Below are 57,514 nucleotides of genomic sequence, written 5' to 3'. Positions count from 1 at the left end.
GCCCAGGCGACTCTGCCTCGGCCCTAAGGAGGACACTCCCCGTCCTCGGAGGTGATGGTCGCCTCCACGGAAGCTTCCTCCAGCCTCTTCGTGAGGCTCCGCAAGCTCCCGGCCTCCCTCTCGGGTCCCGCTTCCCCGAGCGCTCGCTCGGCCCGAGAGCCTCTGCGCTCGGAGGACTGAGGCCCAAGGGCCAAGGGGCTGCAGAGCGCGGCTGACGAGGGCAGACGGCTGCCCGGTCCCGACAGCGGGGAGCGGGACGGCGACGGCTGCTCTGCTGCCCTCCTGGAGACGGTTCACACCAAGGGCAGGCTCGGCCTTCAGTGGCCTCGGCGTTTGTCTCTCATTTAGTGAAATAAGAAGCAGCATCTTCATATTTTTAGTTCCTGTTCCAGAAAATCCGTTCTATTTCAGCTTTCCTGTCATGTCCGCAGGCAAGCAGTCCCACTGAAATCAAGCACTGCGTGAATGGCCACTTCTTGAATAGCCATCGCTCCCCCCACACTCGTCCCAGCCCTGCAGTCTGGCTGTCCCTAAAGGGTTGGCACGGCCGGCTGCCCGCCGCCAAGTAAGACCACGCGTTAGAGCGTTTGCCCACAAGAGTGCTAGCGTCCTGCGAAGGAGAGCAACACAGGAAAGTCCGTGTTTTGTTTCGTTTTTTCCCAAAGAACGCTTCTCCAAAAGACTCCAGGGGTGAACGACATGCCCGGGGTTTGCTTTCAGACCATCTAGGGTGACGGAGTGGGGAGGGACGTAGCAGAACCAGCCGGAGCTGACGGGAAGGTCCGCGATGGGTCGTGGGCTTAGGGGCCTCTCTCTGTGCTTTTGTATGTGCTGGAACTTGTCTTCAATAAAAGATTCCTTGTAAAGCTTGTTGTAGTTCGCTAAAGCTGCCAATTCAAAATCACCAGAAATGGGCTGGCTTGTGTAACGGGAAATTTACTAGGGGAAAATCTTACAGTGCCCGGCTGCGAAAATGTCCAAACCCAGGCATGGTCAGAGATGCCTTTTCTCCAGAGTCTGGGCTCCTGCCAGGGGGCGCGGCCAGGCGGGCCGGCGGCTCTCCTCTGCCCGGCCGTGGGCGGCGGGCGCTGCCCCCTGCCGTCCTCTCTCCCATGTGGCCAGGCCCCTTCCCTGCGCGTGTTCTCAGTTTAGATCCGACCCCCACAGGAGGTCACGCCTCCCCGATGTCGTCCAGTCAAAAGCCCTGCAGCGAGCTCATCACGCCACCTAATTCAAGGCCCCTTAACGGGGTTCAGTGCAATCAAAGGGCCCACCCCCACGGCAGTGACTGGGTCAAGACCCTGACCTTTTCCGCATCCGCAAAATTCAAACGCTCACAAAGGTCTCCGCCAGCTGCGGCGGAGGAGCTGCAGACGCAGAAGCCGAGCGAGCAGGCGTCCCCCGCAGCGCCCGGGCTCCTCCACACGGGCAGCCTCTGGGCCCAGGAGCGAGCCCCCACCGTGGGTTCTAAGGCACGCGGCCCTGGACACGCACTCCCCTGCATGCCCCTTGGCCCCTGCCGATCTCCTCCACATTGCGGCGACCTGGAGAGCTTTGCAGGCTGTGCTCGCCGTTTCCATGGCAGCGGTTGGATGAAACGAGGCCATAGCGGAGAGCGCCGAGACCGGGGCCTCCTGCCAGCTGGGCGCGCTGCGGCAGAGGACGGCCCACCCTGCTGGCCCCCTGACCTGTACAACAGCAGGCGCCGCCCCTGGCTCAGCCAGTGTCTGGGGTGACCGCCAGGCCGGGCCTCGTGTCCTTGTTTCCTGGGGAGCCTGTGACCACCCTCCAGACTGGGGGACTTACACGACAGGAGCGCACCGTCCCCCAAGTCCGAAATGACGCCGGCAGGGCCGTGCTCGCCCTGCCCTGCCGTTCCCTGGCTTGTGGCGGCATCCTTCTGTCTCTGGCCCTGACGTCGCTCGGCCGTCTCTTCTCTGCCTCTCCGTCCGTGTCAACTTTCCCTTTCTCTCGGGCCTCACTCGGGGAGGGGCCCGGCCCGTTCCAGCTTGGCCTCATTTAATAACATCTCCAAAGACCCTATTTCCAAGTAAGGTCAAATAAGGCACACTCAAGAACCAGGCAGGGGGAAGCGGGTGTGGCCCAACTGATAGAGCGCCCGCCTACCACATGGGAGGTCCAGGGTTCAAACCCAGGGCCTCCTGGCCCGTGTGGTGAGCTGGTCCATGCGCAGTGCTGATGCGCACAAGGAGTGCCGTGCCACACAGGGGTGTCCCCCATGTAGGGGAGCCCCACGCGCAAGGAGTGCGCCCCGTAAGGCGAGCCGCTCAGCGCGAAAGAAAGTACAGCCTGCCCAGGAATGGCGCCGCACACACGAAGAGCTGACACAGCAAGATGACGCAACAAAAAGAAACACAGATTCCTGTGCCGCTGATAAGGATAGAAGCAGTCACAGAGGAGCACACAGCGAAAGGACACCGAGAGCAGACAACTGGGGGGGAATAAATTTAAAAATAAATAAAAGAGCCAGGCAGGCTGGAGCATGTCCTCAGGGAAGGTGCACGATTCAGTCACGGCTCCTGTGACCGCGCCCCCCACGGAGCCGGAAGGGCACGCAGACTTGGTGCCGTCCGCACTCGACACAGCTGAGAAGAGCAGGTGGAGGTGAGCGCGGGGGCAGGGGCTGACCCACCTCCTTCCTCGCAGGGGCAGTCGTGTGTGGACAAAGCCAGGACCGACTCGAACATGCCGTGCCATCATCTCAGCACCCAGAAGGCCATGGGAAGGATCCAGGACCTGTCTACCCCCCAAAGGACCCTGAAGGCTTAGGGTAGGTGGGACGTCGGGCGTGTACCTCGAGAGCCAGGGAGCGCAAACCTCCAAGGCCAAGAACCCAGCGCCAGCCGCAGGCATCTTGCGAGGGACGCAGACCCCCCACCTTCAATTTGCTGGCTACATCGATGGGAACCTTAAAAGCACGTGCTGAGCTGACCAGGTCAGGAAGAGCCAGGAGCTTTCGTTCAGCAGAACGAGGGTTTTTTTAATTTGAAACTTCAATTAATCAATATTCACGTCAAAAGCCCATGGGGGCCTCTGACCGCGCTTTCCTGCCAGCGGAACCGCTGTGAGAGGGTCACCAGAACCGTCCCCCCGAGCCCACCGGGGCTCCCGTGCAGCGTGGCCGAGGGAGTGAGGGCGAGGTCCCAGCAGGCGCCGTGCACGGCTGTTGTCCCAGGAACGGCGGCTGGGAGAACAGTCAGAGCGCAGAGTCGGCGCCGCCACACCGCAGGCGCAGCCTCCCACCTGCGGCGGGGCCCGGCGTGCCGCGGCGGCCGAGAGAGGCCTCTTGCCCTTGTTTCCTGGATGTTTTGTGACAGTTCGTTTCGTAGGCTCACCCACGAGAGATCATCATGATGTCCTTTTCGTAAAAAGTCACTTATTTTCTTTTATCCCCCCCCCCGTGTTGTTCTGCATTCACTGCCTGCTCTCTGTGTCTGTTGTGTGCTCTGTGTCTCCTTGCCTTCTTTTAGGAGGCTCCAGGAACCAAACCTGGGACCTCCCATGTGGGAGGGAAGCACATCGCTTGAGCCTCATCCGCACCCTGCTTATTGATTTCTCATTGTGTCTCCTTGTTGCGTCACCTTATTGCATCATCTCGTTGAGTCAGCTCACCACGCCAGCCTATAGTGTCAGCTTGCTGTCTTGCTTGTCCTCTTTAGGAGGTGTCAGGAACTGACCCTGGGACCTCCCGTGTGGTAGGCAGGTGCCCAGCTGCTTGAGCCACATCCGCTCCCCCACTTATGTTTAATTGGGGTAAAATAGATGGAACATAAAAATCATGCCAACCATCTTAGTGCACGATTCTTTGACATGATGTGCACTGACAAGACCGTGTGACTTTCACCACCATGTATTTGCAGAGCAGCGCAGCGCTCTTTTGGATACCCGAGCAGTCGTCACAAACGTATCAGCGAGCTGAGGCAGCCCCTCTGGACGTGCAGGTTTTAGCAGTGACAGCTGGATAGGTGGTCACCGCACGGTTTCTAAAGCTTGTGGATTTCCCAAATGTGGAAAAAAGATTTTGTTTAAAAAAATGCTTGTTGTTGGACAAACCAAAACCACCTCTTTATTTTAAAATGTTAAGAGGCCAAAATAAAGCAAAATAAATGCTGGAAAATCTGTGTCCTTGGGTTACAGGGACGGTAGCGCAAGGCTTTCAGAAACAGCCTCCGAGCGTAACTCCAGCAGGTCCCCGGGTGCTGCCCCAGGGGCTCGGGGTTCGGGGCCCCGAGGAGCCAGCATGGAGTCCCGGGGTGGAGGGTCTGCCCGCAGAGGCGGCAGGGGGCCGGGGACAGCACGGCCGTGGGGGCACTCGCCTACCTGTGGAGGCCCCGTGCGCCCGGGCTCCTGCACCTGCCGTGTCCCCCCCGCTCCTCGGTACAGATCGGCTTATCCTTCACGGGACAAGCACGGCAGGCGGAACCCACCCCCCGAGGTGTCCGCGTCGCACCCCAAAGGTGTCGCAGCAGCAAAGGGACCTGCAGGTGGCTTGGGCTGTGGCCCCTCAGCTGGGCTGTGCTGGCTCTCCAGGGGCCCAAGGGCGCCACAAGGTCCTGCTAAGAGGCCGGAGTGGGGCGGGGAGCAGAGACGGGGCTGGAGGAAGACCGGGCCTGGGAACAGGGCGCCGGGCAGGGCTGGACGCTGGCCTCTGCCCCCGGACGGGCGAGGACATGCGCTGCTGGCCCTGGCCACCGTCACTTGTTCCGGCGGCTGCAGGAAGTGACGCAGGCAGGAACGGCTCACACGTGACGAGGCGCAGACCCTGCGGTGTCCACCTGCCGCCCCAGGACACGTGTCTGCTTGGGGCCTCCGCGCAGGCGCCGCCCGCCGTCCCAGCCGCCTCTGCCCGCTCACGGCCAGGCCCGTCTGCCGGAAAGAAACGGCCACGCGTGTTCACAGCCACTCTTGGAGCAACGCCCCCAGCGTCCCCTCTCCAGGAAGCGTGGCAGCCGTGCGCCTGTGGGGAGTGGCGTCCAGGCCGAGTCGATTCCCGACAAAGAGGGCATCCTCCCCGTCACGCACTTCCAGCCGAAACCTAACGTCCCCAGTCGGGGCCCTGGCCACAGACACCGGGCACCTCCACCGTTCCTGTGACCCCGCCTCCCACAGAAAAGCGCAGCCACATCACCGCTCGAGACGGTCATCGCAGAGGCCACGAGTTCCTCCTGTGCATCCCTCCATCATCATGATGACACTGCTGGACCTGCCGCTAGATCCCATTACTTAATGCGTTAATAAAAATCTAGGGAAGCGGACCTGGCCCAGTGGTTAGGGCATCCGTCTACCACATGGGAGGTCCGCGGTTCAAACCCCGGGCCTCCTTGACCCGTGTGGAGCTGGCCCATGCGGAGTGCTGATGTGTGCAAGGAGTGCCGCACCACACAGGGGTTCCCCCGCATAGGGGAGCCCCATGCGCAAGGAGTGCACCCGTAAGGAGAGCCGCCCAGCACAAAAGAAAGAGCAGCCTGCCCAGGAATGGCGCCGCCCACACTTCCCGTGCCGCTGACGACAACAGAAGCGGACAAAGAAACAAGACGCAGCAAATAGACACAGAGAACAGACAACCGGGGGAGGGGGGAATTAAATAAATAAATAAATAAAAATCTTTAAAAAAAAAAAGAATACAAGTGGATACAGAAGAATACACAGAGAATAGAGAGCAGACAATGGAAGGCGGAGGGGAGAGAAATAAATAAAATATAAATCTTCAAAAATATATATATATATATATACCTTGGAAGCAGATATGACTCAAGCAGTCGAGTGCCCACTTTCCCCATGGGAGGTCCCAGGTTCAGTTCCTGGTGCCTCCTAAAGAAGACAAACCAACAACGAGCAGACATTTAGCAAAAACAACAAGCAGATAATGAGCAAACCATGAGAAAAAAAAAAACACAAGCAGGCAGCAGCTGTGGAGCAGTTGAGCACCTGCCTCCCACATGGGAGGTCCCAGGTTCGGTTCCCAGTGCCTCCTAAAGAAAACAAACAGACAACGAGCAAAAACAACGTGCAAACAGGGGAGGGAGCCATCGTGGGGGAGAGAGGGATAGCAAATTACTATTGTTTAATAGATGCATGTGCCTCGTGGGGGAGTCCCGTCCCGCAGCAGGACCAGGTTCACTCTGACCCCGGGCTCCTGTGGGTCAACCCGTTTGTTAGTGCACTTAGACTCTGGGAGGCGAGTTGGGGCGCGGACTCGCCTGTGAACAGAGCCTCCCAGAACCCGCGTAGGTGAGGCCCACCTGAGTGAGGAGAGCCACGTGAGTCCACACAGAGAGAAGGCCCGGAGCCAGGAGCCGGGAGGCAGCGGAGACCACGCCACGCGGTCAGGGGCGCCGGGAGCTGCGGGCGGGAGGAGCCTCGGCTGGGACTTCCGGCCTGCACAGGTGAGCGCCAGTGGAGGCCGCTGTCTGAGCCGATCCGTCGGGCGGTATTTGTCACAGCAGCTCTCGCAGGATGAGACATGCACAGACAACTATGTCACTATTTCTCAACTATTTCGATAAGAGCATTTCGACACAATTGATTTAATTTTTAATCTCAATGTCTGCATTAAAATCACCACCTGAGACGGGGCCCGTGGGTGCGCCCAGGCTCCCTAAGGGTCCGCTGGTCCAGGAAAGGTGGAGCAGCTGGGGGTGGCGGCTGGGGAGAGGGGAGACCCTCTGGAGCCCCGGGGAGCCTGTGGGGGGGCTGGGCGTGCCGCTGCCGGAGCCCCTGCCTCGAGCCCGCGGGGGGGGTGAGCAGCCCCCTCTCACTCCACCCAGCTCGTCACAGAGCGGGCCCAGCAGGTGATTACTGAGCTGAATTGTCAAAAAGTTTTAGCAACATCTGCCTGGTTTTCTCAGTTCTCTGGATAAGACCTTAGCTCAGTATTTAAAACAGCCACTTCTATTTACATACTTCACCAACTAACTGCATCTCTAGAGCAGGGGTCAATGAGCTTGAATTTAAATCTTTAAAAAAATTGTTCTTGTGGGGACGTGTTTGTGCGGGTGTGACGTATTTATTAATAACATAGAGCGAGTGTGGAGTTAGTGAGAGGCCTGTGGTTTTCACCTGACTGGCAGAGGAGTCCGTGGAACAAGAAGCCCTGCTCCAGAGGAAGACGAGCTGGTTATCAGAATAAGACGAGCTGGCTAACAGAATCACGGTGTACGTAACTTAGCACCTGTTGAAGGAATGAATTCGCATCCACATCGTCTCTGATGCCAATAAACCACAGGAATTTCCAAGCCTCTAGAGCACACAGAAGTTGAGGGGCTCGGGTGCCGCTGCTGGGAGGAGAAACTGCCGAGCCGCTTAGGAAATCGGCCCATCGACCTGGGCTGGGTGCGTGCAGGCCCCTCGCCCAGCGACTTCTCCCCAAAGGGCACGAGCCTCATCCTAAGAGCTGAACCCAGAAACAGCGCAGTGGCCTGCGGCAGAAGACAAGCTAAGGAGCTGGCGCCGCAGCCCTGCAGTGGAAACCAGCACGCAGCAGCCACGCACGACACGGGAAGGGCGCTCAGGAGTGAGTGAGTAAGGAATCTCAAGAGAGCACTGGCTGCGTGAGTCCTCCGTATCAAGTTCAACAACGGGCGAATCACCAGTAGGGTGGCTGTAATCAAAAACAGACAATAACAAGTGGTGACAAGGATGTGGGGAAACTGGACCCCTCATGCACGGCTGGTGGGATTGAAATGGTGCAGCCACTTTGGACACAGTTTAGAAGCTTCTCAAAAAGTTAAACATTCTACTCCTAGGGACAAACTGGAGGCTGCCGAGAACACACGCCCAGGCAAAGGCCCAGCACAAGTGCTCAGAGCAGCTGTATTCACAAGCACCAAGGAGCGGAAACAGCCCAGGTGTCCATCGGCTGGAGAAGGGATGAGTGAAACGCACGTCTAGGCAGACACCAGAACGCTATTCGGGGCAGCGGGTGTGGCTCAGGCAGTTGGGCTCCCGCCTCCCATACAGGAGGTCCCGGGTTCGATGCCCGGGGCCTCCCGGTGAAGGCGAGCTGGCCCACGTGGCGAGCTGGCCCACACGGAGTGCCGCCCCATGCAGGAGTGCTGGCCCACGCAGAGAGCGGGTGCAGCAAGACGACACAACAAAAGAGACACAGAGGAGAGAGAATAAAAGCAGATCAGGGAGCTGAGGTGGTACAAGAAAATGATGGCCTCTCTCCCAGGATTGTTTCCTGGAGCCGCCTGATGAGAACACAAGCAGACACAGAAGAACACACAGCGAATGGACACAGAGCAGACAGTGGAGGGAGGGGGGAGAAATAGAAAAAAAAACCATAATCAAAAAAAAAAAAAACGCTACTCGGCCACATGAGGAAATGGAGTTCCGGCGCACGGGACATCATTTATACGAAATGTCCCGAATTGGCAAAGCCATAGAGACAGAAAGTAGACCAGGGGCTGCTGGGGCCGGGCTGGGGGACGAGTGGGGAGCGGGACGCTTCGCTGTTGTTGTTATAAAAGCACATCTTTAATAAACCTGGGCCCATGGCAGGTGCTGACTCAGAGGAAGGAGCACAGGTTCTAGAAGGTGCTGCCCGCAGGCCACGGGGAGGGCACGGGGTCCACGGAGGCCTCTCCCCTCACCGGTTGGCGGGCCCTTGGCACGGGCAAGGGGCCACCGTGCGCCGGCAAACCTGGTGGTCCAAGGGGGCGACGTGGCCCTGGCCTGCGCCCCTCAGGACGCCCCGCCCGCAGGCGGCCTCGGGGCTCAGGACTGCCCGTCACGCCGCGCCTCGGGCCCCCGGCTCGCTGCCTGGGAAGAGCGCGCGCGACCCGAGGCCTCCCCGGGCTCCGGCGGCAGCTCCGCTCCTGTGGCGGAGGCGGTCACCACGCAGCCTCAGGGCGCCTCGGCCTCCTCTGGGGTGGCCCGTGTCGCCCCCAGCTCCTCCTGGTCATGGTTGCTCAGTCGGTTCCGGCATCTCTCCTCGCGGCCGCCCCAGCACGCGTGCCCAGCCCTGCTGGCTCTCGGTGGTCCCGGGCCGTGGGGTCCCGCCGCCATCCCGGTGCAGGTCGAGCCCGTCCCTGACCCCGCAGCACTCGGGGCGGGAGCACAGCCTCGGGCAGCAGCGGTCAGCGGGCGGCTGCCGGCTGGTCCCAGCGGTCTGCCTTGGGCTCTCGAGGCCCCCGGGGTCCCCTTGCCCACGTCCGGCCCCCCGGGTTTCCAGCGCCCCGTTCTTCTCCTTCTCAGCAGCCTCAGGTTCTCCAGCTTCAGCCTGCCATTAGCTTCACTGGGAAGTCACCCCCGCCCGCGGCCGGGCCGCCGCTCCCACGGCGCGGCCTTCACCGCATCCTCCCGCGCGGCACCCAGGAGGGCTCCGCCGTCTTCCCCGGCCTGCCGCCCACCCAAGCCCCGAGCCTCCCGTCATGCTCACATCCACCGCACGGCACCCGGGCAGCAGCGCCCTCCCTGCACGATGCCACCGTGTCCAGGGTCCAGTTTTCTGCTGCTGCAAGGCAGTTTTGCCCAGTAAAAGACAAACACCCACAACTGAACTAAAGAGGACAAGTGAGAACAGCAAAGCGGCAGGTGCAACCACCACCCGGAAATCAGCAGTGTTTCCATAAGAAGCGGGCAATTGCAGAAGAGATCAAGAAAAACATTCCACTCGTAAGAGCAACCGAAAGAGCCAAATACCTAGGTATACATTTAACCAAGGATATAAAAGAAACTACAAAACATTTGTAAAGGAAATCAGAATGTAAGTATAATAAGTGGAAGGGCTTTCTGTGTTTGTGGATGGGAAGACTCAATACTGTTACGATGTCAGTTCTACCCAGAGCAATTTTCAGATTTAATATGATTTCAAGCAAAATTACAACAACGCTTCTTTGCAGAAATGGAAAAGCCAGTCATCAAGATAACCAAAGCCATCTTGAAAAAGAAGAACAAAGTTGAAGGATTCACACTTTCAGATCATAAAACTTACTACAAAGCCACAGTAATCAAAACAGCATGGTCCAGGCTCAAGAAGAGACACAGAGACCAACGGAATCAAACTTACGGACAACTGATTCTCGACAAAGTGCAAAGACCACCCAATTCAACAAAGGGTGCCGGGAAAACTGGCTCTTCATTTGCAAAATACAGCAAGACCCCTGCCTCATACCACATACAAAAATAAACTCAAAATGGATCAAAGACCTAAATATAAGAGCCTGAATATCAAAAGTCCTAGAAGAAAACGTAGGGAACTGTCTTCAGGACCTCGGGTTAGGCAACGGTTTCTTAGACTTTACACCCAGAGCACAAGCAACAAAAGAGAAAACAGATAAATGGGACCTCGTCAAAAGAAGAAAATTTGGGCCTCAAAGGACTTTATCATGAAAGTAAAATGACAACCTACACAATGGGAAAAAATATTTGGAAATCGTACTTCTGATAAGGATTTGATATCTAGAATATATAAAGAAATCCTTCCTCTTAACAACAAAAGGACAGCCCAATTTAAAGACGGGCAAAAGACGTAAATAAACCTCTCCAAAGAAGAAACACAAATGACCAGAAAGCACACGGAAAGATGCTCAGCGTCGTGAGCCACCGGGGACTTGCACACGAAACCACAGCGGGTAGGACTTCACACCCTTTAGAATGGCTGCTGTTAGAAAAAGGGAAATGACAAGTGTTGCAGAGGATGCGAGAAATAGCAGCACTCGCTCCTTGCTGGTGGGAAGGTAAGATGGTACAGTGGCTGTGGAAGAGAGGTGGGCAGCTCCTCAAAAAACTAAGTGCAGACTCACCGTACGATCCCACCGTGGGTCTACACCAAAGGCACCGAAGGCAGGGACCCGAACGTCTGCCCATCCATGTTCATTATCCACAGTGTTGCTTCCACAGAGATGGCAGCAACCCCAGTGTCCACCCACCGATGGATGGACAAGTGAGATGCAGAATACCCAGGCAGTGGAGTGATTTTTGGCCGTAAGAAGGGATGGAGTCCTGACACATGTGCCAACATGGTGAAGACATGAAGACACAATGTTGCGTGAAATAAGCCAACAAGAGGACACACTGATGTCGAACCATTAGAAATATGCAAAGTCGTAGAGTCAGAATCTAGAACACAGGTCACCCAGGGACGTGGGGGGCTTGGGAGTGGGGGTCCAGCCTCAAGATGCGCAGGCTCCTATTTGGAACGACGGAAGTGCTTTGGTAATGGAGGTAGTGGTGGGAGCACAACCTTGTGGACGCAATTAACAGCCCTGAAACACATACCTGCATATGACTAAAAGGGGGCATGTCAGGTGGTACAGATGGTACTAGAATAAAATCTAAGTCCATGGCGGCAGACTTGGCCCAGTGGATAGGGCGTCTGCCTACCCCATGGGAGGTCCACGGTTCAAACCCCAGGCCTCCTTGACCCGTGTGGAGCTGGCCCATGTGCAGTGCTGATGCACGCAAGGAGTGCCCTGCCACGCATGGGTGTTCCCTATGTAGGGGAGTCCCACGCGCAAGGAGCGCGCCCTGTAAGGAGAGCCGCCCAGCGCGAAGGAGGGAGCAGCCTGCCCAGGAATGGCGCCGCCCACACGGAGAGCTGACACAACAAGATGACGCAACAAAAAGAAACACAGATTCCCGTGCTGCTGACAACAACAAAAGCGGACTAAGAAGAAGATGCAGCAAATAGACACAGAGAACAGACAACTGGGGCAGGGGGCACGGGGAGAGAAATAAATAAAATAAATCTTTAAAAGAAAAAAAAAAACTAAGCCCATGAACACACAGCACACAGCGACCCCTGCGTTACACCCCAACTCTGCCGACGGTACAATTATAAAAACGTGCCATCGTCAGTTGTATCCCACCAGTGCAAGATGCTGATAATAGGGTGGAATTTGGGAATCTTGTCTTTTAGGCAGGATTGTCCTGTAAACCCACAATTTCTCTAATTAAAGAAAAAAGACAAATGTGACGTGCCAGGGGCAGCGCGGCATGCTTGGCCCCTCGCGCCGTCCCCGGCCGTCCAGGCCCGCTGGGAAGGTCAGGGGACGCAGACGGGTGACCGTCAAGCTGGCTTCCAAGAGGCAGGGAGCGAGAAGGCGCCCGCGCGGGCAGAGCGGCCGAGGGCCCCGGGGCAGGCGGTTTCAGCAGGGAAGGAATGTTCCGGAATGGGAGAGCAGGGGCGAACCAGTCTGTCAATAGGCTGCAGACCACTGGCCTGTACGCTTTTCTTTTTGAGGTACCATGGCTGGAGACTGAACCCGGGACCTCGCAGGTGGGAAGCCAGCGCTCAAACACTGAGCCACGTTGGCTCCCCTGAACTGGTTTTTTCGTTTGTTTGTTTTTGTTTCCAGGAGGCACCAGGAACCGAACCCGGGACCTCTGTGTGAGAGGCAGGTGCTCAACTGCTTGAGCCACATCCACCCCCTGAATTGAACCCTTTAAAAGTGGGTTACACCGCAGTAAAAATGTTAAAAAACAGGGAAGCTCGTCTTTGGTGTCAGAGCCGAGGTTTCTGACAGAAGGGGAGGAGGCAGCGGGAGCCGCCCAGGGGTCTCTGGTGACAGGCTGCATCCGTTTCTGACGCGGCTGAGATCCTTTGCAACAATTCACTGAGCTGCATATGGATGATGGAGGCACCTCTCTGTGTGAGATAAATATGCCAACAAAAGGCTGAGAAAGCAGAGCAGCACCGCAGAGCCTGCTTCAAGCTGTCCTCACTGTGACGCTTGGAGTGAATGGTGCAGCTCTGCCGGTGTCCAGCCTCCTCCTGGCCCCCCAGGCAGGGGGTCTCCCCAGAACTGCCTCCTCGGCACATGCGTGGTCTTTCTCGTGACACAGATTTCGCTGCGTCACTCATCCGCTGTCTCCTTCCTCACGCGCATGAAAGCTGGGCGGGGCCGCGTGCTCCGTGCTCAGTGCTCACCCAGGGTGGGGCAAGGGTGCCGGGCTCAGCTGAAGGGTGCACGGGCACGGTGGTTGCCAGAGAAGTGCGTCGCCTGCCCGCCAGCCTCCACGCCTCTGCCCGGAGGTGGATTTTGTGTCAATAAAAAAGAAAAAGGGGGAAAGCAGATGTGGCTCAAGCAATTGGGCTCCCGTCTGCCATACAGGAGGTCCAGGGTTGATGCCCAGGGCCTCCTGGTGAAGGCGAGCTGGCCCACACGGAGTGCTGGCCCACGCCGACTGCCGCCCACGTGGGAATGAGGCCCCACGCAGAAGTGCCGGCCAAGGCAGAGAGCTGGTGCAGCAAGATGATGCAACAAAGAGAGACACAGAGGAGAGACAATACAAGACACCGCAGACCAGGGAGCTGAGGTGGTGCAAGAGAATGCGCGCCTCTCTCCCACGCTGGAAGGTCCCGGGATCAGTTCCCAGAGCTTCCTAATGAGAATACAAGCAGACACAAAAAAACACACAGCGAATGGACAGAGAGCAGACACTCGGGGAGGGGGGGGGGGGAGATAAATAAAATACATCTTAAAAAACAAAAGCAGAAGGGGACAGACCTTAAAACATCCTCCACGTTAAAGCAGCCGTTTTCTCAACACAAACCTCATCGCGGGACGCAGAGCAGGAAAGCAGTGCAGCCCGTCGGCGAGACGCCACGAAGGTGGGGGAGCCCAGCTCGGAGGGCGCTGCCCAGGGCTTCTCCCTTGCCAGGCTGGGCCCCCACCCAGCAGGCCGGGACCCCCACCCGCAGGAGAGGCCGAGGCAGCGTGGTGGGGGCTCCCCCCCCTCCCGGCCAGGGTGACCGGCCAGCAGAGCTCGCCAGGCCGAGCCGCCCCCGCACCTCAGTGCTGGAAGGGTCCGGGCGGATGCCGTCCGCACCAGGCGGGCCCCCACGGGCCCTCGGCACCTACCTCCGGGAGGAAGTCCACAGGTGGGGGCGGAGGTGAGGGGCCACCCGAGCCGGGACCCCCGCCTCCTCCAGCCGCCCGCGGCTTGCTCGAGCTCATTCCAGCAGCTTCCATCGCGGGGGGGGGGAACGGACGCCGCGGGAAGGGCCCAGGCCCCGCGTCCTCGCGTGTCCCATGGCTGGCGCACGGCCTCCCCTTCTCCCTGGCCCCAGAAGCCAAGGCGCCCCCCAGCCCCTTCTCGGGGCACCCCACCCCACCCCAGCCAGGGGCCCCTGGACGCCGACACTGTGTCGCGGAGCTCGCCAGCAGCCTTCAGGGACGTCCCGAGGAAGGGGGGTGCCCGGGGGGCCCGGGGCAGGGGCAGACCAGGCTGGCCGAGGCTCAAAGGAGACACGGGCACTGCCGGCTCGAAGGCACCGCCGCTGCCCGCAGCCCACTGGGCCCCTCCTCACCCCAGCCTCAGGCCGCTGGCCAGGCACAGCCTGCCTCACGGGCATTCACGTTTACAAACACTTTAAGAGAAGCGGCTGTGGCTCAAGCAGCTGAGCACCTGCCTACCACATGGGAGGTCCTGGGTTCAGTTCCCAGCGCCTCCTAAAGAAGACGAGAAAGACTGAGCTAGCGCAATGGGCTGGTGTGGTGAGTTGACACAACAAGACGACGCAACAAAGAGACACAATGAGGAAACCCAATGAGAGACACAACAAGCAGGATGGGAGGGGGCTCAAGCCACTGGGCACCTCCCTCCCACCTGGGAGGTCCTGGGTTTGGTTTCCGGTGCCTCCTAAAAAAAAAGAAGACAAGCACACAACGAAAGGACCCAGAGAGCAGACAGCAAGCACAAACAACGACGCGGGGAGAATAAATAAATAAAGTAAATCTTTAGAAAAAAAAAAAAGACACGTTAGGACGCATGTCGAGCCATCGGCCGGGCAGCTGGCGCTCTGGCGCTGGCCTGCGCGGAGCTGACCGGCTCTTCTCCACCAGGCGCCTCCCAGCACGTCAGCATCAGGCTCGGGGCTGTTTCAAACCGTGAAGTCACCAGCAAAAGCACAAAGACGCAAAGCACGCCACTAAGCGGAGCCTCGAGACGGGCGGGCCGGCAGCTTCCCGCAGCGTGTGCGCGGCGCGTCGCCATGTCCGGCCTCAGCTGGGAGCACGCCTGCCGGGCGTCTCAAGCCTTTTGCCGCCGTGCACGTCACCTGTGAGCGGCTGCAGAAGTGCGGAGAGCACGACCTGGGGGCGGCAGGGGTGCTTGGCGAGTGCGCGGGACACGCAGTCGGAATCCGTGCAGGGCAAGGACCGGCTCCACTGGCCACAGCCCCTTTCTTCCCTGAGCTTGGTGGGTTTTTTTGAGATATTTTATTATATTTATCCCACCCCCCCATTGTCTGCGGTCTCTGTGCTCAGTGTCCATTTGATGTCTGCTCTGTCTGCTCTTCCTCTCTTTAGGAGGCACTGGGAACTGGACCCAGGACTCCTGTGTGGTAGGCGGGAGCCCAACCGCTGGAGCCACTCCTCTCCCCTCAGCGTGGTGAGTTTACTTACAACACGCAGGGCAGCGGGGGGATGTGTCTGTGTGCGTGGACTTAAGCTCGATTCGTAATGACTGGGACGCAGGCTTTTTCAGTCGTTTAATCCGCGCTTGGACGGCACGGCGGCTGCTGTCACCTAAGAGTCTACCCAGGGATGGCAGACGCCTGCGGACCCACTTGTTAGCTCGTGAGCCTGGAGGCTGCTCACGGAGTCTGTGCTCTCACAGCACGCTGCGGGCTTGGGCCCCGCGGGCCGCGCCCTGGAAGGTGGCCGCCCTAGGAAACGCTCCCGTGCGGCCCCAGGAGCCGCGACCGTGGCCCCTCGTTCAGCCGATCAGGAGCAGCCGCGTCCGCTGCGGTTTGCGCGCTCCCGCTAGGTCTGGAGGGTCCGCCTCGGCATTCTGGGGCCGGGGGCAGGCGGCCCGCGGTGCCTGAGGCCTTGGCGGAGAGAGTTCTCGGCTCCAGGCTGGAATCCGCGAAACTGCGCCCCAGGGGAGGCGAGGGGGGCCGTGAGCGCGCCAGGGGGCCAGGACCCTCCCTAGGTCAGCCAGGCCGCCCCCCGAGCGCCGCTCCCGGCGCTTCCGCCTGGACCCTGGCCGGGCACCGCCAGCAGCCGGAGGAGTCCCGCCTTATCACGTTATCACCCCCTCCCCAAGGAGAATGCTTTAATTTATCTTAAAGCTAATTAACGCAATTGGATTAACTAATGGAACTAATTTAAATGTCACGGGAGAAATTAACCACCAGGTGTTAGGGTTGACGTGTCCCGAGAGGCGAGGCCAGGCCCTGGCCCGGGTTCCTGAGCTTAGCTGGGAATGGGGGCTTTGCGGGTGGACTCGGGGACGTTGAGGCCAGAGGCCCTGAGGGGAGGCTCGGGGGAGGCAGGAGAGACGCCACGGGGCGCCCGGGGCCAGGCGCGGTGCTGGTGGGCTCCCCCACACGCTGTGGGGGGGGGCCACCCTGCCCGTGTGGAGACCCCCCAGGACGGGGGCTGGGACCTCTGTGGGGAGCCCCGGATTGTCCCCAGGCAGGCGGTAAGGAGGCTCCTCAGGGCGTGCCCTGTCCCCCAGGTGCCTGCCCTGTCTACACCTCTTTGCACGGCACCCCCGGGGGCTCAGGACCCGCCAGCCGGCCCGCATCCCCACCCAGGCCCAGCAGGGGAGCGCTGGGCGCCGGACACTCAGCCACGGCCCACCTGGAAACAGTCACTCTTCCCGGGGGCCCTGCCCGTGGCGGGCGCACCCCCAGCAGAGCCGTGGCACAGGTCTCGGGTGCCACCCGGTCCCCGCGCTGTGAGGTGCGCCCAGGAGTCCCCCAGGAGTCCCGGCTCGGTGCCTGCTGGCCCAGGCCCCGCCCAGAAAGGCTGGTACCGGGAGGCAGATGTGGCTTGAGGGACTGGGCCCCTGTCTACATGGGAGCACCGGGTTTGATCCCCGGGGAGTGACCGCGTGGCTAGCCAGTGCCCGCAGCAAGCCACGCAGCAAGACGATGACGCAACAAAAAAGAGAGGCGAAGCGGAGAGCAAGGCGAGACGCAACTGAAGCCAGGAACCGAGGTGGCGCAAGTGGCGGGGGACCTCTCTCCACATCGGAGGTCATCAGGATCGAATCCCGGCGAATCCTAGAGGAGAGAAAACAAGAAGACAAAAAGGGAAACACAGAGAAGATGACACAGCGAATGGACACAGACGGCGAGAGCAGCAGGGCGGGTGGCGGGGAGAAAAGGGAGGCTGGGAAGCCGGAGGCCGCGGGAAGGGAGGCCTGGGGCGGGGGCCGGGGCGCGGCTCTCGCGGGGGCCCAGGGCAGCAGCTCAGGCCCTGTGCCTCGGGGCGGGGGCCTCAGGCCAGGAGGGAGGGAGGCGCAGGCAGAGGGGAAGCCCCCAGGCCGTGCCCCTGGGTGGGAGCACCCCACCGCACGCGCCCACAGGGCCCCCGGCCCCCCGGCGCCAGCCTCTGCGCGCAGGGGCTGCGGGGCAGGGGGGCTCCAGAGCCAAGGGGCAGGGTGCGAGGCTGCGCGCGCCAGGGCGGCCGGAGCAAGCCCCGGACGCACGTCCCTGAGCCAGGGTGCCGGTGGGGCCTCTGGGAGAGCGCGGGCCCCAGGCCCTGCCCGCCCCGGGCGGCGCCGGCCCGGCTCTTCCCGCCTGGCGCGTCCAGCGCCGCCTGGTCTCGGGAGCTCCACCTGCAACGACCTCGTCCCACAGAGGCCCCGGCCGGGGTCGGGGTGAGGAGGGCGCACACCGTTCCGGGGACACGCCCTGGGGGGCGGTGGGGGGCCACGCACCGGGGTCCGGCGAGCGGCTGCCTCAGGCTCGTCCTCCCGCCCCGCCCCGGACCCCACACTCAGCGAGCCCCGAGCACCATGGCAGGCCTGGGCCGCGGCCACTAGAACCGGCTCCCAGCTGCCGGGCAGGTGGCAGGTGGGGGCAGGTGGGCCGCCCCCCCCACAAGACCCCAGACCCCAGCCAGGGGCCTGCCCTTGCCTGGATGCCTGCCCTCTCTGCCCACTGCCCTCTGCACACCGCCTGGGGAGAACACAGACCCCCAAGACCCGCCCTCACTTCGCCACCTGCAAGCTCAGGGGTGCAGAGATTCGCCAGGGGACCCCCGAGTGCAGCTGTTCTGGCGTTGCGGCTTATTTCAGACTCAAGCCAGCCGGGGGGCAGGCGCCCAGGCAGAGCCGTGGGGGCCCCAGCATGCTCCAAGCCCCCGTGGCCCCCTCCCCGCAGAGCGGGGTCAGCGTTGGCTTCCAGGTGGCTGCACTGACCACGTGCACGGGGCACCGGAACCGGCCACTGCCCCAGCCTCAGCGCCCGGGAGGCCGACACCGCACAGCCCGGAGCACCCCCAAACAGCACGCGGCGGCAGCTACAGCTGCCCCCAGCCCCAGGAAGACCCTCGGTCAGCTCGGACCTGGTGGGGCTCAGAAGGCACCTGGCAGGGGCCGAGGGTGGAGGCCTCCCCTCCCCGTCCAGGCAGGGCCCCGCCCGCCCCCAGCCCTGGCCGTGCTCAGCCGGCGTGGGAGGCCGTGGAGCAGCTGCCCCCCACGTCTGTCCGGCCACTGCTGGACGTCTCCAGGGCAGGGACCCACCCTCAGCCCCGCTGGCCCCGGAGCCCCCGGCTGCCCCGCTCTGGAGCCGCCTGCTGGAGGCCTCGCCCCCTCGGGGTCCACCTCCACACACGGCCCCGCCGCCCCTTCAGGACCGGCCAGCACCGGGGCGCCCACCCCACGAGATGGACCCCGGCCCCGCACCAGGACACATCCCAACACGCGGCCCCGCTCTCCACGGCGCCGTAACCGCGACAGGCGGGTGTCCTCGCTGTCGCCGCTCCTCTTTGTTTTTTTTCTTGAGGTACTGGGGCCGGGGGTGAACCCAGGGCCTCCAGCGTGCGAAGCCAGCGCTCCACCACTGAGCCACGTCGGCTCCCAGTCGGCTTTTCCACTTGCTTTGCTTGCTGTTTTTAGGAGGCACCGGGAACCAAACCCAGGACCTCCCGTGTGGGAAGCAGGTGCTCGACGGCTGGAGCCACATCCGCTCTGCCCTCATTCCTTTTTTTTTTTTTTTTTTAATTTACTTACCCCCCTCTCACAGATTGCTCGCTGTCTGCTCTCTGTGTCCCTTTGCTGCATGTTCATCTGTGTCTGCTTGTCTCCCTTTGTTGTGTCATCTTGTTGCACCAGCTCCCCGTGGGCGCGGGCGAGCCTGTCCTCACAAGGAGGCCCCGGGACACAAACCCAGGGCCTCCCATACGGTAGACGGGAGCCCAGTCGTTGAGCCACATCCACTTCCCTAGACCATTCTCTTCCAGTGTAATTAAAAGAGAATGCCATTTTAGATATTAAGTCTGCCATTTTATTTTTTTGGGTTTTTTTTTGTTGTTGCGTCACCTTGCTGAGTTGTCTCTCCGTGGTGCTTGCAGGCCAGTGGCTCCCCGTGGGCGCGGGCGAGCCTGCCTTCACCAGGAGGCCCCGGGACACAAACCCAGGGCCCCCCGTACGGTAGACGGGAGCCCAATTGATTGAGCCACAGCTGCTTTCCCACCCCCATTCTTTTTTTTTTCCTAAAGATAAATTCTCTTTAGATGAGTTTTTTTTTATGTTTTATTTATCCCCCGCCCCCGCTGTTTGAGCTGGCCGTCTGCTTGCTGTGTGCCCATCTGTTTCTTTAGGGAGCACTGGGAACCAAACTGAGACCTACATATGAGGGAGGCGCCTAATTGCTTGTGCCTCCTCCGCTCCTTGCTTGTTGTGTCTCTTTGTTGCATCAGCACATTGCGCAGCCCGTTGCGTCAGCTCGCTGTCTGGCTCATCTTCTTTAGGAGGCACCAGGAACCGAACCCGGGTTCCCATGTGGGAAGCAGGCGCTCAACCGCTTGAGCCACATCCGCCGCCCCCCCCCATTTCTTTTTAAAGGATGGTGCCGTATTCGTCTTCTCCTGGATGTCCCAGTCAAAGCAGCCAATGCTCTGCTCTCAGCAAAGAGGGTTTCCCACTTTCCACTGTAAATGACTATCGTTTCATGGGGTGACTTGTGTCCCCTAAAAAGACGTGTCTGACTCCCCACAGCTGACTCCCCACAGCTGTGACTGTGACCGGAACTGGAAATAGGGGAGTTGAGAGGAGGTTTTGTGGGGAAGGCCGGCCCCGCAGTGAATGACACAGGGCCCCGCGGCAGAGGACACAGGGTGAGCGCCCCAAAAAGGCAGGGCGCAGGCGAGGCAGGCGCTCCTGCGGACATCAGGGCAGTGCAGCCCAGTACCACGGTCTCACCGTGAGGCCCCAGGGCAGGGACAGAGCAGGTGTCCGCCGTGGCACCGTGGCGCTGCAGCTTGGACAGGATGTGGCTGAGAAGCCGGCGGGGGGGCTGCAGCCTGGGGAGGGACAACCGCGGGGCCGTCGGCATTTTCACCTGCCAGGCTCGCTCCCGCCACCCGGACGTGTGGACCAAACCACGCAGAGGCAGGAAGGAGGCAAGTCAGGCCCGGTCCTCCAGCCGGCCAAGCTCCCGGCAGCTGCAGGCACCACCTCCCCGGGGTCGGCCGGCAAGTCCATGCGGCGCCCCAGCCACGGAGAGGACACGCGGCTCCCGAGGACGTGCTCAGTGGGGAGAAGGGTGGAGGGGGGACGCGCAGGGCGTGGGGGCCTCGCCGAGGAACCTGAGGGAGAGCAGCCGGAAGAGGTGACGCTGCACGACCCCGTCCACGCAACCTTCTAGGAAACGCACGACCACGGCGCAGCAGGCAGGTGGGGCCGCCTGGGGTGGGGGCGGGAGCGGAGGGACAAAGGGGCACAAGGGGCCCCGGGTGGGGGCTCCCAGGCCGCGGGGCCACGTGGGCAAAGGGGCCTCTTTCCTTGGATGGGCTTCGGCCGCCCCAGCGAGCGGGTCACCGAGGAAACCAATGGGGGCCGTGCATCCCGGCAGGTCCCCGCGTCCTGCGGTGCCACCGGCAGAGGCCGCTGGGAGCGTTAGGTCCATGGGCGCTCGCTGCGCCGCCCGGGTGTTGGCCCCGATGGTGGCCAGGCTTCTAGACAGAGCCAGGAGCCCGACGTTGTGTGTTCAGTGTGCGTGTGAGCGCAGCTCCAGCGCCGCCGCGCGACAAGCTGGCCCCGAGGTCATGCGCCAGCAGCTCTGGGGCCGTGGGGTCAGGGCGCAGGGCCCGGGCAGCGGTGCTCTCTGCTCCTCGGTGCCCGCTCTCGGGGGAAGGAGGGCCGGGGTCCCCGGCCACCAGGCCCAGAACCCCTCAGAGGCTTCTGCACCGCACGCGAGGCCGGGGCCGGCCGGGGTCCCCTCCGCTGCCCCTGCTCACAGGTGAGCCGCTAAGGCTGGCCGGGCGCAGGGCGGGGGCCGCCAACCCGAGAGTTTGCGGCCACCTTGGCAGGTTTCCCCGGGAGAGGGCACGGGTTGCCCCAGCTCACAGAAGGGGTCGCTCCAGCCTGAGGCTCCCGGCGCCCTGAGGGAGAGGGGGCCGCGAGGAGGGGGCCAAGCGGGACCAGGAGGTAAAGGGGTTTCTCGCATGTGACCAACTCAGAGCCAGCAAATCCAGAGCCCGGGAGCGCAGGGGGCAGCAGCTGGTGGGGAGCTTCGGCCGGGGGAGTTAGACGTGCGGCCGTGTGCGGGCGTCGGAGCGCCTGCAGCGGCGAAGGCCTGTCAGGCTACCGCTTGTTCTACACCTGAACATGCGCAGAAGGGGCCCTGCGCCCGCCGTCCCGGGCAGGCCCGGCTTTCCCATCGTGCCCCGCGGGCAGGGACGCTCCGCAGCCTGGACCCAAGGGCAGCGTGAGCTCAGGGGGGCTCGGGCCATCCACAGGGCTGTGCCCAGCCTCGGGGCGCTCCCCCGTGCCACCGCCAGTGCCCCCGGGCCCACCCCCTGCCCCAGAGCTGCCGCCCTTGTCAGAGAGGCCCAAGGTCACACAGGTGGCCGCGGGGGCAGGATTGGCTCCAGAAGCCTCGCTGGGAACTGACTGCGCGTCCCTGCGACAGGCAAATGGCCCTGGGACTAGGGCGGGCCCTGGCGGGAGGAGCGCTGCGCCAGGCCCAGGGGCCTGGGTCGAGGGGCTGCTGGAGCGCACGGCCCTGACCGCTCACGGCCCCAGCCCTCGAGGCCGTGCTGGCCCGCGCCCCGGAGCGCGCCGGCCTCGCCTGCTCGGTGCAGGGGGTGCGGGAAGGGGTTCGAGAGGCGCCGGCGTGGTGCTCACGGGGACCCCGGGGTGCAGGGGCGGGGGTGTGCGGGCACTTCAGGCTGGGTGTGTGTGTGTCTGTACACGCGTGTGCAGCATACACGTGTGTCCACACGTGCCCGGGCTTGGAAGCCTGGAGGTCACGGCTGAAAGCTGACCCCATGTCAGGCCAGCCCCGAGGCGGGTCCAGATGTGCCCTGGGCTGTGCGGCCCGCCCCTCGGGGGGGCTGGGGGGCTGGGGTGGGGCTGGGGTTTTCGGGTGCTGGCAACAGCCTAGGGGCCAACGCAGGGCACGGGACGGGAAGGGAGGCCTCGGGCTGCTGCCGGGCCGCGCTCCCCTCAGCCAGGACGAAGGCTCGGGACGCGCTCCCGGCGCTGGCCTGACGCTCGCAGAGCCGCCCAGAGCCGGCTGTGGGGTGGAGGGGCGCCCGGTGGTCACCACTGGGCTCGGCTGAACCGGGCGAGGAACCGGCCAGGCCCTCAGGGGGCCTCCCCTCGGTGCCCGGGGCAGGGGGCATGGGGCAGCCTCGGGTCTGTGCTGCCGGGCCCCCCAACCCCGCTCCCCGAGCCCCTGGGGCAGAGAAGGCGGCGGCCTCGCCTTACCAGGACCCACGGGAACGAGAGGGCTGACGCCCCAAGCCGGCCTGCAGCCTCCTAGCCCAGCTGAGCTACCGGGGAGACGCGGGTGGGTGGGGGAGGGCAGCACCTGCACCCAAGCAAGCCCCGTGGGGGAGCCCCCACCAGCCCTGACCCACCCGTCGGCCCAGGCCCCTCCCCCACTCCAGCATCCCCCCACCAAGAGCGCGCCCCGGCTCTCCTTGCCTCAGGACCCCTCTCCACCCGCCCACAGACCGGCTGGGACCTCAGCACTCGGGGCACAGTGCTGCTGGGTCGTATCCGGGGGTTTAAGAGACCCTCCTGCTCTGCCGGCCACATGCCATCACTGCGGTCACTGGACTTGACCTCGGAACGCGGCCGCCTCCTGGACAGAAGCCTGCAGGGGATGGGCCGCCCCGGCCAGGCGACAGGTAAAGGGGAAGCAGCAGGGCCGGGCGCGGGTGGTGGCCAGCACAGGGGACAGAGCTCGGCGGCCGCGCTCACCGGTCAACGACACGAACCCGCCATCAAGGCCCAGGCCAGCCCGCTGCCAGCTCTTCCCGGAACATGGCCACTACGCGAGGCTCCAGCCTGACCGGCGCGCGGCGCGCTTACCCCGAGTCACGTGGCGCCCGCAGGGGCCGACTCGCGCACCCGGCCGCCGGCCGCGAAGGGGCCCCCGAGGGGCCACCCCGGGAGCTGCAGCTCCAGGACCGGCAGAGGCAGGAGACCCGCCCTCCGAGGAGAGGCCAGAGGCCAGGTCCGGGCGCAGGCACAGCAGGCAGGGGCAGTAACGGCGGGACGAAGGCCCAGCGCCGGCCCCAAACACCCGGGGCCGGGGACGCCCCCAGGGCGCGCTCAAGAGCTCGGCCTCAACCCTGAGCCCCCGAAGGGAAGTTCTCCCACCTGAAAGCCTGCTAAGGCGGGAGGCGGGCAGCGGCCGGCCCGGTGGGCAGGGCTCGGGCTCTGGCCTCCCCGCCCCGGGGCAGCGCTGGCAGGGGCAGCACCCCACGACCAGGCCCGGCTCTGGAAGCCCCCGAGGGGGCCGCTCCGCCAGCGTTCCTGCCCTCCCGCTCCCCGCCAACAACCCACTCGGACGACGACCGAGTACGCGCGCCCCGGCTGGTCTCCCCGCGGGCGCTGAGGCCGCTCCGGGGCTGGTGTAGAAGTGAAGCCCGACACCGGGCGCCGCGACCGCAACGCCACGCGTGCTGACCCGAGAGGGGCCTCAAGGAGACTGCCGCGAGGACAGCGGTGCTGAGGGACTGCAGCTGGAGGGTGGGCGCTGCGCCGGCGAGGACCCAACTGCCCTCGGCCCCCAGCCTGGCCCTCCCTCGGAGCCTTCCGGAACGCAGAGCACGCTGCGATGGCCCGGCCAGAGCAGCACAGCCCTCTCGGCGAGCACGTGTGTGGCCTGTGCAGCCCTCGGGATGCGGTGACAGCTGCCTGCGGTCCCCACCGCCTGGAGACCACCTCTGTCCTAAGAGACTCCTTTTGTTTTCTTTTCCTCTGGCTGCGTCACTGTCTTTTTGGTGTGTGGCTTGGCCGTGCAGGGGCCTTGCTCCCCTCTGTGCAGGTCCGGGACGCCTGTTTTATTTACGTTTTTTACCAGGAGGTCCCAAGGATGGAACCTGGGTCCTGCACATGGCAAATGGGAGCTCAAGTGCTTAAGCCACGGCCACTTCCCCTGAAGAACTTGAAACTCAGGAACTTTCTAGAAGGGCTGCTCCACGTAAACCGAGGGACAACTCTTGGCTGCTCTCGCAGCTTCACCAGCAGCAGCCTGCTGGGGTCTGGGCCGCAGCCAGCGGGGCACAGGGAGGCCGCAGCGTCGCTTGATGACTGCACCTTCCTCCGAGGGCGGTGCCTGAGAACATCGGTCAGACGTGAACATCGTTACATCCTGCAGTGACAGCACCGTCTTCCTAAACCAGGCTGTTTTCTCTACAGCCCGTGCAGGTGGTAACGGAGGCATCCTGTGGTCGAGAGGGGGCTGGAGTCTGACGGGCAGAGCACCCCTGGAACTCACACAGCGCCCAGCCTGGCACAGCCAGCGATGGGTGCTGGCAGCACTGAGATAAGCCATGCGTGGCCGAGCCACACGACGACCACCTCCGCTGCAGGCGCCGGGTCTGCGGCCCCACCTCGCTCAACTGAGACCAAAGAGCAAAGGGAGAAGAAACACGAGCACACCACTGCGCCACAAGGGCTGCAGGGGAGAGGTGTAGCTCAGCGGCTGAGCACCTGCTTCCCACGAACCAGGCCCCAGGTTTGATCCCTGGTACCTCCTGAAAACAACAAAGGGCTGCAAACAAGGCGGCTGGCCGCAGCGCCAGCTCTCAAGACCGAAGGTAAGGGCAGCGGACGTGGCTTAACAGATAGCGCATCTGCCTACCATATGGAGGGTCCAAGGTTTAAACCCAGGGCCTCCTGACCTGGGTGGTGAGCTGGCCCACATCCAGTGCTGATGCGCGCAAGGAGTGCCATGCCATGCAGAGTTGTCCCCCGCGTAGGGGAGTCCCACACGCAAGGAGTGCGCCCCATATGGAGAACCGCCCAGCGTGAAAAAAGCACAGCCCACCCAGGAGTGGCGCTGCACACACGGAGAGCTGATGCAGCAAGATAATGCAACAAAAAAGAAACAGTTTCCTAGTGCCTCCGGATGATGCAAGCAGACGCAGAGGAACACACAGTAAATGGACACAGAGAGCAGACAACGGGGGGAAGGGGAGAGAAATAAATGAAATAAATCCTAAAAAAAAAGAAAATACTGAAGGTAAAAAGCACAACAAGCCCAGTAGCGGCAGCCCACGACCTTCCTGTGGGCTCTCCAAGGTCCCATCAGCACAGGAGGAGCTGCTGTGGGACACCCGCCTGCGCCAGTCAAAGCCCTGTCCCCAAAAGGGAAGAGAAGCTTCCAGGAGCAGGCTCCCAGGCTGGCCACCGGCCATCAGGGAGGACAGCGCAGGCGCTTAGCTGCCACCGCCCCCGGACCCCCACCCACGCCAGGCAGCACGCGGCACAGCCACGCCTTACGAGAAAAGGCGCACTTGAGGTGCGGGTATCCTTGACCCAACTAATGTGCCGACGCTCGGCCGGCGCCGGCAGGCGGCTCTGAGCGCAGGCCACCATGCTTTACCGGCGCTCCGCCTCCAACGTCTCGGTCCCAGAAGGCGGCGGGCGCCGTGGGCCTGACATCCGTCCAACGGAGCGAAGCCCCCTCCCCCACGCGGAGCCACAGCGCCACCCCAGGACCCCCACATGAAGAGCGCGCAAACCCGCTGGAGCCGTGACGGGGCTGGCAGGACGGGGGGTACGGGTGTGCGGGTATGTGGGTGTGCAGGGCGTGCAGATGTGGGGTGTGCAAGTGTGCAGTGCGGGCCCCCGCCTGTGGCCTCTGGAGGACTGTGGAGCGAGCCAGCAGCAGCGCTGCCCGGCAGTGCCGCGAGGACAGAACCATGGGTGGGTGGGCGGGCCGCCCGGAAACCAGCAATGGCAACGCCGTGGAGCCTGCGGACACGGCATGGAGCAAAATAATCAGGCGGAGGGTGACAACGACGAGCAGACTCACGGAGGGCAACGAGAGGGCAGGTTGCTCAGCGGTGCCGTGTGGGTTGCGAAGGGACAGCGGAAGCTCGATGTCAGCAGACTCTTTATTAAAAAGGTTTATTGTAAAAGTGTGGAAATGAAGACGGGGGACGGGGACACATGTAGTGAGGGAAACTACCACTGACTGACAAAGGCTGACAGGTAGCCGGGATGTAATTCACTTACGGTGTAACGGAGCGATCCTGGGGGCGGGTGAAGACTGGCTAATAGTGTAAGCGTGCTCTTCCTTTACAAAGGGCTAAGAATATGGTGATACAGGAGAACTGCAACTAACGTAACCGATGGACCTGAGTTCACAGTCACACTGTAATCGTGTTCCAGCAATGGCAGAGATGCTAATAGCACATCAATCCTGCGAGACAACTACAGCGCAGAGTAAGGGGTACAGGGCTCTTCCTTTTGGAGCAATGAGAATGTGCTAAGATAGACGGAGGTGGTGACAGCACTAACTCTGTGATGAAAATGCCCGCCACTGAGGGGACACGGGGCGTGGACTGTACCAAGCCTGGAGCTGTACAACAGGGAGTCCAGTGGGGGGAGACGGACTGTGGCTCACAGGGCAGATGTGAGGACAATCCTCCTGAGCGACATGGATGTAACACTAACACAGGGTGTCATCAGCCAGGTGGGCTCGGGGAAATTCACACCAAATCTGGGCTAGTCAGTGGTAATGTTCTGGCGACGCTCACTCACAGTCCTTAACACGTTTCACAACAACGCAGGGTGTTGGTGGCGGGGTGAGGTATGAGAGTCCTGGATGCACGTTTGTTTTATAAGTTCACAACTTGTACTATACACTTAATGTTGTAGGTGAGCATGTATGAATGATACATGTCAATTTTTAAAAAGTTTTAAAAATTGTCACAGGCATAAAACAAGAGTTTAAGAGCAGCTCCACAAATACAACCATCTTAACACAGAAGATGGGTGAGTGTAGCAGTTTGATATGGTTACGAATTCCAAAAACAGATATTGGATTATGCTTGTAATCGGGTCTGTACCTGGGCATGATTAAGTAATGATGAGGGCTTTGCCTGGGTCATATCATTAGGGTGTTGAGTCCCCACCCCACCAAGGGACTCACAGATAAAAGGCGTGGCAAAGGACAGAGTTGAGGATTTCTGATGTTGGAGTTTGATGCTGAAGTCTGAAGCTGGAGCCCCGGGAAGTCAGCATGCAGAGGAAAGAGAAGCCAGCCCTGGGAAGAGAGGGCCTGAGCCAGGAGAAGAACACAGAGGAACAGAGAAGGCTCCTTAGACATGGCAGAAACCCCAGGGAGAGACAGAGCCGTTCACCTGACAGTCTACAGCTGACCTTGTGGAGAAAACAGGAGCTGAGCCCAGAGGAACCCAGGAAGCCTGAGCCCTCGCAGCCGTCGGCAGCCATCTTGCTCCAGCACGTGGAAATAGACTTTGCTAAGGAAGTAACTTAAGTTCTATGGCCTGGTATCTGTAAGCTCCTACCCCAAATAAATACCCTTTGTAAAAACCAATCAACTTCGGTATTTTTGCATCAGCACCCCTTTGACTGACTAATACGGTGAGTCACTATCCACAAAAATTAGTTTTAGTATTTGTGTCTAAAAGTTTTAAATCTGAACCTCAAGAATAATGGAAAAACTTAAATCTGTGAAAAGAAACATTTCTGAAAATACACTTGCTTGGTACAACCCACTGAACCGTCTTGTAAATGAGTTAATAAATAAAAAGTTTCTTTAAGGAACTGTAGTGACTATACCACACTAATGCAAGGTGTTATTAAATGTTGGGTGGTATAGGGAACTCTATTTATGCATGATTTTTCTGTAAAACTGCAACTTTTCTAATAAACAAAAAACCAGACGTGCTTGGTTACGGTGGGCTGAGAACTCGGCACAGCCCCCACGCCCACAGCCGCCGGGAGGGGCCCGCGGGGGCTGCCCGCCCTGGCGCCCACAGCGCAGCGCTCCGCAGGGAGGGGCAAAGGCGGCGGGCCGTCTTCAGAAGAGAAGTCTTCTAAAAAGGCTGAGCACTGACTGCATCACGCAGTAGTAATGCTCAGAGCTGGAAAAAAGGAAACCCATTTTCTCATTTTAAAACACAGGTAACGGGGGCTGATAAAGGGAGAGTCGGGCTTCCTATCAGCCCAAAGTTAAGAATAAAAGTTACCAATCCTTTTCCCTGAACGGGGGTGGGGGGCACCACGTTTTAAAAAAGAAGAAAGGCAGCATGCAGCAGGGCAGGGGAGCCGACCCGGACACGCACGCGAAGGTCCATGGTGGACGAATCGAGGGATTTACTTGGGTCCCTCGAATCTAGTAAAGCGCCGTCTGCTGCCAGCAAAGGTAATCGGGAGGTGACACGGCAGCAGCTGCCCCGGGGAGCCGGCGCCATGCCACCTTCATCGAGAACACGACACTTAAAAGGAAGTACGCAACTTTTTCTTTGGATACTTAAATAACTGGGAGACAGAAAATAGGAAAAAAGGAAATTATTTATTAAAGAAAAGCCACCTGTGAGTGACTCTGCATTTTAAGGGAACGTGTTTGACATTACCACTCTGGGTTAAACATGCCTTAAATGACCCTAAAAAGCAAACTCTATGGGCAATTCAAGCAGCACATCAGGAGCCACCGGGTGACACTCCTGGGAGAGAGGTGGCCACTGCGCAATTTCCCAGGGACACTTCTGTAAACATCTGTCAGGTGCTAAAAATAAGAACTTACAAACTACCATCACAGAAGTTATTTTAAGCAGTAAGTTTAAAAACTGTGCAGAGACATCGTGCCTCCAGCGGTAGAGGCGGAGGCGCTGCGGGGGTCTGCCCACCGGGCCCCTCCTGCCCCCCACAGTGGAGCCAAGGGGCCTGCACGGCTCTCCGCCACCAGCCGCGCCGCGGCGCCTCCCCTACGCACGGTTCAGCGTCTGGAAGATCCTGGAGATCTGCAGCATGACCGGCCCTGTCTCCGGGTCGTTCATCCACTGGGTGCTGTTCAGGGGGTTCTCCAGCATGTCCTCGAACGCTGTGGGAAGAGGGGGCGAGCTGGCCTGGCGACAGTCCTTCCCAAGGGGCAGCCCCGCCAGCAGCAACCACCTCTGCACCAGCCCTCGGCCTGCACGTCTGCCCAGCGCCGCCCGAACCACCTCTCAGCTAGAGTCGAAAGAGGAAAGCCGTGGCCTCGGGCCTGGCAGGGTGCAGGCACATGCGTGCACTAACAAGGCAACAGCTGTCCAGACTTAAAAAAAGTTCTATTTTGAAGGCACCAGTAACTCCACATCCAATTCTAGCCCTAAAAAGTAATCTGAGGCAGAAAAGACTTATGTACAAAGGTATGTTGCAAAATTTAATATCAAATGGAGAAACCTGAATGTTCCATCATAGAGAAATTTTTTAAAAACACATTAAAAATTGACTGAAAAATGGGCAAAAGACTTGAATAGACGTTTGTCCAAAGCAGAAATACAAATGGAAAAAAAAACACATGAAAAAATATGCACATCACCAGTGATTAGGGAAATGCAAATCAAGCTATAATGAGATATCATTTCACACCTACTAGAATGGCCACTATTAAAAAGACAGAGAACCACAAGTGCTGGAGAGGATGTGGAGAGACAGGAACACCTATTCACTGTTGGTGGGAATGCAGAATGAGGCTGTTCAGCAGTTACTAAAGAGGTTGAATGTAGAGCTGCCACGTGACCCTGCAATCCCACTACTGGGTATATACCCAGAAGGACTGAGAGCAGTGACACGAACAGACATCTGCACACTGAGGTTCATAGCAACATTATTCATGATTATTCACGATTGCCAAAAGCTGGAAAACAACCCAGGTGTCCATCAACAGAAGAACGGATAAACAACTGTGGTGTATTCACACGATGGACTATTATGCAGCTGTAAGAAGAAATGAAGTCATGAAGCATATGACAGTGTGGATGAACCTGGAGGACAGCAGGTTGAGTGAAGCGAGCCAGACACAGAGGACAATCACTGCATGACTACGCTATTATGAAATAAATATATTACGTAACATATTGGATGATTCCACTTACATAAAACATAAACATAGATCAACTTATGATTTATGTTTAGTGGTTATGTAGGGCTGGGGAAGACATGCTATGGGGCGTGGAGCTTTTCTTTTTGGAGTAATGAAATGTTTTTAAAATTTTTGTGGTGATGAATGCACAACATTGTGAATATACTAAAAAACCACTGATTATACAGTTTGGATGGGTCATATGTATGTGAAGATATCTCAATAAAACTGCTGAGGGAAACGGACTTTGGCCCAGTGGTTAGGGGTCTACCACATGGGAGGGGAGGTCCGCGGTTCAAGCCCCGGGCCTCCTTGACCCGTGTGGAACTGGCCCAAGCGCAGTGCTGATGCGCGCAAGGAGTGCCGCGCCACGCACGGTGTCCCCCGCGTAGGGGAGCCCCACGCGCAAGGAGTGCACCCATAAGGAGAGCCGCCCAGCGCGAAGGAGGGAGCAGCCTGCCCAGGAATGGCGCCGCCCACACCTCCCGTGCCGCTGCCGACAACAGAAGCGGACAAAGAAACAAGAAACAAGACGCAGCAAAAAGACACAGAAAACAGACAACCGGGGGAGGGGAGGGGAAATAAATAAATAAAAATAAATCTTTAAAAAAACAAAACAAACAAACAAACAAACAAACAAAAAAAACGGCTGAATAAATAAATAAATAAACTGTGCAAGAATGGCCAGAAAAAGCAGCTATGTACAGCAGGGGAAGCATAGAGAGACTGAGAGGTAGAGAATTTTCTTATTTGTCTGTTTTTTTTTTTAATACTGTTATTGGAATAATGAAAATGCTCTAATGATGATTGAAATGATGAATGCACAACTATGTGATTACACCAAATACCACTGATTACATACTTTGGATGAACTGTATGCTTTATTAACATGTACCAATATAAGTGTTTAAAAAAACAACAACACGGGAAACGGACTTTGGCCCAGTGGTTAGGGCGTCCGTCTACCACATGGGAGGCCCGCGGTTCAAGCCCCGGGCCTCCTTGACCCATGTGGGAGCTGGCCCATCAGCAGTGCTGATGCGCGCAAGGAGTGCCGTGCCACACGGGGGTGTCCCCCCCATAGGGGAGCCCCACGCGCAAGGAGTGCACCCATAAGGAGAGCCGCCCAGCGCGAAGGAGGGAGCAGCCTGCCGAGGAATGGCGCCACCCACACTTCCCGTGCCGCTGACGACAACAGAAGCGGACAAAGAAACAAGACACAGCAAAAAGACACAGAAAACAGACAACCAGGGGAGGGGAGGGGAATTAAATAAAAAATAAAAATAAATCTTAAAAAAAAAAACAAAAAACAACAACAACAACAACAATTTAACTGAGCATTTCTTTGAAATATAAACCTGATTTCTAAACAGTTTCACAAATTGTTTCCCCCAAAAGCAGAGGTGCCTTTTAGCAAAGAGGCTGGGCAAACCCGCCCCGGCTAACGCCAAAGGGGAGCCCCGCTGCGGGGCGGGGCGGGGCAGCGGCCCTGCACAGCCCAGATGGGGTCAGCACAGGCGCCCATTTCCACGGGAAAGGCCCCAGGGTGGCAGCATGGGGGGAGCATCTCCAGGAGCCCCCAGGCCCTTGGCTCAGACAGCACCCCCCCCCCCGAGCCCGAGAGCACCCAGGAAAGCCGGACTCAAAAGCCTCATGCAGCACTGAACTCGAGGAAAAGGGAATTTCTCTACTCTTACAAAATACGTCTTTTAAAACATCCTCCACGAGGACACAGCAGAAGGCCCCGCTCCCCAGGCTCTGTCCAGGTGGCGCAGGGGAGCACAGGGCGCTGCCCAGCGACCAACAGTCCATTCCACACGTGCTATGAGGCCGGGCCCAAGCCTGTACCTGCACACCCCACAGCTTCTCAGAGTCCCACAGACAACGAGGGACAGCCCAAGCAGAGCGCCCCGATCTGGGTGTAGGCTGTTTGCCACGTGTCCAAGAGAAGGGCGCTTTGCCCTGTTTTAACCTAGTGGTGTGTTACATTTTCACTTTGTACCTTTGTTCCACAGAATTCTCAAAAGATTCCAAGATACCTCAGATTTGACAATGACATATGAGGTGGGTACTGGGTGAGATGTGCCTCCCTCAGACCTTGTTATGGCATTGGCACATTACCCGTATGACGTGAAAAATATAAATAAAAACAAAAACAATGAGCAAAAACAAAGGAGCAGGCTCAAGCAGCTGAGCGCCCACCTCTCCCATGGGAGGTCCCAGGGTCGCTTCCCGGTGCCTCCTGAAGAGAAACAGACAATGAGCGAGCAGACGAGGGGCCATCTGGGGGCAAGGGGAGAGGACACCATGAACAACGCCACGTACATGCCAGCAAATCAGAAAACCTAGGTGAAGTGGACAAATTCCTAGAACACACGAACTCCCTACACTGACTCAAGAACCAAAACGCGAGACCTCAGTGGAGCAGTAAGGGAGAGACTGAAGCAGCACGAAAACCTCCCCCAGAGAAGAAGGACCAGACGGCTTCGCTGGGGAACTTCAGCAAACATTCCACTAAGACTTAACCACCATCCTGCTCAAACTCTTCCAAAAACCTGAAGAGGACAGAACACTCCCTAACTCATTCTATGAGGCCAACATCACCCTCACCCCAAAGCCAGAGAAAGATACCACATCCCTTATGAATACAGATGCAAAATCTTCAAGAAAATACTAGCAAACCGAATCCAACAGCATATTAAAAGAATTAAATACTGTGCTCAAATAGAATTTATCCCAATTATGCAAGGTTGGTTCTCACATAAGAAAATCAATGAACGTAATATACCACATTGAAAAATGAAGGAAACCAACTACATGATGATCTCAAATGATGCAGAAAAAGCTTTTGACAAAATCCAGCACCCTTCTTGATAAATACACTTGCAAATTAGAAACAGAAAGCCACATCCTCAACATGATAAAGGGCATATATGAAAAGCCCACAGCTAACATCCTACTTAATGGTGAAAGACTGAATGCTTTCCCTCTGAGATGTGGAGCAAGACAAGGATGCCCACTGCCTCCACTCCTACTCAACATTGTACAGGAGGAAGTTCTTGCCAGAGATATTAGGCAAGAAAAAGAAATAAAAGGAATTCAGATTGGAAAAGAAGTAAATCTATATTTCCAGGACTATCTGACAGGATTCTATATACAAATGATCCTGAAAAATCCACAACAAAGCTACCAGAGCTAATAAATGAATTCAGCAAAGTCAAAGGGTACCAGATCAACATGCATAAATCAGCAGTGTTTCTAAACACTAGTAATGAACAATAGAAAGAAGAAATCAAGAAAAAATTCCATTTACAACAGCAACTAAAAGAGTCAAATATCTAGGAATAAATTTAATTAACCCAGGATGTAAAGGACTTACACATGAAAAACTTCAAAAAACATTGCAAGAAGAATCAAAGAAGACCTAAATAAATGGAAAGGCATCCCATGTTCATAGACTAAAAGACTAAATAGTGGAGCAGGTGTAGCTCAGTGGTTGAGCGTGTGCTTTGCATGTACGAGGTTCCGAGTTCAATTCCCAGTGCCTCTTAAAAAAATAATTTAAAAAATTTTTTAAAAGGAGACTAAATATTACTAAGATGTTAATTCTACCCAAAGAGATGATCCCAATCAAACTTGCAACAGCCTTCTTCACACAAATGGAAAAGCCAATCATTGAATGTATAGGGAAGAATAAGGGGCCCTGAATAGCCAAAGCCTTGAAAAAGAAGAACAGAGTTGGACGGCTTTAGAATAATAAGCAGCACTGAATTGCACATGTGGATGTGGTCAAAGAGGAAACCCAGGTTGTAACGTGTGTGACAGCTGAGAGCTGGGGAGATCCCTGACAGCCTGCTCTTAAAGCTAATCCGTTCCTGCAGGTGTGAAACCTACTGTAGACGGGCCCTTCTAAGGAGGTTCAGGAAGGGACCTTCCTTGTGATTAGGTCATATCAGTAGGGCATGACCCTGGGTGGGTCTAAATCCTCTGAAGGTCCTTTACAAAGAGACACAGAGACTGTGAGATGGCTCCAAAGACACTGTCACCAAAACCCAGGAGAGAGCAGCACAGAACGTCACAGGCGAAGCAGCCGGAAGCTGAAGCCACAAGGCCTGGAGGAGAGGGCAGAGACAGCGGCCACCACCACGTGCCTGACGGCCCACAGCTGAGCTCCAGGAGAAAGTGACCTGGAGGAAGTGAGCCTGGAGAGCCACGCTGTGACTCACCACGTGGCAGGAGCCCAGGACCACCAGCAGCTGGCCTCTGGGGACAGAGCTTTGCTGATGCCTTTCAACACTTCCACGGCTCAGAACTACAAGCTTTTAGACTAACAAACTCCTGTTATAGAAGCCAACACATTTCTGGCATATGGCTCTCAGCAGCTTTTAGCAAACTAAAACAATAGGTTTTTAAAATAAAAACGTTTTAAAAACCATGGAACTTTACAACATGAACAGTGAACGCTAATGGAAAACTATGGATATAATTAATAGTATAGTTACGTTAATATTGTTTTGTCAACTGTAATGAAGGTATGTCAGTAACGCAGGGAATTGATAATAGGGAAAACTGAGTGTGTGTGAGGGCAGATATAGGAACTCTGTATTTTCTGCATGATTTTTCTGTAAACCTACAAGTTCTCTAATGAAAAAAAAAAGAAAAACCAGTGCCATCTACCGTGGCAAGTAAAGGGGGGACAAGGGCAGCTCAGGGAAGGAGGGGGTGAAAGCTGTTAAGAGGGGCAGTGAAACTGCCCCCCCCGGAGCAGGAGCCTGCCGAGGGCCTCTCGTCTGGGGGACAGCAAGTGCCGAGGGCAGAGGCGCCTACTGAAAAGACAGGAATGAGCGCGCGCAGTCTCACCGAGACCACAGCCCTTTCCAGGCTTGTAATCTGCGAGCAGGTCATCAGCGCCTTGTCCGGAAAACAGCCTACCAGTCCAGAAACACTAGATGGGCTGGGTGTCATGTGAGGAAAGGGGGGACGAGCCCGCAGAGCAGCCCCCAGCTGCCAGGACCCCTCAGGCCCGGAGCCCCCACGGCATGGGCCTGCCCTGCTCTTACACAAGCAGTGTATTGTGGTCGAGACATGCGGGCACCTGCTTGACATGAGCGACGTGAACAAACAGGAAAAGCAACGTGGGGGAAGCAGGGCACGCAGACGCAGCCGGCCCGCAGAGCCAGGGTGGCGAAGGACTGCCAACACAAGGCCCGGACAGGGCCTCGGAAGAGAGAAGGAAAGACGATTTCTGAAATTACAAACAGCAGGAACCTAAAAGGCCAAAGAAGGGTTGGAAGATAAAACCGAAGAGAAACAAAGACGCTCCGACCGGAGCCAGCAGGAATTGGACGGCTGGCCCCCAGAGGCCTCCCCCAGGCGCCAGAGCCGCAAGGAGCGGAGCAGGGGATCGCACGCTGTTCAGAGGCAGTCCAGGACGACAGGCCAGTCAGTGTCAACGGGACAGCCAGCGCCCGGCCCCGAGAAGGGAAAAAGCTCACCAAAGGCATGGCATCACATTCCCAAATTTGGTACAAGGAGAGAAATTCTACCAGCTACAGGAAAATAAAAACAAGTCTCATCTAAGAGACCACGAAACATGACTTTGGAAGTCTCAGCAACAGTGGAAGCCAAAAGAGATCAAGAAAATACCTTCAAAATTCTGAAGAAAAGCAACTTCTAACCTAGAATTTGTATTCAGCCAAACAACTCTGAAGGCCAATTAAAGACATTTTCAGGGAAACGGATGTGGCTCAAGCAGCTGGGTGCCCGCCTGTCACACGGGAGGTCCTGGGTGCCTCCTAAAGAAGACAAGCAAGACGGAGCTGAAACGACGGGCTGACACGGCAAGCGGACACAACAAGGTGACACAGCAAGATGACGCAACAAAGAGACACAGCAAGGAAACACAATGAGACAAAGCAGGGAGCAGAGGTGGCTCAAACGACTGGGCGCCTCCCTCCCACATGGGAGGTCCCGGGTTTGGTTCCCAGTGCCTCCTAAAAAGACAAACAGAGAGCACTAAGCGCAAACAATGGGGGGTGTAGGGATGGGGTGGGTGGATAAATAAATCTTTAAAAAATAAAGATTTCCAGGTGGGCAGGATCTCAGAAAATTTACCTCCCAAGTAACCTTCAGAAAGCTACAGAAGGATACGCCCCACCACCTGGGGTCAAAGAAAGAAGACCTGAGGCAGGAGCTGCTGCGATGCGGGGAAGAGGCCAGAGCCCAGGTCTGAAGAGCCCCCAGCAGGCCAGCCAGGCACCAGGAAGGGAAGGTGGACGACGGGCCGGACTTCCGCCAGCAGACCCGGGGACAGGCTGCAGCAGATGGCAGTGCTGGCAGAATATCTGATGTGCCTGAGCCTGTTCAGGGGAGACTGAGAAAACCGGCAGGAAGTTTGGGGCTGAATTACTGGTAAGTACGTTGAAAAAGAAAGGAAAGGAAATATGATTCCTAACTTAAGGAAGACAAAAAGCTGCTCTGCAAAGGAAAAGGAACCAGTTTACAGCTCAGTTCCAGGTCGCACGGCGCGGACGTCTGACAAGCTGGCCGTGGGTCTGGACGGGCCGACACCTCGCCGTAGAGACACTGGGATGTACGGGTGGGAGACGGGGAAGGAGCAGCAGGGCCGCCCGCAGGGGAAGCCGTCTTACAGCAAGCTCGGGGTTCAGCCACGAAGGGCACGAGGCTGTCTCTGGGAAGCACCCTGTGGATTTAACAGGATGTGGAGAGCGAGTGGGCTTGGCTGGACGTCAGCAGGGTCTGTGGGAAGCGCCCAGTAGCGCAAGGGGCCAAGAAGAGCTCGGGCTCCTGAGAAGAGCAAGGCAGGGCAGGGTGGGGGCTGCTGCAAGGAAGAGCTGAGGGCCCCAGAGGGGCCGGCGAGGAGGCCAGCGTGAGGCGTGACGGGGGCCGCACGAGGCTCGGGGCCAAGGGCGACCTGGCGCCAAGGGCAAAACCAGTCAGGGCCACCTTCCACACGCACACGAGCACACAGCAGGGACACTGCTGCCCGACCTCAGACAGGCAGACTTAAAGCCGCCAGTCGAAGCGCTCTGGACACGCGTGACTGGCCAAGCTGAGCGCCCACAACCCCGGAAGCACCCTCCCTCCCATAGGGGAAACCACACCAGAGAGGCCCAACGGGAGGGGCCAGCGACCTCCAGAAGGGGCCCGGCCCGGATGCTCAGGACGCCGGCCAAGCCGGGCGCATCTGCCACGCCGCCACGGCAACAGCCACTAGCCCGGCCACCCGGGGACCACCGCACCCAGGGGCATCGGGAGCTCGGGGCACGGCTCGCGGCTGTGGGACCAGTGCACGCCCTCGCTCCGTCCTCCAGCTCCACACGCCCCCGTCCCCGTGGGCCCAGGCCTGGGCACGACCTGCACTGGGGACCAGCACAAGACGGAATCCGGCCAGCGGTTTCGGAGGGCTGGGAAGACGAAGCAGGGACCGCTAAGGGCTTGGGATTGTTCTTTCTGGAGTAATGAAAATGTTCTAAAATCAACTGTGGTAATGAACACATGCACAATTCTGTGATTACACAAAAAGCCATTGATTGCACATTTTGGGGGATAAAAAACACTGTTCAGCCATTCAGAGCACCGTCAAAGTAAGAGCCTGAACACCCAGGAGACGAGGAAAGCGCCATGAGAGAGCAGAGAGCCAGGAACCCCTGGCCGGTGCACCGTAGTGCATTCCCTCAGCTACGTACAGCAGTTTTAGAAGAGAACGTCAAAGGCAAGTCACGTGCCTGCAGGGAACACGGACCTACTTACAAAGCAGGAGGGCAATGAGTGCATCCTGTGGGGACACGTGTTGACGGAGCAAACCCTGAAAGAAGCCGAGGGGTGACAAACCCCACCCCAGTTCCTGGCTACTTCCAGGGCAGGCGCCAGGAAGCTCTGAGACCGTGTCCTCTCTGCCGGGTGGGAGGTAACGCTTACTATCACGTAGTGACAAGCAGTACACGGGGCTCTTGTACGTGTTGCTACCTTTCACAATAAAATAACCACACGCCCAGAACACCCTGCTCGGCGTGGGAAGGTCGAGTGCGCGGCGCTGTCTGCGTGCCTCCTGCTTTTCGGGAAGTGTGCGCTGGGGCGTCGTGGAGACGGTCCTGCCCGACGTGGAGTGGCTCGGGCAGGCCCCACTGCAGGCGGCTCAGCCGCAGGGCGGGGAGGCTGCCGCGTGCGGCCAGTGTCGGGCATGCTGGCGGGCTGGGGCCCCGGCCGGCGGGAACAGCGCACACGTACCTAGCAGCGTCTTGGGGTTGGTCAGCCCCAGCTGCACGACGGGGTTGTCCAGGATGGCTTGGAAGAGGGGGCTGTCGGGGTCGATGCCTTTGTCCAGCTCCTCGGGAGAAGGCTTCCGGTCCCCCAGCAGCCACTCGCACTGCAAAGCCAAGGCGGCAGGTGGCGTCAGCTCCACACGTGTCAGTCCTGTTGAGCCCCAGCTTTTCTGGCCATCGGAGACCGGGACATAAATGCAGTCCCAGGTCCAGACTGAGTGCCCGGCACATGCAGGCTCCACAGAAGGAAGCGATCAGCGTGGTTTTCCTAGCAGATGCCGGCACTGCAGCTCAGGTTAACCGCCGCGGCTTCTCCAGCGGGGGCCGGCATGAGCACTCGAGGTGCTGGGGGAACCAGCACACCCAAGTCCCCGGGCTTTGCTCCCGGGAAGGGCCCTGGAGGCAACTGAGCCCTGCCGTGGCGCGACCAGGCTCACCCTCCACACCCCCCGCCACCCACAAGTGGACAGCGCTCTGTGGCACGACACGGGCTCACCCGCCACACCCCCCGCCTGCCCTCCTCCCCCGCCACCCACAAGTGGACAGCGCAGTCAGCCCACCACCAAGCTTACGCCCGGCTGGCTCCCACCAGCGGTCAGCGTGTACTCAGGTAGCAGGAATCCATTTTAGGGCTAGTTTAACAAAATCTGTCAATAGAGTGCATACACTCCCCTAGGACAGGAGTACAGAAGATGAACTTTTTAGAAAGGCAAAGCCCCAAATTTTCTCAGCCAGATATTTAATTTTAGAGTCTGAGGCCCTTGGAGCCTCTACCCTGCCGCTTGACCCTGAAACTGCATCAGCCGACGGCAGGTGGGAGCAAGGGCAGGCCGCCGGCAGCCGGCACTGGGCCGGGCGGCGCCAAGGACACTCACAGCAGCGTTCTGCTGGTTGTTGTTCACTCTGAGGGCGTCGACCACCTCCTTCTCGTCGAACCCCATCTCCATCAGGGACACGACGGCCTAGGGGGAGCCGACAGGCGGTCAGAGGGTGCACTCAGACCAGCTGCCCGTCACCAGCAGCTCCGCGGAGAAGGGGCTCTCCACACCCCGTAGGCCTCGTGCTTTGCTCAGCAGCTGTGAAAGCAGGTACCGGGCACAACGCTGCTTCTGGAAGGCCACGGTCGTGGGGTTCCAGGGGTCCTGCTACCCAGGAAGGGGTATCAGATAAAGGGGACACAAATACACCCATAATGGAGTCAGGAACCTCAACAATTAATGGGAGTAAGAAAGAGGTTAGGTTCAAAATTTTAATCTTAAAAAGTGAAACAAATTAATTTTGAAACATCTCTGGCAGTTTGATATTATTTATGAATTCCAAAAAGATTATGTTTGTAAACTGGTCTGTTTCTCTGGGCCTGATACCCTTTGATTGTACCAGATTCAGTTGAGATGCCTTTAACTTAAATTATGCTAAGATTAGGGCTCTGATTTGACCACATCATTAGGGAGACTCAGTTTGAGTCCCTGCCCCCTCTGTGGGCATACAAACGGACACTCGATGGAGGAAGACACACAGAAGCAGACATGCAAGAGGAGAGGAGGAGAGGTCCTTAGACAGGGAAGAGGACCCTGCAGCCCTGGGAAGAGCTAAGCCTCGCATTTACAGCTGACCTTGTGAAGAGACCAGAGCAGCTGAGCCAGAAAGAAACGAGCCCCCCGCCCGCAGCTGCGATCAGAAGAAGCTGGGCCCACGGAGCCTCCAGAGGAAAGAGGAAGGCTGGGCCCTCCCAGACGTCGCCCACCGTCTTGCTCCAACACGTGGCAACAGACTGTGGAGAGGAACTAACCTTGAAATGAACTCATTAGGGCCTGGTAACCATAAGCTTTTACCCCAAATAAACATCCTTTATAAAAGCATCAGCACCCCTTTGGCTAATACAACATCTAATATTTGACAAAATTCAAGATTTAAGTGCAAACGTGCTAATTCTCAGAGTGAACAACGGTCTGGTCTTCAGTGTTCTGGGGACAGGATGTATATTTTCAGGATAAAAATCACGTTAAGATAATACATCCTTTACCTTATCCTTGGTTTTCATGACACAAAAAGGGTCAATTTTGTTGGGGGAAAAAAAAAGGCTTAAGGATTTCATGAATTTTTTAAGGGCTTCCAATAAAACTCGTTCTCTCTCCTCATTCTTATCTCAGTCCAGCAAAGGACTCCCCAGCACCCCCGAGGGCGGTCCCTGGGAGAAGGGTCCCTCTGCCCTTCTCTCCGCTCCTGGGAGAGACTTCCCGCAGGCAGGCCTGGGGAGAAGGTGCCGGCAGGCCGGGCTCCTGACGTCCGCGCCTGAGCTGTGCCGCCCCGGCGGGGAGAACAGCAGGAAGTCGCTTTGCTCTCAAGTCCAGACCCTGCTCTCCAGCCCAGCCTCACCGGCCACAGCGCTGGCGCCCGAGCCTCACCTGAGTGCTGCCTGATTCTGCGGCAGGTACAGAAATCACCGAGCAGAGGAGGTGTGATAAACCAGCCTCTCAAATTCTATCCTTTACAGCAACCATTATAAAAGAAGGAATTTCCTGAGACGTTCCTAACACAAAGAGGTGAGAAAAAATGGTAGAAAAAAAGTATTTGAAAAATGAATGTGGCAGGAGTTTTGGGAATGAAAATCTCTACGTAGAAACAGTTAAGATGGAATACACATGGCAGTGGATGTAGCTGTGGCTGAGCACCTGCTTCGCATGTACAAGGTCCCAGGTTCAATCCCTGGAACTTCCTTAAAAAAAAGACGAACTATACGGCCACGAACCCGACGAGAAATGTACGGGGCCAACGTAGAGAAAAGCGCAAACGCCGACCGCGCAGCACACGGGACCTGCCAAAGGTGCAGGCTCCCATCGCATCCCATCCTGGCTCTGCAAGACGGAAGACGAGGATGGTAGGACCACCTTCCTGTTGGAGGAGAAATGCTGGATCAAATGCAACGGAACTCCCCTTAGATGCTCAGCTGGACTCACAGCAAAGGGAAACCACCCTAAGTGACAAAATAAGGAAGCAACAGAACAGGAGCCCGACGGGAGGGCGAGGAAGCTCCTGGGGGGAGGGGGCATCAAGAAGCCTGAGGGTTGGGGTGTAAGGCCCACACCAGCAGGAAATGGACCTGGGGCCCAGCACGTCTGTGTCCTCCTAGAGGGATGGACTAGAAAGGGCCGCCTACCAGGCCAGGCTTCAGGCTCTACTGGGCTCGGTGCAGGATAAGGAATCAAGACCTGGGAGCCGGGGGTCACAGGAGCCCCCCGCCCAGAGCAAGCTCAGAGTGCCCCCGTGGGAGGCCAGAGCTCGGCCAGACGAGCTCAGGGGAAAACAAGCCCAGCAAGGAGAGTGGAGCCGCAAGCGGAGGGGACAATCTGTCCCCACAAGGAGCAGCACAGGAGGACGACAGCCCTGGGGGAAGGGCGAGACAGGGCAGACAGAGGACGGCACCAACGCTCAGAAACGAGGGGACAGGGGGCAGGGTCACCAAACGCATGCCTGCCAGCCAGCCCCCTCAGAGGCATACGCTCTGCAGGTGTTGGGGCGGCCAGCCGGGCTGGCCAAGGAGGGGCCGAGGCCTGGCTGGGACAGGGTTTCTGTTTGGGGTAATGGATGGTGGTGGTGGGAGCACAACACTGCGTGGAATCACCAGCGCTGGACTGTAAACGGGAAAGGTTTCGGCTGTATGTGTGTTACCACATGAAAGAAAAAGCCCACAGACCTGTACAAGAACTATGAACACCAAGAGGGACCCTCAGGCAAACGCGGGCTGCAGGTACCGACAGCAGCATGACGACAGAGGTGCCACACTACTATGAGATGCTAGCAGGGAAACTGAGCAGGGGGCTCGGTGGAACTCTGGGTTTTCTGCATGCTTTTTCTATAAACCTACAATTGCCCTATGAAATGAATGAATAAAAAGCCAACGAGAGGGCCCGGGCCTGCCTGGCTTCCTTCCTCTTGGTGCCGGCCGCGGCGCCCCCACCCAGCCCTGCAGAGAGGCTGCCGCTCACAAGCACGACTCGGGGACACTCCTAGCGAACTCGTTTTCGGGAGATGGCAAACATGGCAAGTAATCCCCTAGAGAAACAGAGCCCTGGGCTCCAGGGAGAGCACTTAAAAACAAAGGCACCCCCCCTCCTCCCTCCAGGAGCCTCTGCACACGGTCAGCAAGGCGCCCTGACGCCACCTACCCGAGCATCTGCCCGAAACTCCCTTTTCCTTCGAATCTTCTTGAAGATCTCCGTCAGCTCATCTCGGGCCTCCTCGTTGCCTGTACTAGCCCCAGCAGCAGCCTCGGAAGAGGCCGCCGTGGCCCCCGGCGCTTCCGGTGAGGCGTGGCCTGGAAGAGGTGTGTCTATGGTTGGATCTTCCGCATGCTCAATTAACCACTCCATGGCCTGAGTTACTGACATGCTGAAAAGTAACAAGAGACGCTTTCCAACACCCCGGGCTCACTGACCAGGGCCTCTCACCTCTGCATGCCCAAGAAAAGACCCGTCCATTTAGTAGGTTTTCTGCATTAGCTGGTGATACCTTGTGGAGAAACCTTCTGATTACGTAAGAAATAAAACACGGGGGAGTCTGAGGCACTGGTCCCTGCCTCCACCTACCCCAGGACACTGGCCAGACACAGGAACCCACATACTAAGCAAAGGGAACGAAGCACAGGAGAGACCCACGAGGGTTTACAGCCAGGGCAGAAAGGAGCACAACCCACATATTCTTGGTTCCCAGATCCTTTACTGTGGATCTGAGCACAGAAGTAGAAGCAAGTAACTAAACTGTGAAACTAAAGAAAAGTAAAGCAAGCACCACCACGTCCGGTGGCAGTTGGTACCCCTGCGACCAACAGGCCTAACTTCGGGTTCTCGCAGAGTAACAGCCTCGTGTGAGAGCTGACAGAGCACTCGTCAGGAGACCCCGTTCTCAGGAGGAGGGAGGCGGCCTCAAAACTCTTCCTGAGATGCTCTGAGATGCCAATTCGACTAACTCCGACACACGATTAAGAGGCCTCTTTAAACCTCAAATCAGAAACGACTCAACCAAAAATTTGGGGGTGTATGATCCGTGCCCCCAGCCCCCGCGCCCCTGGAGGGACAAGAAGCGGCCCCGGGACGTACTGGTTCAGCCGAAGGGCTTTGGCCGCCCTGCTCTCTGGGAAGCCCATTTCCGTGAGCTGGCGCAGGGCTGCTTCGTCCACCTGCTCGTCCTCGTCCTCGTCCAGCATCGCTGCAGGCAAGACACGAGGCCCGTGAGGACACGCGGCGCCGCGCCCTGCTGGGCAGGTGCCTCCTCGCCACCCCTGGATTTCAGACGTCATCTGAACACCAAACCCTTCTGGCCCTTATCCTGCACTTTGGAGATCTTGAGCTGTAACAGCCAGCTCTCCAGGCATAAAGCAGGAGGGACGGTTTAGGCAACTCACGAACCCAACAGCTGCTGACAGCAGCAAGTACAGGGCTCTTGGCTTTCCACCTCTTCCGCTGAGCGCGCCGCAATGAAAGGGGAACCGCTGCGGGAGCGCAGCCTCCTCTGAGCGGGGGGAGGGGGCCGGCTGTGAGGCAGACCCCGCACTCCGTCTGGACTTTGTGCGTACCGTTCGCCTTCTTAAAGAGTTCAACCGCGTCGGGGTTCAGGGCTAACAATTTTTGTGCCACCTCGATGAGAGATACCAAGATTTTCCGGAGTTCAGTCTGGAACTACGGTGAGAAAAAAGAAACCAGATCATTTCTCAAAACGCCCAATGATGGACTTGGATCTAAACTACACTTCCCAGTCGCAGAGCAATGAAACTGTGAGTCGAGATTGCATCGTGCCTTCCTTCAAGAAAGTCAAGGTCAACAGGGGAAGAGGGCAGAATCAGGAGAGGACAAAGCACCTGTCCCGTGGGGGGATCCTGGACGAACCCCATCAGCAGACAGCCAGGGTGCGGCTGGCTGCGCACCTTCCAGGGCCTGCGGCTAGCACCGCAGAGCACGGCCCCCGGCCAGGCCCAAGGCCAAGAGGGACCCACCGCCTTCAGGCAGCCCGCACTAAGCTCGAGACTCAGCTTTGCTGAAGAAAGGAGGCCACCGCCTGTCGTCCCGTGGTCACACAGACCCAGGCTTCTAACTCCCCCTTGCTGAAGTGACGACCGGCACACAGCAGTAGTATGTGCAGTCAGTTACTCCTCTCGACAAGCAGCGGGTGGTGGGGACCCAAGCAGAAGCCTGCGCAGCCCAGCCGACGGGCACAGGGACTGAAGACGGAGTCCAGCGACTCTCCCTTCTTCCCCACAAAAAGCTTAAGGCCACCCAGGGAACCCCGGCAGGACCGCACATCAGGGACAGGCAGGAAACAGGCAGGAGGGCACCTGTGCCAGCTTCTATGGAAGAGTGGCAGAGCCCTGGTCAAGGGGGAACTCTCTGGAAAGACCGAGGGAGGTATGTTCTTCTGACGCACTGGAACGTGTGACGCTGCTGAGAGGAGCCCAGCCACTCTCTCCCACGCTCGCCAGCACGTGCCAGCAGCACTGTATTCTGCGTTAGTCCTGGGGAGCGTTTCAACCACTTCTCTTTTTAACTTAGGACTTCCCAGTTTCTTTCTAAAAAAGTTTGGCAAGCTCAAGGCAAAACATTTTCCCAACAGTGTCTTTACCTTGAACCCTGCCTTTAAAATGTTTTTTTAATTCTGCAATAACTTTATAACTTGTAGAAAAGTTGCAAAAGCAGTAGAGTCGCCATCTACCCTTTCCCCTGCTCCCCGAATCTGCCCACAAGCTTCCTGCAGCTCCAGGCAGCACTCCCCAGCGCAGCCTGCACGGCCCACCGCTCTGCACTGGCCCACCGCCCTGCGCAAAAGCTGGCTGCAGCTCCAGGCAGCGCTCCCCCAGAGCAGCCCGCACGGCCCACCGCCCTGCACAGAGCTCACATCTTTCACGTTGGGTTGTGCCACGGCCCGGTCTGCATCGCAGGATGGCAGGTTGGCCGTGGCTCGTAAGATGGCATCGTTATCTGGAGCTTTCTGGTCTTGTTTCTTCTGCAGAAAAAAGTAATGAGGAGGTCAGAAATGAACAAAGCACAAAAAGATGAGACTCTGCAACCGGGACAGCCAAGAGCTGGACCCAGGGAAAGGGACCTGCGCACATCAGGTGACAAGTGAGCATCCTGCAGGGCCTCGGTGAGCCGGTGGGACAATCAGGACGTCTGCTGCCAGCCCCACACCCACACCACGCCAGCACCCAGGAGCAGGGCCAGAGAGGTGGCAGCCTCCAGAGGTCCACGCCGACCCCCCTGCGCACGCACCGCACGCTCAGGCTGGTGCGAGTGCAGGGGCCACAGAGAGGCTCCATGTAACAAACAGGTGAAGAGAGAAGGGTGTGCTGGGTTAGCTCCGTCCCCAGCTAGCTCCCTGTGCCAGAGACGGAGGTCGTGGCAGGAGCCCACCCTACCCAGGACACCAGCTCCAGGCCTTTGAGCCTGAACACCAACGGCCACCCTGCACCCCGAGAACTGCACCCCCGCCCCCATTTTCCAAGTCAGGCCTGACTCCAGGAGGCAAGGAGGGTCAGCAGCTGTCCTCTGGAGATAGGGTAGGGTGGGGAGGCCTGGGGGCAGGGCAGGCCAGGTGCGGCTGAAGATTAGGAGGGGCCTCCTGTCCCCGAGGAGATCCTAAAATAGCTCGTTTGCCTATCAGGCCCAGGGCCAGGACCAGAGAGTCTGGCCGCCTCTTTCTCTGGGCGAACCCTCTCCCTGGCACTCGAAGGCATGAGTAAGAAATTCTGTCCTCCTAAGTTAGGTGAAGAAAAAACATTAAATTACGTATTTGTGCCCTTGTCCTAAGCCAAGCTTACTAAAGAATGAGTTTCTGGATAGCCACTGTTTAGATATTAAACTGCCTGGCAATCCCATGGTACCCACTTTAAAAGAATGATGGGGGAAAAAAAAAAAAGATGCAGAGTTATGGATCAATTTTGATAAAAACTCCAAAAGACAGTCAATTCTGTCCTGCAAGAAACAGCCAAGACAGGTGCCTGCAGCTTCTCCAAGGCCCCCTCGATGTGGGGCAGGGCTGGGGCGCTACCTCGGTAGGCTCCTGGCTCTGGGTGGTGCTCTGCTGTAACTTTGCTACATTCTATGGGACCACTGGCACCGATACCTGAGGGAGAAGCAGGAGGGCACACAGATGTTTCCAGCAGCTCAAGATCAGCCCTCGCTGGCTCTGCAGCGCCGACCTGCCACGGGACAGGAACCAGGAGTGCTGATCACAGGGGCTCAGCCATGAACACTCCCTGTAACCACGGCGACTAACTACAGGCAATGGGCTGGGTGTGACTAACGCCGACGTAGTTACCATAGGAGACTTCTGCAGGAACAGAGCTACAATTCTAAACTGTGAGACTTACCTTTTCTTCTGCAGACACTTCAGCCATCTTAGGAAGTGGGGCTGGAGCACGCTTTTTTATCAACAACAAGACATCTGGAAAAAACAGTAGTCGTGTCCATCAAGCAGTTATTGTCTCACAGCCATAAAACGGCAAAGGCTGTCCCCGGGCCTGGTCTCACGCCGGTTCCTGATGGCCACACGGCCCTGGCTCACGTGCAGAGCAGGCTCCTGGGCCCAGCAGGAACCGGGCTGCGGGGACCAGAAGCACCCAGGGTGCACAGTCCCAACTGCCAGGCAAGGAGCCGGGGGAAGTTCACGAGATGCTGACCCTTTTGAACGTCTGTGAGACTGGAGAGCTGCTAACAATACTTCCAGTATTTTCAAAATGGATGTGAAATGATCACTTGGACAAGATATAGAAAACTAAGATTTTCTCCCCAAATAACTTCAGACGCGAGACACTAAGCAGTTAAGTGGCCGTGTGGATAAGAACTTACTGGGCACTGGAACAACCCATGATTGTAGTTACCAGTCTAAAAATAAAACCTGAAGCAGCTCTGGAGCCTCTAGTTTTGCTTTGAAACAGAATTAAAAACAAAATCTATATTTAGTTTCTGTTGCTTGTTCAATTCCAGTTTCTGCAATTTTTTTAAAAAACATTCCACAACGCAAACTTTTTTTTAATAAAGGAAAAATAGAACAATTTCAGCCCGTCTGGTTTCCTCGCTCAGCTCCAGCTCGGCGTGCTGACTGGTGCGAGCAGCCGCGCGGTCCGGGTAACTGCCTCTCTGGCCCCCGTGCCGCGCGCGGCCCTCAGCCGACACGGCTCCGCTGGGGCCCTCACCTTGGTCTTGAACGTTCTCTTCTAGGATGGTTTTGGTGTCGCTCAGCACCCGCTCTGAAGCAGCATGGATTAACTTATGATGTGTCACACTTTTGGGGTCTTCTACGTTCCCATGTGTACACTGGGGGAGGAAATCATACATGATTACCACTACGTCGCCAGTCATAATACCAGGTACGTGGTACCTGCACGCCCGAGCAACCCCACGGTGAAGGCCCAGAGCTGCTGTCAGTGGTGGGAGCGGGGACGCCGGAGCGTGGCCTGCCCAGCACCAAGGCGCTCCTCCAGCAGGCTCATTCGTGGTTTTGGGGTACAATTCCCTTGATAATCAGTGGCACCATGACTTGCTTCCTTAGTCTGGAAAGACGTGGAAAGTAATTTTAAAATGAAAACAGCAGGTCCATTGTTACCTGGTGATCTCAAGACCTAAAGATGGTTTGTGTACTTGTTTTCCTTTCTTCTACAGATACATAAAAGGGAGCTTTCAGCAAAGTGAAAGAAGACGGCAAAGAAGAAAGCTGCTTTACAGAGAGCAGGAGAAGGGCACCTGCCCACCTGAACACCCTCGAAAAGGCCCTTGGCAGCCTGGTCTCGGCTCAGGCCCACTCCCTAGGCCGGTCTGGGTGCAGCTTGGGGGCACAGCACTGTGTGCCTGGCTCACCTGGAAACCTGCCAGGGGGTGGGGGGTAGGGACTGAAGTCCACACGTGAAAGGTAGCACACGCAGCACTGAGGAGCACGTCCCTGCACACCACACACACACACACACACACACACCACCCACCCTGCATCCGATGGGAACTCACGGATTACCTGGGGAAAGAAGCCAGCTCCAGAGCTACTGGCTTCAAGCTCCGGGAGGGATCCTGGAGCAGCCGACCACACGATCCCCTCCAACCCTGTAATTAGGAACTAAGACGCCATGGTGAGCTGCTGACACAAGATTCTGGTGGACACTTGTCACTTCACCCAGGGTCCTCTGTCCACACAACTCAGAGCTGGCCGCCATGCACAGACTCGCCTTGCTGTGTGCGTAAGCTCTGCTTTCCTGGTCTGGATGCAGCTACCCAGGCGCCAGCAACACCTGCCATCTTGTGAAGACCAAGCAAGCGCCGAGAGCGCTGTGGTAGACTCAGACCACGTCATCCTCGTTGTCTGCTGCCCTGGCAGACGCCGTTTATCAACAGTCCTCACCTCACTCCGCACCGCATGGCCACACCTGAGGCACTGTGGGCCCACTGACCGCCATGCACTGGTGGCTGGTCCCTGGTCGACAGTGGCAGCCACTTCCAGACAACATGACATCGACGGGCCCAGGGAAGACAGGAAGTCACTGAGACAGCGGCACTGGCCAGCCACAGGGAAGCCCACAGCCCACTAGAGGCTGAAGGCTGAGCTGGCCAGCGGGAAAGCTGTCTGTGGGTCAGGGTCTCCCAAGAGCTGAGCAGTGCTCCCACAAGTACGGACTCCAACTCATGAGCTGGACAGACAGAACCAGCCTGAGGCCCCAGGACCGATGGACAGAGCCCGCCCTGGGCCCCGTGAAGGCACCCTGATGAGCCCCACGGCCCTCCTCCATGCTCACAGGCGGGACGTCACTGGGTGATTCTGAGCAGCTCTAACTCCAGCTTGTCCCCAGCAGGGTCAACTGCCCGCCTTGGGAACCGGCCCGCAGAGGCCACAGCCTGTCTGGACACGAGCAGTTATGAAAGGCAGTCCTGGGGCCTGACGAACCGCCTGTGCAGGAAGAAACCAACAGGCTTCCGGTCTTCTCCCCTCCCCTGGGAAACTCTATTTCCCCAGGTGTTTTATACGACAGGTAGCACACGAGCACAGGAGCTTGAGCGGTCATTTCTAAGTGCGTACACACCTGTATGGGCGGAGACATTTCCTTTCCTTCCCTCACCGGGTGTGTAGAAGGGCGGGTGGCCACTGTGGTGCTGAGTACATCTCATACCCACGTACTGCAGGGCCAGGATCACAAAGCCACCAAGTTCTCTCCCAAGGGAGAGGGACACCTCATTCACAAATCGGGTGGTGGTGAAGGAGCACGTGTTAGACAAATTTCCAACACAATCAGGAAGTAAAGCTCGGCATGGCCACAAGACAGAACAGAAACGTGTGCAGACCACGGCACCAGCTCCACCAGGAAAGCCCTCAGTGGCGCCCAGAGGACGGCGCCCACCCAGATCAGGAGCAGTCCCTCCCCCAAACCAGAACCCTGAGGAGAGGAGACTGGAGTCACACCTGCATTTCTCAAAGGTCCACAGATGCTTCTGCGGAGAAACCCGAACTGAAAACACTACACAGTCTTAACTTTCTGTGATGATTTAAGCTTTGGCAAAATCCCTTCAAGACTCCTGACAGGAAGTAACTCCTTCTCTGCTCCTTCTGAAGTATGAAGTAGACAATGTCCTTATCTGCCAGGCTGCTGTGATCAAGACTGGCTGGCTCAGACTAGAGGGATTTATCGTGTTTTAGAGGCCAGAAGTCTGAGGTCACAGTGGTGACAGGTTCCTGCTGCTTCCGGCATCCCCAGGTTCTGGCGGTAGCTGGCCATCTAGAGCTCAGCCTCTGCCCATCAGAGGCGGCCTCTCCCCACCTCCTCCTCCTGCACCCGCATTTCCTCTCCTATTCAGATGCTAGGCACACCGGGCTAAGGCCCACTCTGATTCGGTCTGGCCTCAATGCATCACCCCTCCAGAGCCGCTTTACAAATAGGTTCAAGGCCACCGGACCAGGAATCAAGGCTGGAATTTGTCTTCATGGTGACACACCTACAACAGATGGTGAGGTGATATGAAGATAAAAAAGGAAGAAGCCAGTGACACAGCTCACTGGGCGCTGAACTCGCATACCGCTGTAGCAGCATCTGGGAGGTGCCCACCCCAAGGGCCCCTGCTGCAGTCAGCACACCTTCCTGGGTGACAGGTGGCCCAGCACAGCCACTGCTGGAAGATTACACACAATCTCCCTCTGCTCTCCTGCAGGCCCAGAGATACCCAACACCCATGGCTTGTGACTCTTCTTACAAAAATAAGAAATATAAATCTAAGAAGGGATTTCACCTCTCAATTCCAGCATTTTAGAAGTAACTGAATTTTCGGTAATTTAAGACTGGAAACAGGGAAAAAGGATGGTGAAGACTTCAGGGGTTGATGTACATTCAAACAAAACTGGCAAGGCTGAGAAGAGGGGACACAAGACGGAATCCAGCTGAGAGTTATGATGAGCGTTTACCATTTATGACAGAGCTGAACTCAACCCCCAACTTCCTTTGAATTAGACAATGGCCCTGCTTCCAGAAACACTGGGTGTACTTCTCTGTAATTCTAAGATTTACAGTAGTCTGTGGATTTGTCAGGTTCAGACTCCAGCCTATGAAACAGCTTTCCAAAACAATCCTCATACCGGTTCCTGAAAAAAATGTTCTCTGCAGCGTGCCAGCAGCGCACCAGGAGAAAACCTAAGCATGAGTCATCCATACTGAGTGCAAATTATTTCACCGGCACTTTGTTCTCAGCAGAAGCATTTCCAGCAAGCAAGGGCAGGGGTAGAAAGCCCCAGCAAAGGTCACCGTCGAGTCCAGGCAGGCACTGGCCTCCTACTGGAATCTCATTTCTTCCCCGAAGAGCAGAGACATGGCTTCCACCTCCTGAGGACGGGCCTTCGAGCTAGCTGGGACACACTAAAAGTCACGCTGGCAAGTACCACGCCAGGTGCTGGCATTTTCATGCAGGTTTATTACACACACAAACTCCTCACCACCACTGCCTCACAGGCACAATTTCTTCAGCTCATTAACCTATCCGGAAGACGGTTTTCTCTGTCCCTTTCTCTCTTCCAGGGCCACGGAAACTAGAGACCACCAAGGGGATCCTGAGATGGGGAAAATTTTTTTAAAAAGGCCCAAAGACACCCCAGGTCTATGAGGTTTACAGGACTAAGCAATCCACTGTTAGGAGCACTGCTGGGGGGAAACAGAGGGAACCAGAGTCTACCTCGAGGTAGAGGACGGTAAGAAGAAAATGCCGGATCAAGCGGGCACCAGAAGAAAACGGAAGGCATGGCCCAGGCCACACACCCGCCCGGGCCACACTGCCTGCAGCAACAGGACATTCAGGGGCTGGTTTCCAGGGTGACATTCAAGAATACGACTTGAGAACGCTCCTTTTCCAGCTAATGCATCTGGCTGTGGCTCAAGAGGCAGTGGCTCTGCCTGCAGAACGGGACGGGACAAGGAGGAGCGGACGCTTCCTGAAGGCTCAGCTAGCCTGCCCAGTAATTCACGTCAGCTCTTTCAGTGTGCAACTCCCCTGCTGGCTGGATTCCACACACCTGGAGACTGCAGGGTGGAATAAAATCTCAATTTAAAAGAGGATAATCACCCCCCATCCCAAACGTGACATCTAATACCAACTGAAATGAAACATACCAGAAACATAATAATTAGCAGCATATTGAAACTGTCTAATTAACCCCAAGTGCTCCTGAAATTCATTAGCAGGTGTCTATGGATCAGTCAAATAGTTCTCATTTCCTGTTCCCCCTCATAAAATAACATTATGGTGGTCACATGAACCTGTAAGCTAAACTGAATGGCACACCAACTAACCGACCGCCTTCTCCCCGGCTGCGCTCAGCGGGGCGTGCTCAGGAGGGCCGACGACGTACTTCCACCGCGGCCCTGCTTCACAGGTTTGTTCTGGGGCCGGCCTGCCTGCCACAAGCCTGGACCTGTGAGGACAAACCCTGCCCTTGAGGAGCTTCCATCCCAGTGGGGGAGGACACGGAAAACATGCACAACTAGACGAACCTGGCTCTGCAGAGTCGGGGTGACACGGGGTCCCTAGCCTTCTAGCTTACTGCCAACTCAGTGGTTTTCTAGAAGTCTAACTCACACCAAAGGGGTTAGGGGAAAAAAAAAAAAAACCACGAAGAGACTACCCGTACCTGCTCCTGCTTGGGAGCCAGAGCCCCCTCCGCCGTGGCCTGAGTAACTGAGGCCAGAACCCCAGGTGCCTCCCATCCAGCCCGCTCCAGACGGGGACTCTCACATGACACAGAATGCTCCTTGCCCTGCCTCTGACAGACGCAGGAAAGCTCAAGAACCGCATTAATTAAAATGACTCAAAGGCACTCTTTGCGGGTAGTTATTGCAATACTGCGGGAAAGTTTACTTTTGGAGACAACACTTTGCTTTATTTTAACAAAAACAACTTTTTCACATATATAAATAATTCGTTACAGGGAAGCCCCATTAAAAAGCTGCAGCCTCCTTTAACTTCAGTTCTGACAAGGAAAGCTCGGCATCATGCCAAGTATAGGGTTTCCTTGGGCAGCCTGAGTCAGACAGAGGGACAGCTATGTCTCAGCCGGCCTTACTGGGGTGGGACGCTTACAGGGACCAAGAAACCTCCAAAACCTAGCTTCAAAAATTAGTGCCTTAAGACACTAACTGTACAACGGACATTGCATGTAAATAAACTTTTTAAAAAGTACTTTTCTCAGAGAAGGGCCCCTGGGATCAGACTGCTTTCCCAGGACGTTCCTACCTCCTTAATTTAAACGGCAAGAGGAAGGCGCAGGCCAGCGGCACTATTTTAAGGGACTCGAGCGAAGAGGCCCAAGTGGCCAGAGCCAAGGGCCAGCCCTCACAGCAGCCGGGGCTGGGGGCAACAGGAAGGAGAGTGTTCACTCCCAGCTCACGGGGAGCTGCTGAAAAAAACAAACACCTCACCCCAACAGCAAGTTGACGAATGGTGGAAAAACCGGGAGGATCTGCTTCCTCCGCGCCTTCACCTCTCCACGCCTCAGTTTCCCAACCTGCCCCTACCTCCTGGGGTGGTTGCATAAGTTAAAAGAGAGGGTTAAGTGCGAAGCGCTCGGCCGCGGGCCTGACGGGGGTCAAGTCTTTTGATACACAGTCCAATCGCAGGAAGACTGTCTAAAAAGTGGGAAGTGGGGGGACAGGAAGAGGGCGCGGGAGGCGCTGCCGCTCCCCGCCGACCCCTGATGGCGGAGAGCATGGGGCCACGGCACTGGGCAAGGCGGGGAGTCAGACCGGGAGGACCAGGAGGCTAAGTGGGGCCGGGCAGGGAGCACGCGGGGCTGGGAGGGGAGGACCTGGGGTCGAGGGGGCCTGACGGGCAGGACCCGGGAACCGGGCGGGGAGGACCTGGGGTCGAGGGAGGTCGGGCGGGGAGGACCGGGGGGCCAGGCGGGGAGGACCTGGGGTCGAGGGGCGTCGGGCGGGGAGGACCTGGGGTCGAGGGGGGTCGTCGGGCGGGGAGGATCGGGGGGCCGGGCGGGGAGGACCTGGGGTCGAGGGGGCCGGGCGGGGAGGATCGGGGGGCCGGGCGGGGAGGACCTGGGGTCGAGGGGGCCGGGCGGGGAGGACCCGGGGGCCGGGCGGGGAGGACCTGGGGTCGAGGGGGCCGGGCGGGAAGGACCCGGGGGCCGGGCGGGGAGGACCTGGGGCCGAGGGGGCCAGGCGGGGAGGACCCGGGGGCCGGGCGGGGAGGACCTGGGGTCGAGGGGCGTCGGGCGGGGAGGACCTGGGGTCGAGGGGGGTCGGGCGGGGAGGACCCGGGGGCCGGGCGGGGAGGACCTGGGGTCGAGGGGGCCGGCGGGGAGGACCCGGGGGCCGGGCGGGGAGGACCTGGGGTCGAGGGGGCCGGCGGGGAGGACCCGGGGGCCGGGCGGGGAGGACCCGGGCGCCGAGGGGGCCGGGCGGGGCGGCGGCGCGGCCTTACGTGCTTGAGGCAGCGCTCCTTGAGCTTCTCCACCGAGGTGTCCTCGGTCGCCTCCTCCAGCCACTCGGTGCCGTCGGCCGCGCAGATGTGCAGCCGCAGCACCTTGCCCGCGAAGATCTTCTCCTCCTGCACGAACATCGCGGCCGCCGCTCAGGGGCCTGCGCCCGCCGCCCGGGCCCTGAAGGTCACCGGGGCGGCGGGCGGGGCGGGGGCGGGGCCAGGCCGCCGCGCGCTCCTTCGCTGGGCCGCCGCCGCCGCCCCGCCCCGGCCCCCGTCGCCCGGCCGCCCCGTCACTCGCCGCGGCCTAGGCGGTCGCCTCGCTCCCGCCGCCGCCGCCGCGCCGGAAGTGCGCAGGCGCGGCCGGGGCACACCGGGAGTTGTAGTTTCCTGCGCCGCCTCGCTTCCGCCGCCGCACCGGAAGGGCACGCAGGGCACGCCGGGAGATGTAGTTCCCCAGCCGCTCCTTTCCACCCTCACGGATGCTGCCCACCGCATGGGGCTGTGAGAATTGCGAAGGGCTCTAAGCCTGAAAGACACGCCGAATTTCAAAGAGTGAGTGTGAAAAAAGAGGAGGTAAAATAGCTCCGTAATGTTTTTATATTGATTACAGCGTTGAAATAATATTTTGGATGTATTGGGTAAATTGTACGTACATAATTATAATTAATTTTCACCCTTTTATTTTCTTACTCTTTAAAGATGTGTACGCTAGAAAAATGCAAATTGTATACGTGACTGTGCACCTCTAGATGGAGGGTCCCAAAAAGAGGTCCCCAGGCCAGGGCATCGGCGTCCCCAGGGAACCAGGGAACGTGGGAGAAACACGCCCCACCCAGAATCGGAATCAGAAACTCCGGGGCGCATACGGCATTGTGTTTGTTTGTTTGTTTAAGATTTATTTTTTAATTATTTCTCTCCCCTTCACCGCACCTCCCCCCCCTTGTCTGCTCTCTGTGTCCATGCGCTGTGTGTTTTTCTGTGTCTGCTTGTACTCTTGTCAGCAGCACCAGGAATCTGTTTCTCTTTTTGTTGTGTCAGCTCTGTGTGTGTGCAGCACCACTCCTGGGCAGGCTGCACTTTTTCATGCTGGGCGGCTCTCCTTATGGGGTACACTCCTTGCGCATGGGGCTCCCCTATGCGGGGGATACCCCTGCGTGGAACGGCATTCCTTGCACGCATCAGCACTGCGCATGGGCCAGCTCCACACGGGCCAGGAGGCCCTGGGTTTGAACCCTGGACCTCCCATGTGGTAGGCGGACACTCTATCAGTTGGGCCACATCTGCTTCCCCCACACTGTGTTTGACTAGCCCCTCAGGGCCTTCTGATGAGCCTCAGGCTGGAGAACCCCTGGTCTAGACTAGGGCTGGGTCTGTGCGGCACATGGAAGGGAAGGGAAGCAGGCTAGTAAGACAGGGAATCAGTAGCCGGATCTGGAACCTGGCAGAGAGTCCACGTGGTGATCAGTAACCCCCAAGGAACCCCCAAGGTGGCAGCTGGAAGACCCCACCCCAGGATTCTGCCATTCAGAACCAAGCCTTCCTCTGGAAGCCAGGAGAAGCCCTGGATACTCCCCGAGGACGTCATCACTGGGCCCTCGTGGGGGATTGATGGCGGGGTAACCAATCAAGACAGCCAACAGCTGGAGCCCCTCCCCTGCCCCTGGCAAAGGGGTGGAACGATTAACAGTTGAAAAAAGCAGGCACGGGGCCTACGGGGCCTACGTGCACTCACTGTCACTCTCCTGCTGCCTCACCTGTGGACCCTCCTGCCCTCTGCGCACCGCTCTCGCCGTGTTTCCTCTACCATGTGGCGACGCAAGTAAACCTGGGGATCTGTAACCTATAATGGGTAGTTGTAGCCTGTAAGTCAACCCGCATTATCACTTTTCAGCCCCCTCCTCTTCACCTGGTTCCCATGATCTGTTATTTTCTCCCATTTCTTGCCTGAATAAATTACTGGCCTAACTCACCTGACATGTTGTTGAAATTCATTTCTGCAGCATAGCTAAAGAACCTAGATAAAATCTGTTAACAGAAGGACTCTGCCCCACAGCGCACAGGTCGAGTCCTCTGGGCTCGTCCTCTGCAGTTGGGGCCAGGCCTGTAGGAAACCTGGAAATGCTGCTGGCCTTCTTTGTGAGTGTTTTCAGTGGCGATGTATCGGTTACCTAGAGCCCTGTAACACTGTGTAACAAAAGCACCCCAAAGCTTCTTGGCTTACAACAGCGATCCTTCCTCACGAGTCGTGGGCAGGCAGGATGGTCTTGGCCGGGACCACGAGGGCCCGCTGCACTCCGTCCCTCGTTCTCGGAGACCGTCCTGGGACAAGCCCAGCGTCGGTCTGGAATCCCCACCAGTGGGTTCCCAGGCTCTGGGTGTGGCGCATTTGCTGACATCCCATTGGCCAAGGAAAGTCACATGGCTGAGTCCAAAGTCAGGGAGGGCTTGGCAGCGAGCTACAGGGAGGAGGGCGGGGGCACGGGGAGGCCCTGGCTGGGGCCCTGAGCGAGCAGAGACATCCGGGGAGGGGCGGGCGAGGGCGCAGGGGCCTGCAGGGCGCCCCGGCTGCGTTTGCTTAGAACAGGGGAAGGGGCACGTGTCTGGGCAGAGGAGTGGGCGGAGGGCAGCACTCGGGCAGGAGGAGGGAGCGGGCAGAGCTGCTGGCCGCGCAGGGGGGGTGCTGCACCCCGCCGACCGCACACGCGCCCAATTGCGCCAGGCTGCCGAGCCGGCCCTGCGCCCCCAAGCCAGGCAGAGCGCCCCGTTCTTCCAGCCCCTGAAGGTGGAGGCCGCCTGCCACTCGCCCGCGCCCCTGGGAGGCCTCGGGGTCCCTCGCGGTGGGTTTTGGGGCTCCCGGCCCGCCCCTCAGGGCCCAGCTGCAGACCCCACCTCGGCCGATCGGCCTCCTGGCTCGGGCCGCCGGGGCCTTGGGTTTCCCGGTGTGTGGGACGAGGCACGCCCCGCCTCCCGTGGCATGATAAACCGCGGGACGCGCCAAGCAGCGTGCTGCGTCGCCTGCTGCCCTC

At 58.2% G+C, this 57,514-nt stretch overlaps 1 protein-coding gene and 1 pseudogene across 1 annotated transcript; one reads left to right on the top strand and one right to left on the bottom strand.

The window, feature by feature from the left end:
* Positions 1-28,695: 28,695 nt before the first annotated feature.
* On the bottom strand, positions 28,696-54,700 carry UBAC1 (UBA domain containing 1). Its single transcript, XM_058302736.2, has 10 exons — positions 54,489-54,700; positions 47,735-47,855; positions 46,910-46,983; positions 45,436-45,543; positions 44,123-44,225; positions 43,647-43,755; positions 42,717-42,939; positions 39,426-39,512; positions 38,516-38,654; positions 28,696-29,242 (listed from the first exon to the last, which is right to left on the bottom strand). Exons 1-10 carry the CDS (start codon positions 54,624-54,626, stop codon positions 29,127-29,129), a joined length of 1,218 nt encoding a protein of 405 aa, XP_058158719.1. The 5' UTR covers positions 54,627-54,700; the 3' UTR covers positions 28,696-29,126.
* LOC111761733 (small nucleolar RNA U13) lies at positions 32,301-32,396 on the top strand (annotated as a pseudogene).
* Positions 54,701-57,514: the final 2,814 nt, after the last annotated feature.

The sequence above is a fragment of the Dasypus novemcinctus genome, chromosome 8 (genome assembly GCF_030445035.2).
Source record: "Dasypus novemcinctus isolate mDasNov1 chromosome 8, mDasNov1.1.hap2, whole genome shotgun sequence".
NCBI classification, from domain to species: domain Eukaryota; kingdom Metazoa; phylum Chordata; class Mammalia; order Cingulata; family Dasypodidae; genus Dasypus; species Dasypus novemcinctus.
The sequence above is the reverse complement of the archived record's forward strand: the minus strand, read 5'-3'. Positions and strand labels throughout refer to the sequence as shown.

Bases quoted from the DNA above. Each gene is read 5' to 3' on its own strand.
- UBAC1 (XM_058302736.2), bottom strand. From the start codon at position 54,626: ATGTTCGTGCAGGAGGAGAAGATCTTCGCGGGCAAGGTGCTGCGGCTG. The intron at 47,856-54,488 runs GTAAGGCCGCGC...TTCCTCCCCCAG, and splicing joins AGGAGCGCTGCCTCAAGCAC to TGTACACATGGGAACGTAGA. The intron at 44,226-45,435 runs GTGAGCTCTGTG...TTCTCACCGTAG, and splicing joins CACAACCCAACGTGAAAGAT to TTCCAGACTGAACTCCGGAA.